Consider the following 60711-nt stretch of genomic DNA (forward strand, 5'->3'; position numbering starts at 1 on the left):
AAGAGATAGGAGAGAAGTTGGCTTTGTGATCAGGGGTCTTACCTCTGTTTAACAACAGAGGACAGATAGTGATTTCTGCTCTGAAGTAGACAATGCCTACTCATTATACACAATCAAGAGTAGCGCCACGCTGAGCATCTGAAAACATTTGCATGTGAATGATGGGAAACACTAATGACTAATTCTGTATTATTTGTCACTGTTATTACTGAAATTATAGATGCATAAAACATGTTATTTTTAAGGTAAAGCTACAAGATCATTCATTCATTGCCTAGCAACAATCCTGGAATCAATGATTAATACTCTGCTTAGATCCCTTTTAACTGCTACATATTTTCTGAATGTAAAACAGTCAGGGTTCAGACCAGGTCATAGTACCATCTCTGCTACTTCTATGGTTTTAAATGTCATAAATTGTTTAGATACGAAGAAACACTGTACTGCCCTCTTTATTGACCTGTCCAAGGCATTCGATACTGTGGATCACACGTTACTTGTTCAGAAACTCTCTATGATTGGCTTAGATCAGGCTGCTTGTAGCTGGTTTGAGAATTATTTAAAAGACCGAACACAGTGTGTACTTACTGTTGGCGTCAAATCAGGATTTCTAGACATAACAAAAGGTGTCCCACAGGGTTCGATTCTTGGTCCAGTTCTTTTCACTATTTATATTAACAGCATTGGTCTATCTGTACAAAACTGTAACTTTCATCTGTACGCAGATGACACTGTTGTATACGCTACTGCCCCTACGACAGCTCAGGCTCTGTTGACTCTTCAATCTGCTTTTACTAAGAATGGCGCCGGAGAATATGGCTGCCGTTTTGCAGTCCTCTAACCAATTGTACTATTATGGGTGTTTTTCCGCGTTATTTGTAATTTATTTAGTACATAATGTTTCTGCCATCGTCTCTTATAACCAAAAAGAGCTTCTGGATATCAGGACAGCGAATACTCACCTCGTATTGGACAAAGATTTTTTCTTCAACGAAGCGGCCGTGAAGGATATCCTACAGACACCCGACAAGGCCCAAATCCCCGTCATTCGCATGAGAAAGAGACTGAGATATCGTGGACGTAGGTCGGGGTGCCTTGTAAGGATCCGATGGCGAGCGAGTAAACTGCCTCTCCCATCAATCCTATTAGCCAATCTTCAATCATTTGAGAATAAATTGGATGACCTAAGATTACGGTTATCCTACCAACGGGACATTAAAAACTGTAATATCTTATGTTTCATCAAGTCGTGGCTGAACGACGACATGGACAACATACAGCTAGCGGGCTATACGCTACATCGGCAGGATAGAACGGCTGACTCCGGTAAGACAAGGGGTGGCGGTCTGTGTATATTTGTAAACAACAGCTGGTGCACAAAATCAAATACTAAGAAAGTCTCGAGGTTTTGCTCGCCTGAGGTAGAGTATCTTATGATAAACTGTAGACCACACTATTTACTAAGAGAGTTTTCATCTATATTTTTCATAGCTGTCTATTTACCACCACAAACCAATGCTGGCATTAAGATTGCACTGAATGAGCTGTATAAGGCCATAAGTGAACAGGAAAACGCTCATCCAGAGGCAGCGCTCCTAGTGGCCAGGGACTTTAATGCAGGGAAACTTAAATCCGTTCTACCTAATTTCTACCAGCATGTTAAATGTGCAACCAGAGGAAAAAAAACTCTACACCACCTTTACTCCACACACAGAGACTCATACAAAGCTCTCCCTCGCCCTCCATTTGGCAAATCTGACCGTAATTCTATCCTCCTGATTCCTGCTTATAAGCAAAAACTAAAGCAGGAAGTACCAGTGACTTGGTTAATAAAAAAGTGGTCAGATGACGCAGATGCTAAGCTACAGGACTGTTTTGCTAGCACTGACTGGAACATGTTCCGGGATTCTTCAGATAGCATTGAGGAGTACACCACATCAGTCACTGGCTTCATCAATAAGTGCATCGATGATGTCGTCCCCACAGTGACCGTACGTACATACCCCAACCAGAAGCCATGGATTACAGGAAACATCCGCACTGAGCTAAAGGGTAGAGCTGCCGCTTTCAAGGAGCGGGACTCTAACCCGCTATGCCCTCCGACGAACCATCAAACAGGCAAAGAGTCAATACAGGACTAAGATTGAATCGTACTACACCGTCTCTGACGCTCGTCGGATGTGGCAGGGCTTGAAAACTATTATAATAATAATATGCCATTTAGCAGACATTTTTATCCAAAGCGACTTACAGTCATGTGTGCATACAATTTTACGTATGGGTGGTCCCGGGGATCGAACCCACTACCCTGGCGTTACAAGCGCCATGCTCTACCAATTGAGCTACAGAGGGCCACAAAGGGAAGCACAGCCACAAGCTGCCCAATGACACAAGACTTCCAGACGAGCTAAACCACTTCTATGCTCGCTTCGAGACAAGCAACACTGAAGCATGCATGAGAGCACCAGCTGTTCCGGATAACTATGTGATCACGCTCTCCGTAGCCGATGTGAGTAAGACTTTTAAGCAGGTCAACATTCACAAGGCCGCAGGGCCAGACGGATTACCAGGACGTGTACTCCGAGCATGTGCTGACCAACTGGCAAGTGTCTTCACTGACATTTTCAACATGTCCCTGACTGAGTCTGTAATACCAACATGTTTCAAGCAGACCACCATAGTCCCCGTGCCCAAAGACACTAAGATAACCTTCCTAAATGACTACCGACCCGTAGCACTCACGTCTGTAGCCATGAAGTGCTTTGAAAGGCTGGTCATGGCTCACATCAACACCATTATCCCAGAAACCCTAGACCCACTCCAATTTGCATACCGCCGCAACAGATCCACAGATGATGCAATCTCTATTGCACTCCACACTGCCCTTTCCCACCTGGACAAGAGGAACACCTACGTGAGAATGCTATTCATTGACTACAGCTCAGCATTCAACACCATAGTGCCCTTAAAGCTCATCACTAAGCTAAGGATCCTGGGACTAAACACCTCCCTCTGCAACTGGATCCTGGACTTCCTGACGGGCCGCCCCCAGGTGGTAAGGGTAGGTAACAACACATCTGCCACACTGATCCTCAACATGAGGGCCCCTCAGGGGTGCGTCCTGTACTCCCTGTTCACCCATGACTGCATGGCCAGGCACGACTCCAACACCATCATTAAGTTTGCCGATGACACAACAGTGGTAGGCCTGATCACCGACAATGATGAGACAGCCTATAGAGAGGAGGTCAGAGACCTGGCCGTGTGGTGCCAGGATAACAACCTCTCCCTCAACGTGACCAAGACAAAGGAGATGATTGTGGACTACAGGGAAAAAAAGAGGACTGAGCACACCCCCATTCTCACTCTTCATTGACGGTGCTGTAGTGGAACAGGTTGAGAGCTTCAAGTTCCTTGGTGTCCACATCACCAATGAACTATCATGGTCCAAACACACCAAGACAGTCGTGAAGAGGGCACGACAAAGCCTATTCCCCCTCAGGAGACTGAAAAGATTTGGCATGGGTCCTCAGATCCTCAAAGAATTCTACAGCTGCACCATCGAGAGCATTCTGACTGGTTGCATCACCGCCTGGTATGGCAACTGCTTGGCCTCCGACCGCAAGGCACTACAGAGGGTAGTGCGTATGGCCCAGTACATCACTGGGGCCAAGCTTCCTGCCATCCAGGACCTCTATACCAGGCGGTGTCAGAGGAAGGCCCTCAAAATTGTCAAAGACTCCAGCCACCCTAGTCATAGACTGTTCTCTCTGCTACCGCACAGCAAGCGGTACCGGAGTGCCAAGTCTAGGTCCAAAAGACTTCTCAACAGCTTCACCCCCAAGCCATAAGACTCCTGAACAGCTAATCATGGCTACCCGGACTATTTGCACTACCCCCCACCCCCACTCCATCTTTTTACGCTGCTGCTACTCTGTTAATTATTTATGCATAGTCACTTTAACTCTACCCACATGTACATATTACTTCAACTACCTCAATTAGCCGGTGCCCCCGCACATTGACTCTGCACCGGTACCCCCCTGTATATATTTCCTCCCTACTGATATTTTATTTGACTTCTGCTCTTTTTTTCTCAACACTTTTTTGTTGTTGTTTTATTTTACTTTTTTATTAAAAATAAATGCACTGTTGGTTAAGGGCTGTAAGTAAGCATTTCACTGTATGAAATAAGTAAGCATTTCTATACCTGTTGTATTCGGCGCATGTGGCCAATAAAATGTGATTTGATTTGATTTACTACCTTGCAGAAAGCCTTGGTTGACCTGAAGTTGGTACTAAATGCTGGTAAAACCAAGTACATGTAATAATGTAACTGATGATTTATGCATAAGTACGTAAGATGGTGCCCCATTGATCGTGTCCCCGCTTATAAATATCTGGGCATCTGAATTGACGAATAGCTATCTTTTAAAAAGCATGTTGACGAGTTAGTCAAGAAATTAAGAATTAAGTTGGGCTTGCCTTTCATAGGAATAGGGCTTGCCTTTCATTAAATAGTAGAAAACAGATAATTCAGTCTACATTTAGTCCTGTTATAGATTATGGCGGTATTATATACATGAATGCAGCTACCAGTGTTTTGAAGCCCTTGGACACAATTTATCATAGCACACTTCATTTTATAACATCTGACAATTTTGACACTCACCACTGCATCCTTTATCATAAAGTTGGTTGGACCTCGCTAAAAACACATAGATCACTTAATTAATCTGTTTTTGTTTATAAAGCCTTACTCAATAAACTACCAATTTACTTAACATCATTGTTGAAATATAGAAACTCTGATTACAACACTAGGTCACAGGGTTGGTTAATACTGGAGACTCCACGTGTTTTCACAGAGTTGGGTAAATCTGCCTTTTCCTACCAGGCCCCTATCATGTGAAATAATCTCCAAGTAATGTTTCATTTGGATGTGTTGTCTCTGAGTCAGTTTAGGAGAAAGGCTAGCGATTTTTATATTTATAAATGTGTTTGTTTTGTTTGTTTATTGTGTATATAATATTTGCTATTTATTTAATTTTGTGTTTTAAATTGAGTATAATTTTATTTTCTGTATTGTTCCCAGGGCACATTTGCAAATGAGACCTAGGTCTCAATGTGTTTTTTCTGTGGTTAAATAAAAGTAAATAAATTATTGTCCAATGCTTCAATTTTCACTTTCAGGAATTCAGATTGCATTCAATTATTTAAATTTCTTGTGAGAACATACAACTAAAGAATGGTATTTACAGGATAAGTTATCAATCACTTTAAATAAAACTGCGTTAGCACACTCCGCCAACCCTGATGTTCTAGCAGTGTCTGAATCCTGGCTTAGGAAGGCCACCAAAAATTCTGTAATTTCAATCCCCAACTACAACATTTCCGTCTAGATAGAACTGCCAAAGGGGGCGGAGTTGCAATCTACTGTAGAGAGAGCCTGCAGAGCTCTATCATATCAAATCAAATCAAATCAAATTGTATTGGTCACATGCGCCGAATACAACAGGTGCAGACATTACAGTGAAATGCTTACTTACAGCCCTTAACCAACAGTGCATTTATTTTAAACAAAAAAAAAGTAAGAATAAAACAACAACAAAAAAAGTGTTGAGAAAAAAAAGAGCAGAAGTAAAATAAAGTGACAGTAGGGAGGCTATATATACAGGGGGGTACCGTTGCAGAGTCAATGTGCGGGGGCACCGGCCGTACGCCCTCTGTAGTGCCTTGCGGTCGGAGGCCAAGCAGTTGCCATACCAGGCGGTGATGCAACCAGTCAGGATGCTCTCGATGGTGCAGCTGTAGAATTTTTTGAGGATCTGAGGACCCATGCCAAATCTTTTTAGTCTCCTGAGGGGGAATAGGCTTTGTCGTGCCCTCTTCACGACTGTCTTGGTGTGTTTGGACCATGATAGTTCGTTGGTGATGTGGACACCAAGGAACTTGAAGCTCTCAACCTGTTCCACTACAGCCCCGTCGATGAGAATGGGGGCGTGCTCAGTCCTATTTTTTTTCCTGTAGTCCACAATCATCTCCTTTGTCTTGGTCACGTTGAGGGAGAGGTTGTTGTCCTGGCACCACACGGCCAGATCTCTGACCTCCTCCCTATAGGCTGTCTCATCGTTGTCGGTGATCAGGCCTACCACTGTTGTGTCGTCGGCAAACTTAATGATGGTGTTGGAGTCGTGCCTGGCCATGCAGTCATGGGTGAACAGAGAGTACAGGAGGGGACTGAGCACGCACCCCTGAGGGGCCCCCGTGTTGAGGATCAGTGTGGCAGCTGGGCATACTATCCAGGTCTGTGCCCAAACAGTTTGAGCTTCTACTTCTAAAAATCCACCTTTCCAGAAATAAGTCTCTCACTGTTGCCGCTTGCTACAGACCCACCTCAGCCCCACAGCTGTGCCCTGGACACCATATGTGAATTGATTGCCCCCCATTTATCCTCAGAGTTCGTACTGCTTGGTGACCTAAATTGGGATATGCTTAACACTCCGGCCATCCTACAATCCAAACTAGATGCCCTCAATCTCACACAAATTATCAAGGAACCTACCAGGTACAACCCTAAATCCGTAAACATGGGTACCCTCATAGATATCATCCTGACTAACTTACCCTCTAAATACATCTCCGCTGTCTTCAACCAGGATCTCAGCGATCACTGCCTTATTGCCTGCGTCCGTAACGGGTCCGCGGTCAAACGACCACCCCTCATCACTGTCAAACGCTCCCTAAAACACTTTAGCGAGCAGGCCTTTCTAATTGACATGGCCCAGGTATCCTGGATGGATATCGATCTCATTCCGTCAGTAGAGGATGCCTGGGTGTTCTTTTAAAAGTAATTTCCTCTCAATCTTAACTAAATTAAATAAACATGCCCCATTCAAAAAATACAGAACTAAGAACAGATATAGCCCCTGGTTCTCCTCAGACTTGACTGCTCTTGACCAGCACAAAAACATCCTGTGGCGTACTGCATTAGCATCAAATAGCCCCCGCGATATGCAACTTTTCAGGGAAGTTAGGAACCAATATACACAAGCAGTTAGGAAAGCAAAGGCTAACTTTTTCAAACAGAAATGTGCATCCTGTAGCACTAACTCCAAAAAGTTTTGGGACACTGTAAAGTCCATGGAGAATAAGAGCACCTCCTCCCAGCTGCCCACTGCACTGAGGCTAGGAAACACTATCACCACCGTTAAATCTACAATAATCGAGCATTTCAACAAGCATTTTGCTACGGCTGGCCATGCTTTCCACCTGGCTACCACTACCCCGGCCACCAGCTCTGCACCCTCCGCTGCAACTTGCCCATGCCCCCCCTGCTTCTCCTTCACACAAATTCAGACAGCTGATGTTCTGAAAGAGCTGCAAAATCTGGACCCCTACAAATCAACTGGGCTAGACAATCTGGATCCTTTCTTTCTAAAACTAGCCGCCGAAATTGTCGCAACCCCTATTACTAGCCTGTTCAACCTCTCTTTCGTATTGTCTGAGATCCCCAGAGATTGGAAAGCTGCCGCGGTCATCCCCCTCTTCAAAGGGGGTGACACTCTTGATCCAAACTGTTACAGACCTATATCCATCCTGCCCTGCCTTTCAAACGTTTTTGAAAGCCAAGTTAACAAACAGATCACCGACCATTTCGAATCCCACCGTACCTTCTCTGCTATGCAATCCGGTTTCCGAGCTGGTCATGGGTGCACCTCAGCCACGCTCAAGGTCCTAAACGATATTATAACCGCGATCGATAATAGACAGTACTGTGCAGCCGTCTTCATCGACCTGGCCAAGGCTTTTGACTCTGTCAATCACCGCATTTTTATTGGCAGACTAAATAGCCTTGGTTTCTCAAATGACTGCCTCGCCTGGTTCACCAACTACTTTTCAGATAGAGTTCAATGTGTCAAATCGGACGGCCTGTTGTCTGGACCTATGGCAGTCTCTATGGGAGTGCCACAGGGTTTAATTCTTGGGCCGACTCTTTTCTCTGTGTATATCAATGATGTCGCTCTTGCTGCTGGTGACTCTCAGATCCACCTCTACGCAGACGACACCATTTTGTATACATCTGGCCCTTCATTGGACACTGTGTTAACGAACCTCCAAACAAGCTTCAATGCCATACAACACTCCTTCAGTAGCCTCCAACTGCTCTTAAACACTAGTAAAACTAAATGCATGCTCTTCAATCGAACGCTGCTGGCACCCGCCCACCCGACTAGAATCACTACTCTCGACGGGTCTGACCTAGAGTATGTGGACAACTACAAATACCTAGGTGTCTGGTTAGATTGTAAACTCTCCTTCCAGACTCACATTAAGAATCTCCAATCCAAAGTTAAATCTAGAATCGGCTTCCTATTTCGCAACAAAGCCTCCTTCACACATGCGGCCAAACATGCCCTCGTAAAACTGACTATCCTACCGATCCTTGACTTCGGCGATGTCATTTACAAAATAGCCTCCAACACTCTACTCAGCAAATTGGATGTAGTCTATCACAGTGCCATCCGTTTTGTCACCTAAGCCCCATATACTACCCACCACTGTGACCTGTACGCTCTTGTTGGCTGGTCCTCACTACATATTCGTCGCCAAACCCACTGGCTCCAGGCCATCTATTGTGATGTCACGAGAGGCTGTGTCCTGGAGGGACGTTACATCCCCCTGAGATGGCTGCAAACCCAGACAGCTATGGCTCCATCTGCTGGTATGGTCGGGAACTCCAACCCTCTATGGCCAATCTTCCCACGCAGCTGAAACCAATCAGGAGCTGATGAGCTGGAGGTTTGTTGAAGGGAAGAGACACGGTCTCCAACCTGGGCTCTCTGGAGGACAAGAGTGCTGCACGTCCACTTCCATGAGGAATATAAGGATTTGGAGATACTTACCTTTGGGAAATACTCACCTTTGGATATATGCACCTGTGGAAATACGTGTGGGACATTTGGAAGGACGTTTTGCTGGGTTGGCCACTAGCTGCAACGTGGAAGACAGTAAGACTGGGGAAAAGTTATCTGAGCGAGTGAGAATTATGATGTTGGATGTGGAAGAGACATCCCTGAACTGTTAACCCTTAAAGAGCCACAAGAGAACAGACTTTTGTTATATTTTCGTTAATTTCCCAAGACCTATAATAAAATCCTTGGTTTGTTTGAACCTTGTCTCCTTGCACTACTTGAGCAACCCCGCTGAAAGCTGTGTAGCCTCTCGTGACGTCACAGATGGTGGAGAATACGGGCACGCTCAAGCGTTAATAGTGCATGTCAGAGGAGGATACCGAAGGTTTGATCACCCAGTTTTCCAAGTTGGCCGTAGGCTCCCCGCCGACTGAAATGGAGGACATATTGAAAGCCCTTGTTGCTGGCCAGCAAGCCCAGATGCAAGCAAACGTGGCTCTCTTGGAGGAGCAAAAGAAAGCCAACCTTCTGAAGGCAGAGGAATTGCAGTTGCAGAGACAGAGGGTTGTCCAAAATACCCGCCCTAATAAAGGCAAGTGACTTTATATCTAAGATGGGAGCTACCGATGACATTGAGGCATACCTGCATGCATTTGAGGCCACGGCCACTAGGGAAGCCTGGCCCAAGCAACAGTGGGTTGGTCTGTTAGCCCCCTTTCTAACCGGGGAATCGCTGAATGCTGTCCGGGACCTGGGCCCTGACCAGGTTACTGACTATGATGCCCTGAAGTCTGAGATCCTCAGCAGATATGGACTCACAAAGTTTGGTATGGCCCAGCGCTTTCACAGTTGGACCTTCCAACCAGACCAACCTCCTCGGGCGCAGATGCATGAACTTGTCCGAATCGCAAGGAAATGGCTGGATCCGCAGAGGAATACAGCAGCGGCGGTGGTGGAGGCCGTTGTGGTGGATCGTTACCTACGCGCCCTGCCTTATGAGGCAAAACGGTTCATCAGTCAACAGGCCTTGACCACGGCTGATCTGACCGTGGAAGCTGTGGAAAAGTACCAGGCCACAGCGGAGATGCTGAATGCTTCCCGAAAAGACCCCAGGAGTGCGGCCCCACCACAAATGGGAAGAACCCGTCCAAAGGACCCCAAGGTCTCGAACCCAGCCACGTCAGGACTTATCCCGGCTCCAGGGGGAGCCAGAAACCAGGCGGGTCCAAGAAGAGTACACCAGGAGGGGGAAACTCGACAGTGTTACCGGTGTGGGGAGATGGGACATATCTCCTGGCAGTGTGGGAAACCAGCCGATGAACCTATGCCCACTGCGGAGTCCTCCAGCTCAGCACCCACACACCGTGTTGCCTCGCTCTTGGGAGTCGTAGATGGCGGCCCAGATCGACCCCCCCACCTGCCCGGTAACTGTGAATCACCATGATGTGGAGGCCTTACTGGATTCTGGTAGCCGGGCCACCCTGGTGCGTAAGGATTTGGTGGGCCCAACGTGTCTGACCCCGGGGAAAGTCCTCCCAGTTTCCCTGTGTCCATGGGGACACCAGAGAATACCCCATTACTGAACTTACAATGACCAGCACACGGGGAACCATACACACGACGGCGGGGGTGGTTGATTCCCTCCCCGTCCCTGTCCTAATTGGACGAGACTGCCCAGCCTTTTACCCACTCTGGAGAGAGTCTCAGGAGAGGATAACCCGAGTACCTCGGAAACGGAGAGGCAAGACTCATCCTGGGAAGGCTCCGGTGCAATCCTCCGAGGTACTCACTCCCGCCCGGGCTCTGATAGGGATGGCAGGTGCCCAGACCGACACCGAGACTGGTCCGGATACGGGAGAAGAGAACGCAGCCCAGGAAAGTGCTCCGTTCTCCAGTGAAGAAGACGTCCCAGGCACCCAAGAGCTTCCCCCTCTCACAGGCCAGTATGGTACGGCTCAATTACAAGATCCTACTCTTGCAAATGCCTTAAGAAATGTGCAGGTATTAGAAGGTGTAGTGTTAGGTGATAAGACAACCCCCTACTTACCCCCATTTCGCAGTAAACCGGGGTTAGTATATCAGATAGTCAAGAAAAATGAGGAAGTGCATGAACAGCTCCTCGTGCCACAGCCCTATCGGGCCACAGTACTCAACCTAGCCCACACACACCCGCTAGGGGGCCCACTTGGGGGTAGAGAAGACTAAGGAAAGAATCATGCAACGTTTCTTTTGGCCAGGAGTACACAAAGAGATAGAGAACTACTGCCGTAGTTGCCCTGAGTGTCAGCAGGTTGCGCCAAAGCCCACATATAGAAACCCGCTCATTCCCTTGCCCATTATCGAAACTCCTTTTGAGAGGATTGGATTAGACATAGTCGGGCCCTTACCGAAAAGTGCCAGGGGACATCAATACATTCTGGTCATTCTGGACTATGCGTCCCGGTACCCGGAGGCCATTCCGCTGAGGAAGGCTACATCCAGACAAATCGCCAAGGAGCTGTTCCGTCTCTCAACTAGTCTGGGAATCCCAAAAGAGATATTGACGGACCAAGGGACGCCATTCATGTCCAGGGTGATGAAAGAACTCTGTGCGTTACTGAAAATCAAACAGCTGAGAACCTCGGTCTACCACCCCCAGACAGATGGCCTAGTCGAACGTTTTAACAAAACACTAAAATCCATGCTGCGGAAAGCGGTAGGGGAAGATGGGCGCAACTGGGATCAGCTGTTACCATACATATTATTTGCGGTGAGAGAGGTACCTCAGTCTTCTACTGGTTTTTCACCCTTTGAGCTCTTGCTTTCCTACAGACCCAGAGGACTGCTCGACATCGCCAAGGAGGCCTGGGAGGAGCAGCCATGCCAACAGCGGACACTGATCGACCATGTAGGGGCTATGAGGGAGAGAATGAAGGCCATCTATCCCATGATGCGGGAACACCTGGAGGCCAGTCAGCGGCAACAGCAAGCCTCCTACAACAGATCTGCTCAACCCAGGAGTTTAAGCCGGGGGACAGAGTGCTGGTCCTGGTGCCAACCGTTGAGTGCAAATTCCTGGCAACCTGGCAAGGACCATATGAGGTCATTGAACGCATGGGAGAAGTAAACTACAAGGTGAGGCAACCAGATAAAAGGAAAACTGAGCAGATTTATCATGTTAACCTTTTAAAGAAGTGGCACGCCAGAGAGGCGCTGTTCAGCTCTCTACCCCCACAGAGACCCAGGAACCGGCGCGAGAAGAGGTTCAGCTGGGTCCAAATCTGTCCCCACATCAACGACAGATGGCCCTGGAACTCGTGGAGCAGAACCAGGATGTCTTCTCCTCCCTTCCCGGTCACACAGAGGTGGTCCAACATGAGATCCGCACCATGCCTGGCCGAACGGTAAACCAGCGCCCGTACCGCGTGCCAGAGGCGCGTAAAGTGGTTATACAGAAGGAGGTAAGGAAGATGCGGGAGTTGGGAGTAATCGAAGAGTCCCACAGTGCCTGGGCAAGTCCCATCGTACTAGTCCCCAAGCCAGACGGTTCAGTACGATTTTGTAATGACTATCGAAAGTTGAATGAAGTGTCTGAATTTGATGCATACCCAATGCCTCGTGTCGATGATTTAATAGACTCCTTGGGGCATGCTCGTTTCCTAACCACTCTTGATCTCACAAAAGGCTACTGGCAGGTGCCCTTGACCCCGGCGTCTAAGGAGAAGACAGCCTTTGCCACCCCGGAGGGGCTCTACCAGTATACCCGACTTCCGTTTGGTCTCCACGGGGCACCTGCCACGTTCCAACGCCCTGATGGATCGAGTCCTTGCGCCCCACAAGAGGTACGCAGCGGCTTATTTGGATGATGTTGTTATACAAAGTCAGGATTGGGCCAGCCACCTACCCCGGGTACAAGCGGTGCTGGATTCGCTCAGGGAAGCAGGGCTCACGGCAAACCCGAAGAAGTGCAAGGTGGCCTTCAGTGAGACAAACTACCTGGGGTACACCATTGGGCGGGGGTTGGTCAAACCACAGGAAGCCAAACTGCGGGCCATACAGGACTGGCCGCAGCCCATCAACAAGAAGCAAGTAAGGTCATTTTTGGGCCTCGCTGGCTACTATAGACGCTTTATTGCAGATTTTGCTACCATAGCTGCACCGTTGACGGAGCTGACGACCAAACGCCACTCACGAATGGTGAAGTGGAACCCTGCGGCGGAGGCGGCTTTCCTCAACCTGAAGCGAGCACTCTGCTCCAGTCCGATCCTGGTGGCACCAGACTTCAAGAAGGAATTCATTGTCCAAGCGGATGCTTCGGAGGTGGGTCTGGGTGCTGTCCTCACCCAGGCACATGACGGTGAAGAACATCCCATTCTCTACCTAAGCAGGAAGTTACTTCCAAGAGAGAATAACTATTCAACGGTGGAGAAAGAATGTCTGGCTGTAGTCTGGGCCCTGGAGTCCCTTCGGTTCTATCTCCTGGGCCGACGTTTCATGGTGGTATCTGATCACGCCCCTCTGCAGTGGATGGCCAAGAACAAGGAATCAAACAGTAGAGTAACCAGATGGTTTTTGAGCTTGCAACCGTTTAACTTTTCTGTTGTCCACAGGGCTGGCAAGCACCACGGCAATGCGGACGCCCTCTCCCGGCGTGATGCCTTCTTCGCTGCCTTTACCCGACGAGGACGTCGGTCCCGAGGAGGGGGATGTGTGATGTCACGAGAGGCTGTGTCCTGGAGGGACGTTACATCCCCCTGAGATGGCTGCAAACCCAGACAGCTATGGCTCCATCTGCTGGTATGGTCGGGAACTCCAACCCTCTATGGCCAATCTTCCCACGCAGCTGAAACCAATCAGGAGCTGATGAGCTGGAGGTTTGTTGAAGGGAAGAGACACGGTCTCCAACCTGGGCTCTCTGGAGGACAAGAGTGCTGCACGTCCACTTCCATGAGGAATATAAGGATTTGGAGATACTTACCTTTGGGAAATACTCACCTTTGGATATATGCACCTGTGGAAATACGTGTGGGACATTTGGAAGGACGTTTTGCTGGGTTGGCCACTAGCTGCAACGTGGAAGACAGTAAGACTGGGGAAAAGTTATCTGAGCGAGTGAGAATTATGATGTTGGATGTGGAAGAGACATCCCTGAACTGTTAACCCTTAAAGAGCCACAAGAGAACAGACTTTTGTTATATTTTCGTTAATTTCCCAAGACCTATAATAAAATCCTTGGTTTGTTTGAACCTTGTCTCCTTGCACTACTTGAGCAACCCCGCTGAAAGCTGTGTAGCCTCTCGTGACGTCACACTATAAATCACTGCTAGGCAAATCCCTGCCTTATCTTAGCTCATTGGTCACCGTAGCAACACCCACCCGTAGTATGCGCTCCAGCAGGTATATCACACTGGTCATCTCCAAAGCGAACACCTCCTTTGGCCGCCATTCCTTCCAGTTCTCTGCTGCCAATGACTGGAACGAATTGCAAAAAATTCATGAAGCTGGAGACTCTCATCTCCCTCACTAACTTTAAGCATCAGTTGTCAGAGCACCTTCCCGATCACTGCACCTGTACACAGCCCATCTGAAATTAGCCCACCCAACTACCTCATCCCCATATTGTTATTTATTTTGCTCATTTGCACCCCAGTATCTCTATTTGCACGTCATCTCTTGCACATCTATCATTCCAGTGTTAATACTAATTGTAATTATTTTGCACTATAGCCTATTTATTGCCTTACCTCCATAACTTGCTACATTTGCACACACTGTATACAGTGAGGGAATAAAGTATTTGATCCCCTGCTGATTTTGTACGTTTGCTCACTGACAAAGAAATTATCAGTCTATATAATTTTAATGGTAGGTTTATTTGAACAGTGAGAGACAGAATAACAACAACAAAATCCAGAAAAACGCATGTAAAAAATTTTATAAATTGATTTGCATTTTAATGAAGGAAATAAGTATTTGACCCCCTCTCAATCAGAAAGATTTCTGGCTCCCAGGTGTCTTTTATACAGGTAACGAGCTGAGATTAGGAGCACACTTAAAGGGAGTGCTCCCAATCTCAGCTTGTTACCTGTATAAAACACACCTGTCCACAGAAGCAATCAATCAATCAGATTCCAAACTCTCCACCATGGCCAAGACCAAAGAGCTTTCCAAGGATGTCAGGGACAAGATTGTAGACCTACACAAGGCTGGAATGGGCTACAAGACCATCGCCAAGCAGCTTGGTGAAAAGGTGACAACAGTTGGTGCGATTATTCGCAAATGGAAGAAACACAAAAGACCTGTCAATCTTCCTCGGCCTGGGGCTCCATACAAGATCTCACCTCGTGGAGTTGCAATGATCATGAGAACAGTGAGGAATCAGCCTAGAACTACACGGGAGGATCTTGTCAATGATCTCAAGGCAGCTGGGACCATAGTCACCAAGAAAACAATTGGTAACACACTACGCCGTGCAGGACTGAAATCCTGCAGCGCCCGCAAGGTCCCCCTGCTCAAGAAAGCACATATACAGGCCCATCTGAAGTTTGCCAATGAACATCTGAATGATTCAGAGGAGAACTGGGTGAAAGTGTTGTGGTCAGATGAGACCAAAATGGAGCTCTTTGGCATCAACTCAACTCGCCGTGTTTGGAGGAGGAGGAATGCTGCCTATGACCCCAAGAACACCATCCCCACCGTCAAACATGGAGGTGGAAACATTATGCTTTGGGGGTGTTTTTCTGCTAAGGGGACAGGACAACATCACCGTATCAAAGGGACGATGGACGGGCCATGTACCGTCAAATCTTGGGTGAGCACCTCCTTCCCTCAGCCAGGGCGTTGAAAATGGGCCGTGGATGGGTATTCCAGCATGACAATGACCCAAAACACACGACCAAGGCAACAAAGGAGTGGTTCAAGAAGAAGCACATTAAGGTCCTGGAGTGGCCTAGCTAGTCTCCAGACCTTAATCCCATAGAAAATCTGTGGAGGGAGCTGAAGGTTCGAGTTGCCAAACGTCAGCCTCGAAACCTTAATGACTTGGAGAAGATCTGCAAAGAGGAGTGGGACAAAATCCCTCCTGAGATGTGTGCAAACCTGGTAGCCAACTACAAGAAACATCTGACCTCTGTGATTGCCAACAAGGGTTTTGCCACCAAGTACTAAGTCATGTTTTGCAGAGGGGTCAAATACTTATTTCCCTCATTAAAATACAAATAAATTCATAACATTTTTGACATGCGTTTTTCTGGATTATTTTGTTGTTATTCTGTCTCTCACTGTTCAAATAAACCTACCATTAAAATTATAGACTGATCAGTTCTTTGTCAGTGGGCAAATGTACAAAATCAGCAGGGGATAAAATACTTTTTTCCCTCACAGTATATATTTTCTGTTGTATTTCTGACTTTATGTTTTGTTTTACCCCATATGTATCTCTGTGTTGTTGTTTTTATCGCACTGCTTTGCTTTATCTTGGCCAGGTCGCAGTTGTAAATGAGAACTTGTTCTCAACTGGCTTACCTGGTTAAATAAAGGTGAAATAAATAAATAATATAAATACAAATAAAATAGATTCCCTCAAGGTTATGATAGATGCCACATTTCCATTTGTTTATGGCCTAATTAGATAGCCCCAAATAATCAATATGATGTGAAAGGGAAAAGTCACAATCAATAATAAACAATCTAAACCAGTTAATTAACACACAAATATATTGATAACACCAGGGGCTTATCAATCAGTGTGTGTTTTGTGTGTTCAGCTATACATCACCATTATTAACTTTTTAGATCACATCTCATGTGAATCAACACATGATCAAAACCCTTCTATAAGCACCTGGATAAAACCTATTGAAGATGAGCACTGATTGGTGAACAGCAGAATATAAAAAGATCAAGAGGTCCACCCGAAAGAAAAAATTAGAAAACTGATAAGAATATGGATATTGATTGGCAACAGGCTATCACAAGTACTTTATCTTTAAAATGCATTGAATATGCAGTAAACATGCCCAAAAACCGTTTATATTGTTGTTTAAACCTCAAATATAGCCGTTGTTTTACCCTTGGGACTGACACGGCTCCTCCGCACACTCCACTGGCTTCCAGTTGAAGCTCGCATCCGTTACAAGACCATGGTGCTTGCCTATGGAGCAGTGAGGGGAACGGCACCTCCGTACCTTCAGGCTCTGATCAGTCCCTACACCCAAACGAGGGCATTGCGTTCATCCACCTCTGGCCTGCTGGCTCCCCTTCCTCTGCGGAAGCATAGTTCCCGCTCAGCCCAGTCAAAACTGTTCGCTGCTCTGGCACCCCAATGGTGGAACAAGCTCCCTCACGACGCCAGGACAGCGGAGTCACTCACCACCTTCCGGAGACATTTGAAACCCCACCTCTTTAAGGAACACCTGGGATAGGATAAAGTAATCCTTCTACGCCCCCCCCCCCAAAAAAAAAAAGTATAATTGTAAAGTGGTTATCCCACTGGCTATAGGGTGAATGCACCAATTTGTAGTCGCTCTGGATAAGAGCGTCTGCTAAATGACGTAAATGTGCCCTTGAGCAAGGCACTTAACCCTAATTGCTCCTGTAAGTCGCTCTGGATAAGAGCGTCTGCTAAATGACTAAAATGTAAATGTAAATGTTGTCTCCCTCAACTCCTATGAAAAGGACACGCCATCATGAGGCCTCTGATAGTGACCCGAGTTACTGTCCTAATGACAACAACAGGTAATGTTACTGCCCCATCAACAACAACAGGTAACGTGTGTTATGTGTAATGTGAAAAGTTGTATAAAAAAATACCCAGCTTGATAAAGTAGTAGTCTAATTCCCCAGCCAAGCAGATAGAACTAGTAGAGTAATTTTGGTTGTGAAGTGCATTAGCAAAAAGCGTTATACTTTCTTTAGAACAAAATGCAATTTACGACTTGGCTGTCTATTCTATTCTATAAAATAAAATTGTATTTGTCACATGGCCGAATACAACCGTGAAATGCTTACTTACAAGCCCTTAAACAACAATTCAGCTTTAAGAAAATAGAGTTAAGAAAATATTTACTAAATAAACTAAAGTAAAAAAAAAAGAAAAGAAAATGTAACACAATAACATAACAATAATGAGGCTATATACAGGGGGTACCGGTACTGAGTCAATGTGCGGGGGTACAGGTAGTTGAGGTAATTTGTACATGTCGGTAGGGGTAAAGTGACTATGCATAGATAATAAACAGCGAGTAGCAGCAGTGTAAAATCAAATGGGGGGTGTCAATGCAAATAGTCCGGGTGGCCATTTGACTAATTGTTTAGCAGTCTTATTGCTTGGGGGTAGAAGCTGTTAAGGAGCCTTTTGGACCTAGACTTGGCGCGCCGGTACCGCTTGCTGTGCAGTAGCAGAGAGAACAGTCTATGACTTGGGTGACTGGAGTCATTGACAATTTTTTTTAGGCCTTCCTCTGACACTGCCTAGTATATACAGTAGGTCTTGGATGGCAGGAAGCTTGGCCCCAGTGATGTACTGGGCCGTACACACTACCTTCTGTAGTGCCTTACGGTCAGATGGCGAGCAGTTGCCATACCAGGTGGTGATGCAACCGGTCAGGATGCTCTCGATGGTGCAGCAGTATAACCTTTTGAGGATCTGGGGACCCATGCCAAATCTTTTCAGTCTCCTGAGGGGGAAAAGGCATAGTCGTGCCCTCTTCATTACTTTCTTGGTATGTTTGGACCATGATAGTTTGTTGGTGATGTGGACACCAAGGAACTTGAAACTCTCAACCCGCTCCACTACAGCCCTGTCGATGTGAATGGGGGCGTGTTTGGCCCTCCTTTTCCTGTAATCCATGATCATCTCCTTTGTCTTGCTCACGTTGAGGGAGAGATTGTTGTCCTGGCATCACACTGCCAGGTCCCTGACCTCCTCCCTATAGGCTGTCTCATCGTTGTCGGTGATCAGGCCTACCACCAAATGTAATGATGATGTTGGAGTCGTGCTTAGCCACGCAGTTGTGGGTGAACAGGGAGTACAGGAGGGGACTAAGCATGTACCCCTGAGGGGCCCCTTCTCCATGGACGGTGAGTCCTGCTGCTGTGAATCACACTGCTAGTTGGTCCACGCATGCTCTGAATGACCTTGTGAATGTTGACTTGTTTAAAGGTCTTGCTCACATCGGCTACGGAGAGCGTAACCACACAGTCGTCCGGAACAACTGGTGCTCTCATGCATGCTTCAGTGTTGCCAGCCTCAAAGCGATCATAAAAGGCATTTAGCCCAGGACCTCCCGAGTGGTGCAGCGGTCTAAGGCACTGCATCGCAGTGCTAGAGGCGTCACTACAGACCCGGGTTCGATCCCGGGCTGTATCACAACCGGCCGTGATCGGGAGTCCCATAGGGCGGCACACAATTGTCCCAGCGTCGTCCAGGTTAGCTAGCGACTTCTTGTGGTGGGCAGGGCACCTGCAGGCTGACCTCGGTGAACAGTGTTTCCTCTGACACATTGGTGCGTCTGGCTTCTGGGTTAAGCAGGCAGGTGTTAAGGAGCGTGGCTTGGCGGGTCATGTTTTGGAGGACGCATGACTCGACCTTCGTCTCCCGAGCCCGTTGGGGAGTTGCAGTGATGTGACTAGATTGAAATTGGGGAGAAAAGGGGGGGTGGCATTTAGCCTGTCTGGTAGGCTCATGTCACTGGGCAGCTCGTGGCTGGGTTTCCCTTTGTAGTCCTTAATAGTTTGCAAGCCCTGCCACATCCGACGAGCGACAGAGCTGGTGTAGTAGGATTAAATCTTATTCCTGTATTGACGCTTTTCCTGTTTGATGGTTCGTCTTAGGGCACAGCGGGATTTCTTATAAGCGTCCGGATTAGTGTCCCGCTCCTTGAAAGCGGCAGCTCTAGCCTTTAGCTCGGTGCGGATGTTGCCTGTAATCCATGGCTTCTGGTTGGGATATGTACGTATGGTCACTGTGGGGTCGACGTCGTCGATGCAGTTATTGATGAAGCCGGTGACTGAGGTGGTATACTCCTCAATGCCATTGGATGAATGCCTGTACATATGTGTGTTTGTGTATTTCATATGGGACACCATACAGGAAGGTATGATGACAGACATGTTTGGCAAAGTAGCCCCAGCACCACTACACAAAATGTTGATAGGTACAGTATCTGTATCGGCTGTGAACGAAAATAAAAGATGAAATACAAGTGTAATATGGTATTTGCACATTGTTATATTAGCAGAACACTGCTTCTACAATATTATGTGAAGGATGGTTTATTCTAACTGTTACGCTTGAAAGTTATCAACACTTTGTTTGGGAGAATATCTACATAAGTTCTGCAATACATTCTTCTCATATTACTCTGTAGGCTACTCAGGATGAGAAGAGTGCCATCCTCCTGCAGCTCACACCTGCCTGTAGTTATTGATCTCTGCCTGCTGGACCCATGAAGCAAACTCTGTCATATCCAGGATGGAGTGTCAGGCATTCCACCCCTCCTGCCACCTGACTGCACCTGTCCATAACCTGTAATACATTACATAGATGGAAGGGACTTCATCACCCACTGGAGACTTGAAGACAGAACCTCGCCCAGAGAGCAGTGCATGTTAGTGTGATAGACAGCCAAATCCTTAGATTTGGGCAAATAGACCTTAGAAATAGAAATGCCATTCTAGTTCTGTTAGACAGCTGAAGTTGTACTCTACACACAACTGATTCTGATTTGTTAGGTAAAGTGTAGGCATACTATCTTTATAAGCACATCAATATGATATTTACAGCAGAAAATGTTTTGTCTTTGTAACACAAACACATCCATCAATTTTTTGTTGTTGTATGTACACTCAACCCACTAGGCCTTGATTTGACCCCAAAAAATACATCTATGATTGGTTCAGATTTGGTCTGGTCCGGACTGGCCTTGATTTAGCCCAAATATAGACGTCTATAATTGGTCCAGTAGGGTGTTTGCCTTTAACGCCACGACCCGGGTTTATTGTTTGCTACATGGGTGTCAGAAATGGGATGGCAGCCATGACCGTGAAACATCATGACTGGTAGCCAAAGCATTATAGTGCAATCTCCTTCTAGTAGCCAGAATTCCATCCTGCGTTTAGATTTGTGGGAAGTACTTTAGTGAATGAGTATAAGCCTACTAAGCATTTACCGACGGCAACGTCTTTTTTTGTCCTGTCCTGACCAGACGTCTTTTCTTGGTCCAAGGACGTTGATTCTTGGTCCGATCTGGACCGGACTAAATCTGAACCAATCATAAACATCTATGCTTCACAAGTTTGGACAGCACAGTACAGTACAGTAGAGCACAGCAGAGTACAGTACATTACAGTACAGTAAAGTAGAATATAGTGCATTACAATACAGTACAGTAGAGTACAATAAAGTAGAGCACAGTAAAGTATACTGTATTGTACCCTACTTTACTGTACTGTACTTAGTGGCTCTCAAACCCAGGCCACCAGCACCCATAACAAACTCCATAACCACTGTCCCGATAAGGGATCTCTCAAGGGAATGTGCTCATTGGGCCAGTAAAGTTAGGCCCTGTCCAGAAAAAACCCTAACCCCTCTTCCCTAGGCACTTGAGTAGATCTGAAACATTGATAGGTGTAAGCAATAGGGCGAATGCACTTCAAAGTAAATGTCAGCTCTGTTCAAAGTACACTTAAGAAAATATTTTATTGATCATATTGATTCAGGAGTATCATTAAAACTGGTTAACATTCCCCACCAACATTAGACAACTATACTGAAAGCCCTTAAATTTCTGAAATATGATGAATAAAATCAATGACGAGAGAATAATCAGATTAACTGGTACCTGACACGGACATGTTGGTTTAGCAGGAAGATAGGAGTACTGTAAATCAGGAGGTTGTGAGTTCAAATCCTATGTGAGGAAATGTTGAATAATAATTTCTGTATACATGCACAATATAATCATGCATGTCAAAATGTGTCAAATGTGTAAGTTGAAAACACTGTATGCTAGAAGTACTGTGTGTGAGTATCCCTAACCTTGCCAACAGACGAAGCGCTATGAATGTATCAGTGATTTACCAATCAGGACCTTGATTGGCTCAACAACAGTAACAAGACGTGATGTTTAATGAAAAAATTTGTTGACACATAAATGTTCTTGCAACTACAACTGTTAGCTGGGCCAGTACCAGCAAGGTCAAAGGTCTGAGTAATTAATTCATGCATTAAAGGATTGCAGAGATAAGACGGTCAAATGTCGGTTGACCGTGGATAGAGAGGGAGAGAGGCAGACTTTGGACCCACTTCACTCACTCACTCTCCTGGGTGTCCCAGTCATAAGCCTCCCGTCTGCCTGCACTGCCTGGCTCTCCAGTCCCCACCATGAAGATCCAGTTTGCCCCTACCAACCTGCCCTTAAGCAGAAGACTGCAGACAGCCTCCGTTCTACAGTGGGTCTTCTCCTTTCTGGGCCTAGGTGAGTGTCTGTCTGCCACTGTTCTGTGCTGTCTATGTGTGTCTGTGTGTGCTGTGCAGCCGTGTTAGCTAGCCTTTCTTCCTCCTTACTTAACAAGTGGGGAGATTTGTGTCCCGTTCTGTTTGCTTAACGGGTTGCTCGGTGTGGAGAAGTTTAAATGGAATTCTATGAGAGTTTCCACTTGCGAGGCAGGCTCACTGCTGGCTGACTTCCATGTGCCAATGGAGTTGTGCCTGAAACAGAGAAAGGAACATGCATACAGTAATACATGCATACAGAAGAAACTCACGTATCTAACTCTTAAGTAACTCTTACATAACATGTGTTGGACAGTGGAGAGACTCCAAGTGTGTCGCAATAGATTTGTCCATTAGGCCTTCCACACTTTTTATTCTCCCAGAGATGGATTGGATACTGTGCATCAGTGGTACCTAGAGGACAAGAGGAAACACACTTCCTGGTGTTAGCTTTTTATGACCACATGACCTGACAAGGAAAAACTCTGGGTCCTAGTTATTGGTCAATCTGTTCAGGTCACGTGGTCAGGAAAAACTAATGGCTTGAGTTGTAGTACACTTCTCGGTTTGCTTAGGTCTCTTTCTCTACCTCTTTCTCTCTCTCTCTATCCCTGTCCCTCTCCTGCTCACTGCTGCTCAGTATGTCAGCAGGTTAAGAGATGCAACCTAATAGTGCTGTGTGTGTGTGTGTGTGTGTGTGTGTGTGTGTGTGTGTGTGTGTGTGTGTGTGTGTGTGTGTGTGTGTGTGTGTGTGTGTGTGTGTGTGTGTGTGTGTGTGTGTGTGTGTGTGTGTGTGTGTGTGTGTGTGTGTGTGTGTGTGTGTGTGTGTGTGTGTGTGTGTGTGTGTGTGTGTGTGTGTGTGTGTGTGTGCCATCTCCCGAGTGGCGCAGTGGTCTAAGGTTGTGCTAGCTGTGCCACTAGAGATCCTGGTTCGAATCCAGGCTCTGTCATAGCCGGCCGCGACCGGAGACCTATGGGGCGGCGCACAATTGGCCAAGCGTCGTCCAGGGTAGGGAGGGAATGGCCGGCAGGGATGTAGCTCAGTTGGTAGAGCATGGCGTTTGCAACGGCAGGGTTGTGGGTTCGATTCCCACGGGGGGCCAGTATGAAAAAATTATAATGTATGCACTCACTAACTGTAAGTCGCTCTGGATAAGAGCGTCTGCTAAATGACTAAAATGTAAATGTATTGGTTGTCTTCCTCCAGCTCCAAGCTGCATCATGCTGTTCTTTGTGTTGATGTTCACTCGGTTCTGGCTGATCAGCGTGCTGTACGCCTGCTGGTGGTTCGTCGACTGGGAAACACCGTCTAAGGGAGGCAACAGGGTTCACTTCCTGTCCAACCTACGTGTCTGGGACTACATGAGGGACTACTTCCCTGTAAAGGTGGGATAGCTTTACTGTGTTTACTGCAAGCTGCTGTTGATAATTCTTCAGAACTGTAGTGTAGAATTGCCCTTTTCTATGTTCAATTGAGAATACGTTTCATATAATCACAGACAATTCTCAATTCTCTATGCATATAATACTGCATCTCTGTGTGGAAATTCATATACTATGGAAATGGTAAAGACATTTACCTGACCTTTGGTTAGAGGTTAGGCAGTATCTCCAATATATTTTGCTGCTAGTGAACTCTCCTCATTCCAAATCCCTCCTGTGTTATTTTGACTGGAGGCTGGAGCCCTCTGCAGAGGATGAGTCCAGTGATCTGGCAGTGGCTCCTCAGTCTGTATCTATATACAGGAGCATGCAGTCAGGACCACTGATAAAGCCAATTATAGAATGTTTCTCATTGTGTGGAGGTATTTATGCTCTCTCCGCATGACAACCACATCCTCCTGCTGCTCATTCTGATCCTACTGTAATTGGCTCATTAGCTGTCAGATTTAATTCTTTGTCAGATCTCAGTTTAGGTGTGATGGCAGATGTTTTTTTGTGAGTGTTTTTTGGGGGCTTCAATAAAAGAGCAGTGCACAGTCCGGTGCATGTTTTTTCACATGAGGGATGCATAGGCCCTATCTACAGCTGTTGCTGGTTGATGTCGCCATCTAGTGGTAAAATATGGATTGTGTGTAGAGACATACAAGTTCAGCTAAGAAATGTGAGTTGGTATTTGTTGGAATTTGATCATCATTAGTCTTATCCTAACAACTCAGTCTCTCAACATCATACCAATGCCTATATGCTGTGTTATTGGATAGTGCAGTAAGAAATCCTGTTTAAAAGGTGTGATGTCACGAGAGGCTGTGTCCTGGAGGGACGTTACATCCCCCTGAGGTGGCTGCAAACCCAGACAGCTATGGCTCCATCTGCTGGTATGGTCGGGAACTCCACCCCTCTATGGCCAATCTTCCCACGCAGCTGAAACAAATGAGGAGCTGATGAGCTGAAGGTTTGGGAAGGGAAGAGACACACTGAGGGAGTGTGTGGGGGGGTGAAGAGACACAGTCTCCAAGCTGGGCTCTCTGGAGGACAAGAGTGCTGCACGTCCACTTCCATGAGGAATATAAGGATTTGGAGATACTTACCTTTGGGAAATACTCACCTTTGGATATATGCACCTGTGGAAATACGTGTGGGACATTTGGAAGGACGTTTTGCTGGGTTGGCCACTAGCTGCAACGTGGAATACAGTAAGACTGGGGAAAAGTTATTTGAGCGAGGGAGAGTTATGATTTTGGATGTGGAAGAGACATCCCTGAACTGTTAACCCTTAAAGAGCCACAAGAGAACAGAATTGTGTTATACTTTCGTTAGTTTCCCAAGACCTTTAATAAAATCCTTGTTTTGGTTGAACCTGGTCTCCTTGCACTACTTGAGCAATCCCGCTGAAAGCTGTGTAGCCTCTCGTGACATCACAAAGGATATACAAATCTTTGATTCTATTCTATGGAGCTTGGAGGCCTGTGAGCCTGCAATATCCTTCCACTGTGATGGGTCCACACTCTTGCTCTTGGTCAGAATGTACACTTTGGTCTGTACTGATAAGCATGTGAACATCAACAACAAAATGTCTCAGCGGTGTATTTTTCCTTTCAGTTGCTATGCAGAGCTTTGTTATCTATAGTTTGTCTATTTGAAAGTCTCAATAGGGTCACATGAATTAGCATAAATTATCTTTGACATTGTTAAATCCATAATTGTTATTCTAATGATATAGCCAGACCTATTTCTTCATTTGATGTGAATTGTAGTGTTTCTTTTTTTTAAGCTTCTATTGGTCATTGTAATCAATTGGTATTTTCAGATGAAATCAGCCTCAGATAATCGTAAATGTAGTGTTTACATTATTCAGTGATGTGTTTGGATGTCCAACAACAGCTTAAGTGGGGCATACCAATGTAAACCTTCATTGTAAACATAGAATGACCTTTGATAAAACAATGCTCAAATAGTTCATTTCAGAAAGAAAACACCATGTAGAAATATGTTTAACCATTTATTAAGCAATGAAAAATGCAAGTCTTGCCGAGATTGGCTCTGCTCCTTCAGGGTAGCAAAGAGTCAATATTAAATAGCCTACAGGCAGTGAGCACGGTAAACTATACCAATCCCCCAAAACAGCAGGACCTTACACCAGCCGACTATGTGTAGCTACGGCAGAGTGCCGTTTAGATATGATCAAATAGACCAGCTAAAGTAAACCTACCAGCTTAAGGATGAATACCATGTGAGAATGTTAACCATGTGTGGCATAAACTGAGCGACTTATGACTTCTATCCCTCATGACATACTGCCGGGTACCCTCGCTTGAGGCAAGATGAGCTTCATCTGCCTATCTTGACAACATTACAGTGTGAACCCAGCCGCCCTAGAGACGCACCGCCAGGTGCTCTCACTGAACTATACAAGTAGCTTGATCATCTGTGGGCCTACATTAAATATCTACCATCTAACAAGCAACCTAAGCAATATGCACCCAGCCAACCACCTGTAGCTAATATACACCGAACTTTATCATGATACGTGCCAAAGCAATGCTCCCGAGTTGTGCAGTGGTCTAAGGCACTGCATCTCAGTTCTTGAGGCGTCACTACAGACCCCCTGGTTCGATTCCAGGCTGTATCACAACCGGTCGTGATTGGGAGTCCCATAGGGCGGCGCACAATTGGCCCAGCGTTGTCCGGGTTTGGCCGATGTAGGCCGTCATTGTAAATAAGAATTTCCCCCGTGATCTTCAGTGTGGATGCAGGGACAGATAGAGAAGCCGTTTAAGCAGCACCAATGCGAAATGATAGAGCTGCGCACAGCTCAGGAGATAGATATCCCACAACGTTGGCAGAGGAGATGGAACCGTGATGTGCTACTGACAGAGTAGAGATACTCTTAGATATGCATGTTCATTCCTTCTCCATAAGCCATGAAGAGTAGGTAGACATGGATCCCTGAGCAGACTGTACGCTGAAGGGTCCTGGCGCCCAATATGAACTGAATCCCTGCTATCAGAGCATGATAAGGCTGCATTTGCCTGACTGAATTTGGAATAGAAAAGGCATACATTATATAACAGAAGACATTGTACAGAGAGAAGAGCATAAAGTAGACTGCTGCAGAGCGCACAGCTCAGCCATGACATACCATCACATAGCATAAAACATACGCATTACTAAAAAACTCCCAAAACCGCAACTAAACGTTAGTACAGGTGGTTTCGTAGCTACCTAAATAGCCTAATGTGCTACTGAAATTGCTCAGCTGTAGCTGATGTATCTGCAGCATGCACAGTGAGAGTGATCTGATAATCAACCTAGACCTATAGCCTACCTGAGCTGAAGGCTAATGTCTAACAGTGTATGACGGTGAGCCATGAGAGAAGAATGAATGACCTAATGAAGAGAGAATAGACCCCATAGATTACTAGAATAAGCCTGCATATAAGAGTGTCTGAAATAATATCTAACAGACGTTCCACTGAGAGGCAATGAAGGCTTGATCACCAACACTGATCGCCAGGTGTGTGTTAAGCAAGCCCGCCGCATGCTAGGTAATGCTAGTATCAGCACCCATCCAACACAGCTGAAACTATAGCAAGCCTTGATTAGTCATCGCACAGTGTCAGATTCCCCACTAAGGTCCAAGGTGAGAACCCTTCATCCTCAGATTTCAAGTTATGGTTAGGCAGTAGTATCAATTTAAAATGAGGCTGCAAGCAGAATATTAATTAATAACAGCACTAATACATGACTAGAATGAAGTGATCGCTACAATAGCGCACAATACAATAGCGTATGATAGAATAAGAACAGTCACTAGAATAATACTACTAGAACGCAAGATTAACTGACAGGGAGGACCACCTAGGTAAAATGCATGACATGATTAGAACATGGCTAATAAATCAGTGCCTAAACCTACTGCTGCAAGAAGAATTATGTATAACTGCGTTGACTGAAATTATACCATAAAATGTATGCTAATAGTGCAACAGTAGGCTATACACTAATAAGCTAGCAGATTTATGATTTCTCTGAGCAGAAGAGCAGCAAAAGTGTAGCTATACGAGAAGCGCACTATCCAGACCAGTCTGCAAGTTAAATTGAATATGTTCTAGCTTAAACTGTGTAAGGGAATAGGGTTCCAAAGATACAAACCATAACCAGATAATTTGTGAAACATTTGAAGTGTGACTGCTCTCGCGCAAGTCACATTAACTAATGAAACTGTGATGACTCATAAAATGTAGGCCATCTCTGATGTATGCATTGATTGCAGCGGTCTCATGAGTTGCGCAACACGCAGTGATAGTTACTATCCATATTGATGCTGCACTAAACAAATTAACGTCCGCAGAGACTTCAATACTATCAAATCACCGTGATAAGCACCATCTCCTGCCAGTGGCATGTATTCATGGATGCCAAGGGAAGCCAGGCTTCTCGCAAAAAAAGACCAAAATAAAAAAACATAAAATAATGTCTCTTTTGTCTCTGTATTTCATCATTTTCCTTCAGTTCGCAAGAGGCTGAATGTATCTCACAGGAGAAAGCATCAGAGCGAGCGGAACAGCGCCCCTCTGTCTCTCTACATGTAGGCCATCTATCTGATGCTGTCTGGGCCAAACGAGTATGACATTTTTCCTGCCAGTAGCATTGAAGGCATGGGAAGCCAGCAAGCATCTGGCCTCCCTTGACAAAAATAAAGTATTAAATGTTTTGCCAATCAGCGTTGAGCTAAACTTAGCGAGCTCAACTGTGAATGGTCCTGGCACATCCGAAAAAAGTGTCAAGGGAAGCCAGCTTGGATTTGGCTTCACTCCTATCAAATCCCATTGAGAGCATACGTCATTGACAGGAAAACTTGAATTGTTGCATCTCGTTGTGTTGTTGTCCTCCGGTGGCTAGCTAGCCAGCTAGCTAAAATTGGCCCTTTCCTAAATTAGCCATGGATGGAGATAGGGATTTGGACTTGTGGTTTTACTTAATTCTCCGTACTGGCCAATGATTATAACGCCGATTCTGATCCAACAATTAATTAATACATTGTTGTTCCCCTGGCCTGAGATGTAGAAAGCGAATGTTAACTATCTAACGTTGCCCATGAATGGAAGTTAGGCTAGCGAGCAAGCATTTTGGCCAGGGAGCCTAGGTCAACAAAAAATAAAAGGGTGTACTGTATGACAGAGTGATAGACTGTTTCGTCACCATGAAAGAGAGGATGGCATTGGTGTTTCTCTACAAGTAGGGTGAGTCAACATGTTTTTCTACTTGCACGAATGTGCACACATACACTTGTCACTTGGCTTCCCCAGTGATTTTACCCACGCACCACTACTGTCTCCTGCTCATAATCAGAAAACATTGCTACTCACTTACTGTATATAAACGCATAGCCTGTATGCATAACCACGGGAAGTAGGGGTGCTGAGGGTGCTGCAGCACTCTAAAAAAAGTAGTGCACTGGGCCTTTACTTGTCCTGTATTAGCAGACCAATATAGCAGTCTGCAGCAGTCAAAAGTTTTCCAGCATCCCCCCACGTCAACAAAAGAATCGCATCACCTCCACACTACTTCACACGGCTATGCCTGTATGCTACCCTAGCATAGGTTACTTCCTCATTGTATGGCGAGGGATGATTCTCCATGAATGGTGTGTGTTTACAGAGCGCACCGACTCTGCCCGAATGCTGGTATTGTGAAAAAACAAGTAGTCTACAGTGAGGGAAAAAAGTATTTGATCCCCTGCTGATTTTGTACGTTTGCCCACTGACAAAGACATGATCAGTCTATACTTTTAATGGTAGGTTTATTTGAACAGTGAGAGACAGAATAACAACAAAAAAATCCTGAAAAACGCATGTCAAAAATGTTATAAAATGATTTGCATTTTAATGAGGGAAATAAGTATTTGACCCTCTGCAAAAACATAACTTAGTACTTGGTGGCAAAACCCTTGTTGGCAATCACAGAGGTCAGACGTTTCTTGTAGTTGGCCACCAGGTTTACACACATCTCAGGAGGGATTTTGTCCCACTCCTCTTTGCAGATCTTCTTCAAGTCATTATGGTTTCGAGGCTGACGTTTGGCAACTCGAACCTTCAGCTCCCTCCACAGATTTTCTATGGGATTAAGGTCTGGAGACTGGCTAGGCCACTCCAGGACCTTAATCTGCTTCTTCTTGAACCACTCCTTTGTTGCCTTGGCCGTGTGTTTTGGGTCATTGTCACGCTGGAATACCCATCCACGGCCCATTTTCAATGCCTTGGCTGAGGGAAGGAGGTTCTCACCCAAGATTTGACGGTACATGGCCCCGTCCATCGTCCCTTTGATGCAGTGAAGTTGTCCTGTCCCCTTAGCAGAAAAACACCCCCAAAGCATAATGTTTCCACCTCCATGTTTGACGGTGGGGATGGTGTTCTTGGGGTCATAGACAGCATTCCTCCTCCTCCAAACACGGCGAGTTGAGTTGATGCCAAAGAGCTCGATTTTGGTCTCATCTGACCACAACACTTTCACCCAGTTCTCCTCTGAATCATTCAGATGTTCATTGGCAAACTTCAGACGGGCCTGTATATGTGCTTTCTTGAGCAGGGGGGACCTTGCGGGCGCTGCAGGATTTCAGTCCTTCACGGCGTAGTGTGTTACCAATTGTTTTCTTGGTGACTATGGTCCCAGCTGCCTTGAGATCATTGACAAGATCCTCCCGTGTAGTTCTGGGCTGATTCCTCACCGTTCTCATGATCATTGCAACTCCACGAGGTGAGATCTTGCATGGAGCCCCAGGCCGAGGGAGATTGACAGTTCTTTTGTGTTTCTTCCATTTGCGAATAATCGCACCAACTGTTGTCACCTTCTCACCAAGCTGCTTGGCCATGGTCATGTAGCCCATTCCAGCCTTGTGTAGGTCTACAATCTTGTCACTGACATCATTGGAGAGCTCTTTGGTCTTGGCCATGGTGGAGAGTTTGGAATCTGATTGATTGATTGCTTCTGTGGACAGGTGTCTTTTATACAGGTAACAAGCTGAGATTAGGAGCACTCCCTTTAAGAGTGTGCTCCTAATCTCAGCTCGTTACCTGTATAAAAGACACCTGGGAGCCAGAAATCTTTCTGATTGAGAGGGGGTCAAATACTTATTTCCCTCATTAAAAGGCAAATCAATTTATAACATTTTTGACATGCATTTTTCTGGATTTTGTTGTTGTTATTCTGTCTCTCACTGTTCAAATAAACCTACCATTAAAATTATAGACTGATCATTTCTTTGTCAGTGGGCAAACGTACAAAATCAGAAGGGGATCAAATACTTTTTTCCCTCACTGTATATGATAGGCTACTCCCGAGGCTAATTCTACTTGGCTAACTAGTTTGTAGCCGGCTATTGACTGACAACAGTAGCACAACATGCTGATCCTTGCAATCAATGACATCCCTGCAGCAGCCAAACATTGCAACATGAGCATATCAGAAAGCAGCAGCATAAAGAGAAATGGCTAGTTACAGCAACAGCATCAATGTAGAAAAAGAAGCCAGCGCTTGGTAGCAGCAAGTGGCAGAAGGATGAGTGAGCAGACCCGGTCAGCTTAAATTGACTGCCAAACAAGGTAGGCGTGATTGTTACTAGCCTCTAATTGATGCCATCTCAGCTGATGCGTTAGCCTGAGGCGGGGCACTCGGGTGTCCTTTCTGCACTGGCTCCGCTTCATTTTGATGTCAACATCCTATCATCTCTTCTATTAGTTATTATAGTTCTCTGCTTTTACCATTACATTAAATAGTACAGCAAATGTAGTTCTTCAGAAAAGTGATTATAGGCTAAAACTGTGAAAAAACTGGTAAAGAGAGACTTGCTATGAATGATACTTGGTGTTATCAGTCAGTCTGATATCTTCTTTGATAGCATGCTTATCTGTTGTACTTAGCACAGAGTGTGTCCTTAATGTCACTTCTCCAGTGTGTCCAATGTTTTCCCAAGGTAGAAGCCCCACCTCAAGACTCTGCTCCTTTGAGTGGGGGCAAATGTCCCTGATTGTTCCATACTGTATACTGAGAAGATAACATATCAAAACCAACTGATTAGGGAACACAGTCAACACCAAAATGTACTGTATGTAAAGTGTTCTGTGTATATTGAGTATTGAGTCAACAGACAGAGTATACAGACAGAGCTGTATTGAGGCAAATACATTTTATTAGAGAGAATAATGTCTCATTCAAGCAAAACATAAATTGGTTCTGAATGCCACACGCACACATGGGGAATTTACATCGTTAGGTCTTATGGACTTTCCTTCATTTCTCAAGGAAAGATACAGTACATTGAACACAACCAGATACCAAGTTCCCAACAAAGAGGACTTCAAACAAACACATTTTAATGTAATTTCCCCTGTATTATCCCCTGGCAAGTGCCGATCGAGCATTTGACTTCATGCATTATTAAGGCTGGAATAAAGAGTCAATGTTAGACTGAACAGAGCAGTGTCCTTCAGAGGGTGTCATCGGTTACACTGAGGTCTGGTTCTCCACCACCGTCCCTAATGACAGTGTCACTGCCTCCGACTGTAAGCCAACCACCTGATTTGAAAACGTATTCTGCTCTCTGCAGAAATGAACACTAACTAGACACTGACTCCTCTCATGACTTTACATTTGTAGAATGTATACATTTTAGTCTCGTTTGAACCCTACTCTAAGCCAAAATGCAACAACATGCATATGCCTAAAACCTCTGCTGAGTTCACATGTATGGTAGACTTGAGTATAGGTTACTGTATGTCAAGCCTGAGGGGAAAATAATGTGAACAATTGGCCAGTGTTCTCTCACTATGGCAATCCACGCCTAGAGCTCCATTCTCACTCATACAGGCATCTGTGTTGACCACTAGTACAAAATCTGACAAAGCTCCATTCCCCAATAGACAAACAGTACAGTGGTCTTAGAGCTTGACTTATTCTGTCATCTGTTTTTGGAAACAGCTAAATCTCATGATCAGATAGAGGACTACAGGAAATGAGAGAAGGACAAATGGGTTGTTTACAATCACAAAACCCGAAATGAAATTTATTTTTTATTTTTTTATTTTATTTCACCTTTATTTAACCAGGTAAGCCAGTTGAGAACAGGTTCTCATTTACAACTGCGACCTGGCCAAGATAAAGCAAAGTAGTGCAATAAAAACAACAGAGTTACATATGGGGTAAAAAAAACATAAAGTCAGAAATACAACAGAAAATATATATACAGTGTGTGCAAATGTAGCAAGTTATGGAGGTAAGGCAATAAATAGGCTATAGTGCAGAATAATTACAATAGTATTAACACTGGAATGCTAGATGTGCAAGAGATTATGTGCAAATAGAGATACTGGGGTGCAAAAGAGCAAAATAAATAACAATATAGGGATGAGGTAGTTGGGTGGGCTAATTTCGGATGGGCTGTGTACAGGTGCAGTGATCGGTAAGGTGCTCTGACAACTGATGCTTAAAGTTATTGAGGGAGATAAGAGTCTCCAGCTTCAGAGATTTTTGCAATTCGTTCCAGTCATTGGCAGCAGAGAACTGGAAGGAATGGCGGCCAAAGGAGGTGTTGGCTTTGGGAATGACCAGTGAGATATACCTGCTGGAGCGCAGACTACGGGTGGGTGCTGCTATGGTGACCAATGAGCTAAGATAAGGCGGGGATTTACCTAGCAGTGATTTATAGATGGCCTGGAGCCAGTGGGTTTGACGACGAACACGTAGTGAGGACCAGCCAACAAGAGCGTACAGGTCACAGTGGTGGGTAGTGTATGGGGCTTTGGAGACAAAACGGATGGCACTGTGATAGACTACATCCAATTTGCTGAGTAGAGTGTTGGAGGCTATTTTGTAAATTACATCGCCGAAGTCAAGGATCGGTAGGATAGTCAGTTTTACGAGGGCATGTTTGGCAGCATGAGTGAAGGAGGCTTTATTGCGAAATAGGAAGCCGATTCTAGATTTAACTTTGGATTGGAGATTCTTTATGTGAGTCTGGAAGTTGAGTTTACAGTCTAACCAGACACCTAGGTATTTGTAGTTGTCCACATACTCTAGGTCAGACCCGTCGAGAGTGGTGATTCTAGTCGGGTGGGCGGGTGCCAGCAGCGTTCGATTGAAAAGCATGCATTTAGTTTTACTAGTGTTTAAGAGCAGTTGGAGGCTACTGAAGGATTGTTGTATGGCATTGAAGCTCGTTTGGAGGTTTGTTAACACAGTGTCCAATGAAGGGCCAGATGTATACAAAATGGTGTCGTCTGCGTAGAGGTGGATCTGAGAGTCACCAGCAGCAAGAGCGACATCATTGATATACACGGAGAAAAGTGTCGGCCCAAGAATTGAACCCTGTGGCACCCCATAGAGACTGCCATAGGTCCAGACAACAGGCCCTCCGATTTGACACACTGAACTCTATCTGAGAAGTAGTTGGTGAACCAGGCGAGGCAGTCATTTGAGAAACCAAGGCTATTTAGTCTGCCAATAAGAATGCGGTGGTTGACAGAGTCGAAAGCCTTGGCCAGGTCGATGAAGACGGCTGCACAGTACTGTCTATTATCAATCGCAGTTATAATATCGTTTAGGACCTTGAGCGTGGCTGAAGTGCACCCGTGACCAGCTCGAAACCGGATTGCATAGCGGAGAAGGTACGGTGGTATTCGAAATGGTCGATGATCTGTTTGTTAACTTGGCTTTGAATACTTTCGAAAGGCAGGGCAGGATGGATATAGGTCTGTAGCAGTTTGGATCTAGAGTGTCACCCCCTTTGAAGAGGGGGATGACCGCGGCAGCTTTCCAATCTCTGGGGATCTCAGACGTTATGAAAGAGAGGTTAAACAGACTAGTAATAGGGGTAGCGACAATTTCAGCGGCTAGTTTTAGAAAGAAAGGGTCCAGATTGTCTAGCCCAGCTGATTTGTAGGGGTCCAGATTTTGCAGCGCTTTCAAAACATCAGCTGTCTGAATTTGTGTGAAGGAGAAGCGGGGGGCATGGGCAAGTTGCAGCAGAGGGTGCAGAGTTGGTGGCGGTTAGTGGTAGCCAGATGGAAAGCATGGCCAGCTGTAGCAAAATGCTTGTTGAAATTCTCGATTATTGTAGATTTATCGGTGGTGATAGTGTTTCCTAGCCTCAGTGCAGTGGGCAGCTGGGAGGAAGTGCTCTTATTCTCCATGGACTTTACAGTGTCCCAAAACTTTTTGGAGTTAGTGCTACAGGATGCAAATTTCTGTTTGAAAAAGTTAGCCTTTGCTTTCCTGACTGCTTGTGTATATTGGTTCCTAACTTCCCTGAAAAGTTGCATATCAGTGGGGGCTATTTGATGCTAATGCTGTACGCCACAGGATGTTTTTTGTGCTGGTCAAGGGCAGTCAAGTCTGAGGAGAACCAGGGGCTATATCGGTTCTTAGTTCTGTATTTTTTGAATGGGGCATGTTTATTTAAGATTGAGAGGAAATTACTTTTTAAAGAACAACCAGGCATCCTCTACTGACGGAATGAGATCTATATCCATCCAGGATACCTGGGCCAGGTCAATTAGGAAGGCCTCCTCGCTAAAGTGTTTTAGGGAGCGTTTGACAGTGATGAGGGGTGGTCGTTTGACCGCGGACCAGTTACGGACGCAGGCAATAAGGCAGTGATCGCTGAGATCCTGGTTGAAGACAGCTGAGGTGTATTTAGAGGGTATGTTAGTCAGGATGATATCTATGAGGGTACCCATGTTTACGGATTTAGGGTTGTACCTGGTAGGTTCGTTGATAATTTTGCGTGAGGTTGAGGGCATCAAGCTTGGATTGTAGGATGGCTGGGGTATTAAGCATATCCCAATTTAGGTCACCAAGCAGTACAAACTCTGAGGATAGATGGGGGGCAATCAATTCACATATGGTGTCCAGGGCACAGCTGGGGGCTGAGGGGGGTCTGTAGCAAGCGGCAACAGTGAGAGACTTATTTCTGGAAAGGTGGATTTTTAGAAGTAGAAGCTCAAACTGTTTGGGCACAGACCTGGATAGTATGATAGAGCTCTGCAGGCTATCTCTACAGTAGATTGCAACTCCACCCCCTTTGGCAGTTCTATCTAGACGGAAAATGTTATAGTTGGGGATGGAAATTTCAGAATTTTTGGTGGCCTTCCTGAGCCAGGATTCAGACACTGCTAGAACATCAGGGTTGGCAGAGTGTGCTAACGCAGTGAATAACTAAAACTTAGGAAGTAGACTTCTGATATTTATGTGCAAGAAACCAAGACTTTTGCGATTACAGAAGTCATCAAATGATAGCGCCTGGGGAGTAGGAGTGATACTGAGGGCTGCAGGGCCTAGGTTAGCCTCTACATCACCAGAGGAACAGAGGAGGACTAGAATAAGGATACGGCTAAAGGCTTTAAGAACTGGTCTTCTAGTGCGTTGGGTACATAGAATAAAGGGGGCAGATTTCCGGGTAGTTATAGAAAGATTCAGGGCATTATGTACAGACAAGGATATGGAAGGATATGAGTAAAGTGGAGGTAAACCTAAGCGTTGGGTAACGATGAAAGAGATAGCATCGCTGGAGGCATCAATTGAGTCGGTCTCCGCGTGTATTGGGGGAGGTGCAAAGGAGCTATCTAAGGCAGGTTTATCTAGGCTGGGGGTCTACAGTGATATAGTACAATTAGAAATAACCCGAAACAACAATAAACTAACCATGTTTGGGCTGAGGCTAAACATAAACAGGATGTAGTACCGTAAAAAAGGAACAGTCCAGCAGATATCAGCTGTATAGCTGAGTTATCATAAGGTCGGTGGTGAAGTACTAGTGAGTAAGAGGCTACAGCTAGCGGGCCAGGGCTAGCAGATGGATGGAATCTTCGTGGTTAACGTCGTAACCACATCAGACGATTTCGTCGGCAGACCAGTCGTGTAGGATCGGCGGGCTCCGTGTCAATACTAGGTGGTCCCGTCCGGTTGACAGAGAGGTAGATAGCCGGGGAGATGGGCCTAGCTCAGGATAATTAGCCAGACCACAGCGTCCGTTTTTGTTGTAGCTAGCTGGTAGCGACTGAATCCGGAGTTAAAGGTCCAGTGATTCAGTGATTCCAGCGGAAAAACTGATATGTTCTGGGTCGATAACGCGCTGTGCAGACTGGCCGAATATCCGGTGATCAATGTCCAGTGATTAAAATTCATCCCGCAGAAAAAAAATCCAATGTTCTGGGTGAAACACCGCTAGCTAAGGCTAATAGCAAGTAGCTAGTTAGCTGGCTAGCTGGCTAGCTAGTTTCACTGGAGATTCTAGATAAAAGGTAAGTCAATAATAGAATCCGTTCCACATTGAGTGAGGCGGGTTGCAGGAAAGTATATTTTGTAGAAGGATGAAAAGTCTGATAGGGAAATAGGTACGAAAAATACAAAAAAACAAGTTATTTACAGGCTATTTACAGGCACACGACAGAAACAGGACTGCACTACTTCGCCATCTTGGTGGTTCCCAGCTAACAATTCTATGACAGAGTACGTTTTTGTAATGTTGCCAGTAATGTTCCCCTAATGTTTGAGTGTCCAGTTTTCCACTAATTCTGGGAACATTCTATCTATCTTAGCTAGCAAAAAAACCTTCTGAGAACCTTTTTAGCATAAATTGGTGTTCAATTTAGAACATTCCCGTAATGTCAAACAGAATTTATTTAGAACGTGGTTACAATGTTCTCAGAATATACAACATTAATGTTCTTGACACGTTTTATGGGATGTTGCAAGAACATTCGTGTCCAGTTGTCTGAGGGCTAATTAGGAGAATATTCCATCAACGTTCCACAAAATATACACAGGACATGGTTGCCATGTTCTCAGAATATACAATATTAATGTTCTAGACACGTTTCATGAGAACGTTGCAGGAACATTTTTGTGTATCAGTTGTGAGGAAGTTGCCTGATGGTCCCAAAGAAACATTCTCTCCTCAAAAAGTGTTTCATTACACATGCCTTGTTGCTTTTGCCAAGCCCATCAAGGCCCTGATTGGTGAACCAGTGATCCATTCACAGCTATTTTTGTCTGTTGGCAAGGGATACTCACACACAGTGCTATTAACTTACATATTTGACACACTTTGACATACATGATTACATTGTACAGTGCATTCGGAAAGTATTCAGACCCCTTTACTTTTTCCACATTTTGTTACTTTACAACCTTATTCTAAAATGGACTACATTTTTAAAAAATCCTCATCAATCTACACACAGTACCCCATAATGACGAAGCGAAAACAGGTTTTTAGAAAATGTTTATAAATGTATTAAAAATAAAAAACAGAAATACCTTATTTACATAAATAATAGTGAAGACATCAAAACTATGAAATAACATTTTTACATTTACATTTTAGTCATTTAGCAGACGCTCTTATCCAGAGTGACTTACAGTTAGTGAATACATATATATTGTTTTTATACTGGCCCCCCGTGGGAATCGAACCCACAACCCTGGCATTGCAAACGCCATGCTCTATCAACTGAACTACATCCCTGCCGGCCATTCCCTCCCCTACCCTGGACGACGCTGGGCCAATTGTGCGCCGCCCATGAGTCTCCCGGTCACGGCCGGCTGCGACAGAGCCTGGATTCGAACCAGGATCTCTAGTGGCACAGTTAGCACTGCGATGCAGTGCCTTAGACCACTGCGCCACTCAGGAGACTGAATCATGTAGTAACCAAAAAAGTGTTTTTATATTTTAAATTTGAGATTTTTCAAAGTAGCCACCCTTTGCCTTGATGACAGCTTTGCACACTGTTGGCATTCTCTCAACCAGCTTCATGAGGAATGCTTTTCCAACAGTCTTGAAAGAGTTGCCACATATGCTGAGCACTTGTTGGCTGCTTTTCCTTCACTCTGCGGTCTAACTCATCCCAAACTATCTCAATTGGGTTGAGGTTGGGTGATTGTGGAGGCCAGGTCATCTGATGCAGCACTACATCAATCTCCTTCTTGGTCAAATAGCCGTTACACAGCCTGGAGGTGTGTTGGGTCATTGTCCTGTTGAAAAACAAATGATAGTCCCACTAAGCACAAACCAGATTGGATGGCGTATCGCTGCAGAATGCTGTGGTAGCCATGCTGGTTAAGTGTGCCTTGAATTCTAAATAAATCACAGACCGTGTCACCAGCAAAGCACCGCCACATCATCACACCTCCTCCTCCATGCTTCACGGTGGGAACCACACATGCGGAGATAATCCGTTCACCTATTCTGCGTCTCACAAAGACACTGCGGTTGGAACCAAAAATCTCCCATTTGGACTCATCAGACCAAAGGACAGATTTCCACCGGTCTAATGTCCATTGCTCATGTTTCTTGGCCCAAGCAAGTCTATTTTTCTTATTGGTGTCCTTTAGTAGTGGTTTCTTTGTAGCAATTCGACCATGAAGGCCTGAATCACGCAGTCCCCTCTCAACAGTTGATGTTGAGAGGTGTCTGTTACTTGGACTCTGTGAAGCATTTATTTAGGCTGCAATTTCTGAGGCTGGTAACTCTAATGAACCTATCCTCTGCAGCAGAGGTGACTCTGGGTCTTCCTTTCCTGTGGCGGTCCTCATGAGAGCCAGTTTCATCACAGCGCTTGATGGTTTTTGCGACTGCACTTGAAGAAACTTTCAAAGTTCTTGAAATTTTACGGATTGACTGACCTTAATGTCTTAAAGTAATGATGGACTGTCGTTTCTCTTTGCTTATTTGAGCTGTTGTTGTCATAATATGGACTTGGTCTTTTACCAAATAGAGCTACCTTCTATATACCAACCCTACCTTGTCACAACACAACTGATTGGCTCAAACACATTAAGAAGGAAAGAAATTCCACAATTAACACCTGTTAATTGAAATGCATTCCAGGTGACTACCTCATGAAACTGGTTGAGAGAATTCCAAGAGTGTGCAAAGCTGTCATCAAGGCAAAGTGTGGCTACTTTGAAGAATCTTAAATATTACATGTATTTTGATTTGTTTAACACTTTTTGGTTACTTCATGATTCCATATGTGTTATTCCATGGTTTGATGTCTTCACTATTATTCTACAATGTAGAAAATAGTAAAAATAAAGAAAAACCCTTGAATGAGTAGGTGTGTCCAAACTTTTGACTGGTACTGTATATATACATTTGTTGGCCTTTACTACTACTGCCCATAGAAACACATTGAGTAACACATTCATAAATGGCAAAAAAGACAGTCAAAAAGTAAATCATTAGGAATAAGGTTTTGAAGTGTCTGTCCTATGTCTAGGAGTTTGGACACATATTTAACCCCTTATTTTTGTTGGCACAAAACTAGCTCCATACTTCTATTCATTTGTATGGATTACCTTCAGACAAGTCCTGTGACACTTGTGTGGGTCATAGAACAAAACGGATAACACCATCGTGTTCGTGAGTCTCCCCTTTCCCCAGTGTGCCAAACCGTTCTGACGCTACAGATGTTTTTGTGAGGAGACCGATTTTCATGGTCTGACAAACAACGATGTAGCACAACCACCTTTCTCCGCAGATGCAGAAGGTCGACATACTGTAGGCGGATGTGGTGGATTGAGTTTAAACTGACATGTTTTGATGGGATTTTTAAAATTATGTTACTTAGATTGACGCACAGGTGCGTCAAAAGACTTTTAAGGATTAACAGAGCTGAGATTGACTTCAAACTGCATTCACCCTATTGCTTACACCTATCAAGTTGTTTCAGATCTACCTAGGGAGGAGGGGTTAGGGTTTCTTCTGGACAGGGCTTAACTATACTGGTCCAATAAGCACATGCCCTAGAGATATCCCTTATTGGGACAGTGGTTAGGGTGTTCATCATTGGTGCTGGTGGGTTTGAGAGCCGCTAGGGGATTCACCCTACTCTCACATTCTTAGCAATATACACTACATGACCAAAAGTATGTGGACACCTACTCATCGATCATCTCATTCCAAAATCAATAGCATTAATATGGAGTTGGTCTCCCATTTGCTGCTATAACAGCCTCCACTCTTCTGGGAAGGCTTTCCACTAGATGTTGGAACATTGCTACGGGGACTTTCTTCCATTCAGCCACAAGAGCATTAGTGAGGTCGGACACTGATGTTGGGGCGATTAGACCTGGCTCGCAGTCTGCGTTCCAATTCACTCCATAGGTGTTCGATGGGGTTGAGGTCAGGGCTCTGTGCAGGCCAGTCAAGTTCTTCCACAACGATCTCGACAAACCATTTCTGTATGGATCTCACTTTGAGCACAGGGTCATTGTGTGACCTCACGTTCTGTGAGCTTGTGTGGCCTAACACTTCGCGGCTGGGCCTTTGTTGCTCCTAGACATTTCCACTTCACAATAACAGCACTTACAGTTGACCGGGGCAGCTCTAGCAGGGCAGGAATTTGACAAACTGACTTGTTGGAAAGGTGGCATCCTATGACGGTGCCACGTTGAAAGTCACTGAGCTCTTCAGTAAGGCCATTCTACTGCTAATGTTTGTCTATGGAGATTGCATGGCTGTGTGCTCGATTTAATACACCTGTCAGCAAAGGGTGTGGCTCAAATAGCCGAATCCACTAATTTGAAGGGATGTCCACATACTTTTGTATATATAGTGGATGTTAATGTCATTATTTGGCAACAGTTACAACACACCTATCTGATCTACTTAAAATGAGTTTCTCATTGAAAGATAGAAATCTGTAGGATTCATCCTTTAATTAATCATCTCAATCCATAAAGTCAATAAATCACACCATGCTTGCTCGTGAGAGGTTAGCGTAACCCTAGCTAGTAGTGGCGGGCCTTGATTCTTGGAGCTCATTGACCTTGAACTGCTAATCTCAAACACTGACTGTGTTTGTTAGCAGCTTTGTTTTGACATGACTGAGCGATGCTGAGCGTGAGCATAACATGACCAGCACCTGACTACCCTTCTGAAAAAAACGACATAGACCAGCAGATGCTGGTGACTAATGCAGTTTTTTCTGGTGACCAGCATATGTTGTGTTTTGGACACTTTGATGCTGGTATGCTGGTGATTCTGGAATGCTTGTGACCAGGAGGCATGGCTTATTAGGGGTATGGCTTTCAGATAGTTCTTTTTGGCGAGTAAATATGATTCTTGTTAAGTTCGTACACCACAAATGTAAATGTTCCTTGAATATTTTTGAACATAACTTATTCTATTATAATATTAATAACATTATTATTTACATATTGTAACAAAGTGGTAACTATCCCAACATTGGGATTTTCATAGTGTCTTAATTAAGGAACTCATACACTTGTGTAAGCCTCATTAAAGCTATGAAACTGTCAGTGTCGTCAACCTTAACATGTGATAACAATACAATAGAACAGATGAACCGGAATAAAATTTACTCTCACAGGTGGCCAAAAAGAACTACCTGAAAGCCACACCCTTACCTGCTGTCTCGACCTCTGAATGCTCTGCTATGAAAAGCCAACTGACATTTACTCCTGAGGTACTGACCTGTTGCACCGCCTACAACCACTGTGGTTATTATTTGACCCTGCTGGTCATCAATGAACATTTGAACATCTTGACGAACAGTCTGGCCTTAATGGTCATGTACTCTTATAATCTCCAACCGGCACAGCCAGAAGAGCACTGGCCACCCCTCAGAGCCTGGTTCCTCTCTAGGTTTCTTCCTAGGTTCCTGCCTTTCTAGGGAGTTTTTCCTAGCCACCATGCTTCTACATCTGCATTGCTTGCGGTTTGGGGTTTTAGGCTGGGTTTCTGTATAGCACTTTGTGACATCTGCTGATGTAAAAAGGGCTTTATAAATACATTTGATTGATCGATTGATTGATAAGCCACACCTGCAGTCTTCTGATATGACCCGCTGGGTGTAATATCTCTATAAACCAGCATCAACATCCCAACTACGTGACCCAATGCGTGCAACCCAGCAGTTGGGTCAGGATACAAACAACCCAGCATTTTTTAGAGTGTAAGGGTAGCCTATTAGTGCAACCTTTTTAATTAATTATTGTGCATGTTGATCTTACATGCTGTTAGAACAAATGTTATACATGTTAATGTTCCCTTTTTAAATTGGGTGGACTGAGACTAAAAAACATTGCCATAGCCTGTAGTAAAATCAAATGTATTTATAGAATCAGAGATTCTCTAAAGCATCTGAGATTCTCAAGTCCAAGTCAATGCAGAGTCCTCCGGGTCTCAAACAGAATAGGCCTGAGTCCACCTTGTTCACTGAGCAGCTAGACCAGCTAGACCATGCTGGTCGGCCAGCATAACCAGCTAGACTATGCTGGTCAGACAAGCTTGACCAGCATCAGACCAGCACTGAAATTGAAATTTATGCTGGTCTATGCTTTTTTTTCAGCAGGATAGCTAACAAGAACCTTTGACCCCATCCTGTGAACTCTGGCATGCTCCTCCATCCTGTTTATCTCCCATCTGCCTGTGCACAGAGACAGGCGAACTCTGGTCAATACTGGTTAGATAGTCTCTTCTCACAGCCGCTGTGGAGGCAGACAAACAACAGCTAGAACTCACACAGGCGACATGTGATAAAGATACACATGACATGAAGATATAGGCCAAATACCTGGAAGTCAATTCATAGGCTTCCTAGAGAGTATGGTTTTCAATGAAACTTTCAAATGGTTTGAAAGTCTCTAATAAAGATTCAGATTTAGAAATGTATTTGATGCATCCTGTATACTGTGTTGTACATAACTATTTTGAGTATTGAAGTCCTTAGAAGTGAATCCGCTCTGTGTTGTATTGCAGCTGGTGAAGACAGCAGACTTGGACCCCAGGCAGAACTACATCTTTGGTTTTCATCCCCATGGGATCCTGGTGGCTGGAGCCTTCACTAACTTCTGCACGTACGCTACAGGCTTCAGGAAACTGTTCCCTGGCCTGGACAGCTTCCTGCTGATGCTACCTCTCTGGTTCAGAGTCCCCTTCTTCAGAGACTACATCATGATGGCAGGTTAGTGGGGTTGGGGTTAGAGGTCAAGGCAGGGTTACTGTAAAACACTTTGTGACAGATGTTGCTGAAAAGACCAAGATGGCATCTGATTAATTGATTGGTTGATTTATTGATAGATTGATGATAGCATGATACAAACATGTTTGAGTTTGATCATCGTTCGACAGTGAAGAATAGTGTACTAAACTTTTCCCCCACTGTAACCAACACCTGACCTGAGTGTCTACTGTGTGTCCCAGGTCTGATTCCCTCGGACAAGGGGAGTGCCAGCTATCTGTTACGTCGACAGGGAGGTGGGAATGCCGTTGTTATAGCAGTGGGAGGAGCCCCCGAGGCCCTGGACGCACGCCCTGGCGCCTTCACCATTCTCTTAGCCAATAAGAAGGGCTTCGTCAAACTGGCAATGGAACATGGGTAAGACCAGGGCCAGAGGTGGCAGAGTACATTTTACTGCCTGTGTCTCTGATGAAATCTTATATCTACTCGCATGGTTGCACAAGTGACTTCAACTGTGTCAATCACTTCATCATAGTTTGATATTAATGTTCACAGTGTGCACTTGTGGATGGCTTCCTGAAATAGTAACTTGTGTAAGCCCTTTGGGAATTTCAATTGGGAGCATGCAAGCACTGTATGACATACAGAGGGACAAGTCAAGTAGCACCATTGATTGATTGATTGATTGAATTTATAAGACCATTTTTAAAATACATACACCAGCCGGTGACACCTCCACATACAATCTAAGAAAATCATCAAGGATATCAGAATAAAGCTTGAAAGCTTATTTCCATTGTGGTCCTTTTGGAGGGGGAAGGGGGGGGGGGTCACAATGTCCAAGCTAAGATTTCGAGTTTTGGTCTTTAGTCTGTTACTGTAACCTAACAGCTTCAGACACCTCCATAATTTACTCGGATTGTTCCTGTTCTCAACAATTTTGTCATTAAAATAATATTTATTGGCCTTCTCTATCATCCCATTAACCTCATTTCTTAATTTCTTATAGTCAATAAAAACATAATCTGCCCTGGATTTCCTGAACTCCAGAAAGCATTCATTTCTTCGCTTAATTCCCTTTAAAATGTTATCGCTTATCCATGGTTCTGTTCTTTGCTTAATTCAACCACAAACAAAACAATTCTGGCGCCAGCTTGTCAACAGCATCTAAAAACAAAATTGCTCAAATAAGCAAAGAGAAACGACATTACTTTAAAGACATGAAGGTCAGTCAATCCGGAAAATTTCAAGAATTTTGAACATTTCTTCAAGTGCAGTCGCAAAAACAATCAAGTGCTATGATAAAACTGGCTCTCTGTCACGACTTCCTCCGAAGCTGCCTCCCCTCCTTGTTCGGGCAGGCTTCGGCGTTTGTCGTCACCGGCCTTCTAGCCACTGCCGCTCCATATCTCATCATTCCATTTGTCTTGTCTTGTCAATTACACACACCTGGTTCATATTCCCCTCATTAGTATGTGTTTAATTGTTCCCTCTGCCCCCTTGTCCTTGTGGGTGATTGTTGCATGTGAGATGAGTGTAGCTCGGTGGAGCTACCTGTACTTTGTATTGCCAGGGTATATTTTCCCTGTGTGCCTGTATTTGTTCCAGTGCGCCTGTTTTGCGCACTGGACTGTTGACACTATCCAGTGTAACCATGTACTACGGAATAAACTCTGTATTCTGTGATTTACCCTCCTGCGCCTAACTCCTTTAAATCACACTCTCATGAGGACCGCCACAGGAAAGGAAGACTCAGAGTTACATGTGCTGCAGAGGATAAGTTCATTAGAGTTACCAGCCTCAGAAATTGCAGCCCAAATAAATGCTTCACAGAGTTCAAGTAACAGACACATCTCAACATCAACTGTTCAGAGGAGACTGCGTGAATCAGGCCTTCATGGTCGAATTGCTGCAAAGAAACCACTACTAAAGGACACCACTAAGAAGAAGAGACTTGCTTGGACCAAGAAACACGAGCAATGAATATTAGACCGGTGGAAATCTGTCCTTTGGTCTGATGAGTCCAAATTTGAGATTTTTGGTTCCAACCGCCGTGTCTTTGTGAGATGCAGAGTAGGTGAACGGATGATCGCTGCATGTGTGGTTCCCACCGTGAAGCATGGAGGAGGAGGTGTGATGGTGTGGGGGTGCTTTGCTGGTGACACTGTCTGTGATTTATTTAGAATTCAAGGCACACTTAACCAGCATGGCTACCACAGCATTCTGCAGTGATACGCCATCCCATCTGGTTTGCGCTTAGTTGGACTATCATTTGTTTTTCAACAGGACAATGTCCCAACACACCTCCAGGCTGTATAAGGGCTATTTGACCAAGAAGGAGAGTGATGGAGTGCTGCATCAGATGACCTGGCCTCCACAATCACCCGAACTCAACCCAATTGAGATGGTTTGGGATGAGTTGGACCACAGAGTGAAGGAAAAGCAGCCAACAAGTGCTCAGCGTATGTGGGAACTCCTTCAAGACTGTTGGAAAAGCATTCAAGTTGAAACTGGTTGAGAGAATGCCAAGAGCGTGCAAAGCTGTCATCAAGGCAAAGGGTGGCTACTTTGAATAACCTAAAATCTAAAATATATTTTGATTTGTTGAACACTTTTTTGGTTACTACATGATTCCAAATGTGTTATTTCATAGTTTTGATGTCTTCACTATTATTCTACAATGTAGAAAATAGTAAAAATAAAGATAAACCCTTGAATGAGTAGGTGTGTCCAAACTTTTGACTGGTACTGTAAATACAAACTCCTCCGCCTTTGCAATTGTGGTCTCTTCTAATTCATAAATAACTTTCTACTTCAATCTCATCGTTTTTTATCTAACCATCTAGCTATGTTTCGGTAAAGCAAAGCACTCCCGCCTTACAGTTATTGGAGAGTAGGCAAATTTCCTCGATATGGGGAAGAAGGCTTCTAATGTTGAGATGAAGGATGTGTAGTCGTCTCGTAGAAAACCCCTTTTCTAGAGTAAAATTCTCCTCATCTGCTGGAACTGTCAGCCGAAATTGTTAACTTGAGACAAGTATTGACTCCCTGCCATCCAATCGCAGCAGTTAAGCTCCATCCAGGGTTCACGCTGGCATCTGACCCCATTGTTACCCAATTCAGTTTTCCCTTGATTTTGCTGGTGATACAGCGAGTTCAGCTACAGCAGCTCAAGTCTTATTTAGTGGTATACACAAAGCTTGCTCAAATCAAGCGTTTACATGACTCCTTATGAATTACATCAATAGTGGAATCATGATAAGACAGCGCCGGAGAAGATGGCTGCCGTTTTACAGCCCTCTAACCAATTGTACTATTATGTGTGTTTTTCCGCGTTATTTGTAATTTATTTTGTACATAATGTTTCTGCCATCGTCTCTTATAACCAAAAAGAGCTTCTGGATATCAGGACAGCGATTACTCACCGTATTGGACGAAGATTTTTTTCTTCAACGAGGCGCGTCGCAGGAGATATCATACAGACACCGACAAGGCCCAAATCCCCGTCATTCGCGTGAGGAAGAGACGGAGATATCGTGGATGTAGATCGGGTGCCCCCTGTAAGGATCCGACGGCGAGCGAGTAAACTGCCTCTTCCATCAATCCTATTAGCCAACGTTCAATCATTTGAAAATAAATTGACGATTTAAGATTACGGTTATCCTACCAACGGGACATTAAAAACTGTAATATCTTATGTTTCGACCGAGTCGTGGCTGAACGACAACAATGATAACATTCAGCTAGCAGGCTATACGCTACATCGGCAGGGACAGAACGGGCTGACTCGGTAAGACAAGGGATGGCGGTCTGTGTATATTTGTAAACAACAGCTGGTGCACAAAATCAAATACTAAGGAAGTCTCGAGGTTTTGCTCGCCTGAGGTAGAGTATCTTATGATAAGCTGTAGACCACACTATTTACCAAGAGAGTTTTCATCTATATTTTTCATAGCTGTCTATTTACCACCACAAACCAATGCTGGCATTAAGATTGCACTGAATGAGTTGTACAAGGCCATTAATCAACAGGAAAACGCTCATCCAGATGCAGCGCTCCTAGTGGCCGGGGACTTTAATGCAGGGAAACTTAAATCCGTTCTACCTAATTTCTACCAGCATGTTAAATGTGCAACCAGAGGAAAAAAAACTCTAGACCACCTTTACTCCACACACAGAGACGCATACAAAGCTCTCCCTCGCCCTCCATTTGGCAAATCTGACCATAACTCTATCCTCCTGATTCCTGCTTATAAGCAAAAACTAAAGCAGGAAGCACCAGTGACTCGGTTAATAAAAAGTGGTCAGATGACGCAGATGCTAAGCTACAGGACTGTTTTGCTAGCACAGACTGGAACATGTTCCGGGATTCTTCAGACAGCATTGAGGAGTACACCACATCAGTCACTGGCTTCATCAATAAGTGCATCGATGATGTCGTCCCCCATAGTGACCGTACGTACATACCCCAACCAGAAGCCATGGATTACAGGAAACATCCGCACTGAGCTAAAGGGTAGAGCTGCCGCTTTCAAGGAACGGGACTCTAACCCGGACGGCTTATAAGAAATCCCGCTATGACCTCCGACGAACCATCAAACAGGCAAAGAGTCAATACAGGACTAAGATTGAATCGTACTACACTGGCTCTGACGCTCGTCGGATGTGGCAGGGCTTGAAAACTATTACAGACTACAAAGGGAAGCACAGCCGCGAGCTGCCCAGTGACACAAGCCTACCAGACGAGCTAAACCACTTCTATGCTCACTTCGAGGCAAGCAACACTGAAGCATGCATGAGAGCACCAGCTGTTCCGGGATGACTATGTGATCACGCTCTTCGTGAGCCGATGTGAGTAAGACTTTTAAGCAGGTCAACATTCACAAGGCCGCAGGGCCAGACGGATTACCAGGACGTGTACTCCGAGCATGTGCTGACCAACTGGCAAGTGTCTTCACTGACATTTTCAACATGTCCCTGACTGAGTCTGTAACACCAACATGTTTCAAGCAGACCACCATAGTCCCCGTGCCCAAGGACTCTAAGATAACCTGCCTAAATGACTACCGACCCGTAGCACTGACGTCTGTAGCCATGAAGTGCTTTGAAAGGCTGGTCATGTACATATTACCTCAACTACCTCAACTAGCCGGTGCCCCCGCACATTGACTCTGCAACGGTACCCCCCTGTATATATAGCCTCCCTACTGTCACTTTATTTTACTTCTGCTCTTTTTTTTCTCAACACTTTTTTTTGTTGTTGTTTTATTTTTACTTTTTTTTGTTTAAAATAAATGCACTGTTTGTTAAGGGCTGTAAGTAAGCATTTCACTGTAATGTCTGCACCTGTTGTATTCGGCGCATGTGACCAATACAATTTTATTTGATTTGATTTAGGATAAACTTCAACACACCTAGGAGTATAATGGAAACTGGGTCTGTGTTCTACAAATATACTGTACTTTACAAACACATAGAGATGATCGTAACAAAGCTGAAGGCCAAACTCCTGTCTCAACTCACCTCACCTCTCCTCCACCCCTGTCCTCTCCACCCCTCTCCTTCACCCCACTCCTCTCCTCCTCTCCTCTACCCATTCGCTCCCTAGTGCCCATCTGGTGCCGGTCTTCTCCTTCGGGGAGAATGAGTTGTTCGACCAGGTGGAGAACCCTCGAGGCACCTGGCTCCGCTCGATTCAGGACAAGCTGCAAAGCATCATGGGTATCTCTCTGCCCCTCTTCCATGCGCGGGGCGTTTTCCAGTACAGCTTTGGTATCATGCCCTACAGGAAGCCCATCAACACTGTGGGTGAGTAACATTCAATGTCACTCTGAATTTCTGCCTCAGACATTGGTTCCATCTCATAGTCAAGTAGACCAGATAACTAAGCAACGTTTAAGAAATGTTAGGCCTTGCCAGTTGGTCTACAGTTGAAGCCAGTGGTTATCAGTAGCTGTCCACTATATCTGCCAAATATTTTTTGCCTAATTCTCAAGCTTTCTCCTATTTCTATGTTGCAAAGGCAATTGTTGTTTTTGGCAGAGGTTTCATATCAGTAAACTAACTGGCAGAGATGGCTATCTGTCATTAAACATGAGGAACATTGATGAGAGAGGGACAGATTTGCCCTTGGAAATATTTGACTTACCAGAATGTTACTAGATAGTTTGATTGCGTCAGTTTGCCGCAACCTCTCAGCAACAGTGGCTGGCACACGGTTAGTTAGCTGTTTGTGTACATCTATTGGCAAGGCCCAACAATGGCATTTTTATTTTGCCATCCACACTTGTCATGAGTAGAAGCATATCCAAAAAGCAAATACATTTTTGCCCATTATGCACTACTACCAGTGGCATACCGCAGTTTCACAAGGCCCGTTTTTGGTTTGGGAGCTCATGAGCCCTCCAGAGCTCATGGGCCGCCCTGCACTGTGTGGTACGCAGGGTTGTGTGGTACGCCAGTGACTACTACAGTAACCTATATATGAACGTAATGTCATCATGCATACCCTTGGACCTCTCCACAGTGGGTCGGCCAATCAGAGTGGAGAAGAATGAGAAGGCAACAGTGGAGGAGCTGGACGCCCTCCATCAGCTCTACACAGAAGAACTCAGCCAGCTGTTTGAGGAGCACAAGGGCAAGTATGGAGTGCCAGAGGACCAACACCTCAGCTTTGTCTGAAGAAAGAGAGAGAGAGAGAGAGAGAGAGAGAGAGAGAGAGAGAGAGAGAGAGAGAGAGAGAGAGAGAGAGAGAGAGAGAGAGAGAGAGAGAGAGATTCAAAACCACCTTTGGAGTTGCCCCACCAAGTCGGTACACTTTCCTCAACCAACTGAAGGATCCAGACCAAACTACAGGAGACAAGTAACACAATGAATTGATATGGACATTCTTTTTCAAGATATGGAACAATCTTCATAAAAACCATTGTATTATGTATGTGCCCATCCCACACTTATTTATCATCTTTATAAAAACGTAATGTCTGCAGATATTGTGCCAAATTATGTATTTTTTTAACTGTAGCTCAGTTGGTAGAGCATGGCGCTTGCAACGCCAGGGTTGTGGGTTCGTTTCCCACGGGGGGCCAGTATGAAAAATGTATGCACTCACTAACTCGCTCTGGATAAGAGCGTCTGCTAAATGACTTAAATGTAAATATATAAATACACTGTTTAAATGCTCCATATGTCCAATTCCTTCAAATTGTAGCCTAAATCATGTGCATGCTAGTCCATTACTCAGGACAAGGTAATGGGGGACACTGGGGACTGTAATGATCCTAGAGCAGGAATCATCAACTAGATTCAGCTACGGACCTATTGTTTCTTGAGCGGATGGACGGGCGGCCGGAACATAATTGCAAATAATTTGGAGACTGCAAATTGACCGCAAGAAGCCCAAACAGATATAATGTTTGACTAAAACATAAACATTTCAAACCTTGCTTAAATTTGTATACGATCACGTGTCTCTCTATTATGTGTGGCAATACTTGGGAACAGATCTCTCAAATTAAAATCACTTGGAGCTGATTTCCTGGTGTTTTTACAGTCTATTATGTACAACAATTAAACATTTTTGGGGGGCCACATAAAACCACCTTGGCCCGCGGGCCGCCAGTTGGGGAACCCTGTCCTAGAGCCACATTTCTTCCCTTAATCCCCAGATGAAGTGACATCTGTCTGGGGGATCCTATCAAGTAAAGTCTGAGGTTGAATTTGTATGGAGATTTCATGTAATGGGGTGATGCACTGTATCCTCACTTAAGACACACTGGGAAAAACTGGGTATAATTCTCATTTCACTCACTGTTTGTACATAATAATACTATATCTGGTAAATAAGTTTCCATTTACAGTATATATATAAAATCCCAATTTATTAATTTTAAATGTCTCTGTCTTAATGTCTCTGTCATGTATACATTTTTCACAATATTGTAATATAAAATCTGTTAAAATAACTGATACTATTTTTCTCACTTACAGTACATTGTTTGTATTATAATACCAGTTAATTTATTGTAATAAAGGTGATTTCAGGTCTCATTCACTGAATCAAACTGTGCACATGGCTGCCCATCCAGTTCTGATTAATTAATCAAGGGTCAGTGACAGCTTGAAGTTGGATCTGTCACGATCGTTTACGGACGAGACGGACCAAGGCGCAGCGTGATAAGCGTACATACAGTGAGGGAAAAAAGTATTTGATCCCCTGTTGATTTTGTACGTTTGCCCACTGACAAAGACATGATCAGTATATAATTTCAATGGTAGGTTTATTTGAACAGTGAGAGACAGAATAACAACACAAAAATCCAAAACACGCATGTCAAAAATGTTATAAATTGATTTGCATTTTAATGAGGGAAATAAGTATTTGACCCCTCTGCAAAACATGACTTAGTACTTGGTGGCAAAACCCTTGTTGGCAATTACAGAGGTCAGACGTTTCTTGTAGTTGGCCACCAGGTTTGCACACATCTCAGGAAGGATTTTGTCCCACTCCTCTTTGCAGATCTTCTCCAAGTCATTAAGGTTTCAAGGCTGACGTTTGGCAACCTCGAACCTTCAGCTCCCCCTCCACAGATTTTCTATGGGATTAAGGTCTGGTGACTGGCTAGGCCACCCAGGACCTTAATGTGCTTCTTCTTGAGCCACTCCTTTGTTGCCTTGGCCGTGTGTTTTGGGTCATTGTCATGCTGGAATACCCATCCACGACCCATTTTCAATGCCCTGGCTGAGGGAAGGAGGTTCTCACCCAAGATTTGACGGTACATGGCCCTGTCCACCGTCCCTTTGATGCGGTGAAGTTGTCCTGTCCCCTTAGCAGAAAAACACCCCCAAAGCATAATGTTTCCACCTCCATGTTTGACGGTGGAGATGTTGTTCTTGGGGTCATAGGCAGCATTCCTCCTCCTCCAAACACGGCGAGTTGAGTTGATGCCAAAGAGCTCGATTTTGGTCTCATCTGACCACAACACTTTCACCCAGTTCTCCTCTGAATCATTCAGATGTTCATTGGCAAACTTCAGACGGCCCTGTATATGTGCTTTCTTGAGCAGGGGGACCTTGCGGGCGCTGCAGGATTTCAGTCCTTCACGGCGTAGTGTGTTACCAATTGTTTTCTTGGTGACTATGGTCCCAGCTGCCTTGAGATCGTTGACAAGATCCTCCTGTGTAGTTCTGGGCTGATTCATCACCGTTCTCATGATCATTGCAACTCCACAAGGTGAGATCTTGCATGGAGCCCCAGGCTGAGGGAGATTGACAGTTATTTTGTGTTTCTTCCATTTGCGAATAATCGCACCAACTGTTGTCACCTTCTCACCAAGCTGCTTGGCGATGGTCTTGTAGCCCATTCCAGCCTTGTGTAGGTCTACAATCTTGTCCCTGACATCCTAGGAGAGCTCTTTGGTCTTGGCCATGGTGGAGAGTTTGGAATCTGATTGATTGATTGCTTCTGTGGACAGGTGTCTTTTATACAGGTAACAAACTGAGATTAGGAGCACTCCCTTTAAGAGTGTGCTCCTAATCTCAGCTCGTTACCTGTATAAAAGACACCTGGGAGCCAGAAATCTTTCTGAATGAGAGGGGTCAAATACTTATTTCCCTCATTAAAATGCAAATCAATTTATAACATTTTTGACATCGTTTTTTCTGGATTTTTTTGTTGTTATTTTGTCTCTCACTGTTCAAATAAACCTACCATTAAAATTATAGACTGATCATTTCTTTGTCAGTGGGCAAACATACAAAATCAGCAGGGGATCAAATACTTTTTTCCCTCACTGTATTTATTGAAGTACTGAACACGACAAAACAACAAACAAACGATACGTGAAGTCTTGAGGTTACACAAAACAAACCTATACGGAACAAGATCCCACACAGACTGGTGCCAAAAGGCTGCCTTAGTATGGTCCCCAATCAGAGACAACGAGCTACAGCTGCCTCTGATTGGGAACCTCCCTGGCCAACATAGATCTACACGATCTAGAAACTCAACATAGAAAACTTAACATAGAAACTACACACCCTGGCTCAACATTTAAGAGTCCCCAGAGCCAGGGCGTGACAGTACCCCCCCAAAGGTGCGGACTCCGACCGCGCCCTATAAACATAACAGGGTAGGGGCCGGGTGGGCATTCCGCCTCGGAGGCGGATCCGGCTCCGGGCGTGACCACCACTTTCTCTCCACCTCCCTGTTGCGCCCCTGGTCTGGTCTGGCACCGCTGACTGGAGCTGGACCCGACGACGGTGGATCAAACTGTACAGGCTCCGGACTGGAGCCGCTGGCCGGAGCTGGACTGGGCACCGGTGAGCGGATTGCTCTGGCTCGGAGTGGATCCGCTGACTGGAGTTGGACCGACCCCGGTGGAGCGGATTGCTCTGGCTCGAGTGGAGCAGCTGACCGGTGCCGACCAGGCACCGGTGGAACAGGCACGGGCCGTGCGGACTGGACACACGCACCACTGGCTTGGTGCGGGGAGCAGGAACGGGCCGGACCGGGCTGACGCAGCCACCACTGGCTTGGTGCGGGGAGCAGGAACGGGCGGACCGGGCTGACGACGCGCACCACTGGCTTGGTGCGGGGAGCAGGAACGGGCCGGACCGGGCTGACGACGCGCACCACTGGCTTGGCGCGGGGAGCAGGAACGGGCCGGACCGGGCTGACGACGCGCACCACTGGCTTGGTGCGAGGGACAGGAACGGGCCGGGCTGGACTGGGAACACGCACCACTGCCTTGGTGCGGGGAGCAGGAACGGGCCGGACCGGACTGGGAACACGCACCACTGGCTTGGTGCGGGGAGCAGGCACGGGCCGGGCCGGACTGGGAACACGCACCACTGGCTTGGTGCGGGGAGCAGGAACGGGCCGGGCCGGACTGGGAACACGCACCACTGGCCGTACCGGACTATGGAGGCGGACTGGAGGTCTGGAGCGGAGAGCTGACACAACCCGTCCTGGCTGAATGCCTACTTCCACACAATATGTGTGAGGCATTAGCACAGGACGTATGGGGCTGTGCACTCGTACTGGCGATACAGCACGTAGCTCCGGCGCAGGATATACGGGACCGAGGAGGCGTACTGGAGACCACGAGCGTTGAGCCGGCACACCCCGTCCTGGCTGAATGCCCATCTTCGTACGACACGTGCGTGGTGCTAGCACAGGACGTACAGGACTGTGCCGGAACACTCGCGGCACAGTACGTGGCTCCACATAACACGGAGCCTGCCCAGTCACACGCTTCCTAGCATGAGTACGGGGAGTTGGCTCTGCTCTAACACTAGGCTCCGCCAACCACCCTTTTAGCCCCCCCAATTTTTTTTATTGGGGCTGTCTCTCGGGCTTCCTCCTCGGCCGGCACCCTCTGCGTTGCCGCTGCTCCTCTCTATAGCGCGCCTCCACAGTCTCCTCCCAAGGACGGCGATCCATTCCGGCCTGAATCTCCTCCCAAGTCCAGGATCCCTTCCCGTCCAGGATCTCCTCCCAGGTCCGTCTGTTCCTGGACACGCTGCTTGGTCCTCATTTGGTGGGATCTTCTGTCACGATCGTTTACGGACGAGACGGACCAAGGCGCAGCGTGATAAGCGTACATATTTATTGAAGTACTGAACATGACAAAACAACAAACAAACGATACGTGAAGTCTTGAGGTTACACAAAACAAACCTATACGGAACAAGATCCCACACAGACTGGTGCCAAAAGGCTGCCTAAGTATGGTCCCCAATCAGAGACAACGAGCTACAGCTGCCTCTGATTGGGAACCACTCTGGCCAACATAGATCTACACGATCTAGAAACTCAACATAGAAAACTTAACACAGAAACTACACACCCTGGCTCAACATTTAAGAGTCCCCAGAGCCGGGGCGTGACAGGATCTGGTCCTTCAGCAATAAAACTGTCTGTGCACTTTCACAACACTTTTTTTATGACTGCGATGGCCAGAGTGACATATTTCCAAAGGGGCAGCAGACTGATACCTGGTCACATATTAGTGTGGAGTGGACAGTGTCCAGGCACTTTCAACAAAGACCGATGACCCACAGGCCATAAAAAAGAAAAGCACAGGGAGAGATAACCTATTCATAGCTAACATTAGCATCTATTCATGATGGTATCTTCCGTTCGGGGGGAGGTTTTGTTAAGAGCCCCGACGCTCAGTCTGAACATTAACACGCATTGCTTTCGGTATGGTGTTAGAAAAATAAGGATCTTATCTTTCATATCAGCATGAAATAATTATATATATTTTGCATTTGTGAAATTATTTTGATATGACATGAAAGAACCGTATCGCAATTAAGAATCAATTCACGTTTAGATGTATTTGGCTGTTTTGGCTGCCAGAGCCAGTCATCCTCTCAACATAACATACACTACATGACCAAAAGTATGTTGACACCTGCTCGTCGAACATCTCATTCCAAAATCATGGGCATTAATATGGAGTTGGTCCACCCTTTGCTGCAATAACAGCCTCCACTCTTCTGGGTAGGCTTTACAGTTGGCACTATGCATTCGGGCAGGTAGCGTTCTCCACTCGAGCCGACGTTTGGCATTGCGCATGATGATCTTAGGCTTGTGTGCAGCTGCTCAGCCATGGAAACCCATTTCATGAAGCTCCCGGCGAACAGTTCTTGTGCAGAGGTCAATTTAATTTCATCTTTATTTAACCAGGTAAACCAGTTGAGAACAAGTTCTCATTTACAACTGCGACCTGGCCAAGATAAAGCAAAGCAGTGCGATAAAAACAACAACACAGAGTTACATATGGGGTAAAACAAAACAAAGTCAAAAATACAACAGAAATAAATATATATACAGTGTGTGCAAATGTAGCAAGTTATGGAGGTAAGGCAATAAATAGGCTATAGTGCAAAATAATTACAATTAGTATTAACACTGGAATGATAGATGTGCAAGAGATGATGTGCAAATAGAGATACTGGGGTACAAATGAGCAAAATAAATAACAATATAGGGATGAGGTAGTTGGGCGGCTAATTTCAGATGGGCTGTGTACAGGTGCAGTGATCGGTAAGGTGCTCTGACAACTGATGCTTAAAGTTAGTGAGGGAGATAAGTGTCTCCAGCTTCAGAGATTTTTGCAATTTGTTCCAGTCATTGGCAGCAGAGAACTGGAAGGAATGGCGGCCAAAGGAGGTGTTGGCTTTGGGGATGACCAGTGAGATATACCTGCTGGAGCGCATACTACGGGTGGGTGTTGCTATGGTGACCAATGAGCTAAGATAAGGCGGGATTTGCCTAGCAGTGATTTATAGATGGCCTGGAGCCAGTGGGTTTGGCGACGAATATGTAGTGAGGACCAGCCAACAAGAGCGTACAGGTCACAGTGGTGGGTAGTATATGGGGCTTTGGAGACAAAACGGATGGCACTGTGATAGACTACATCCAATTTGCTGAGTAGAGTGTTGGAGGCTATTTTGTGAATGACATCGCCGAAGTCAAGGATCGGTAGGATAGTCAGTTTTATGAGGGCATGTTTGGCAGCATGAGTGAAGGAGGCTTTGTTGCGAAATAGGAAACCGATTCTAGATTTAACTTTGGATTGGAGATTCTTAATGTGAGTCTGGAAGGAGAGTTTACAGTCTAACCAGACACCTAGATATTTGTAGTTGTCCACATACTCTAGGTCAGACCCGTCGAGAGTAGTGATTCTAGTCGGGTGGGCGGGTGCAAGCAGCGTTCGGTTGAAGAGCATGCATTTAGTTTTACTAGTGTTTAAGAGCAGTTGGAGGCTACTGAAGGAGTGTTGTATGGCATTGAAGCTCGTTTGGAGGTTTGTTAACACAGTGTCCAATGAAGGGCCAGATGTATACAAAATGGTGTCGTCTGCGTAGAGGTGGATCTGAGAGTCACCAGCAGCAAGAGCGACGTCATTGATACATTTACATTTACATTTTAGTCATTTAGCAGACGCTCTTATCCAGAGCGACTTACAGGAGCAATTAGGGTTAAGTGCCTTGCTCAAGGGCACATTTACGTCATTTAGCAGACGCTCTTATCCAGAGCGACTCACAAATTGGTGCATTCACCCTATAGCCAGTGGGATAACCACTTTACAATAGATATACACAGAGAAAAGAGTCGGCCCAAGAATTAAACCCTGTGGCACCCCCATAGAGACTGCCATAGGTCCAGACAACAGGCCGTCCAATTTGACACATTGAACTCTATCAGAGAAGTAGTTGGTGAACCAGGCGAGGCAGTCATTTGAGAAACCAAGGCTATTTAGTCTGCCAATAAGAATGCGGTGGTTGACAGAGTCGAAAGCCTTGGCCAGGTCAATGAAAACGGCTGCACAGTACTGTCTATTATCGATCGCGGTTAAAATATCGTTTAGGACCTTGAGCGTGGCTGAAGTGCACCCATGACCAGCTCGGAAACCGGATTGCATAGCGGAGAAGGTACGGTGGGATTCGAAATGGTCGGTGATCTGTTTGTTAACTTGGCTTTCAAAAACTTTTGAAAGGCAGGGCAGGATGGATATGGGTCTGTAACAGTTTGGATCTAGAGTGTCACCCCCTTTGAAGAGGGGGATGACCGCGGCAGCTTTCCAATCTCTGGGGATCTCAGACGTTACGAAAGAGAGGTTGAACAGGCTAGTAATAGGGGTTGCGACAATTTCGGCGGCTAGTTTTAGAAAGAAAGGGTCCAGATTGTCTAGCCCAGATGATTTGTAGGGGTCCAGATTTTGCAGCTCTTTCAGAACATCAGCTGTCTGGATTTGTGTGAAGGAGAAGCGGGGGCATGGGCAAGTTGCAGCGGAGGGTGCAGAGCTGGTGGCCGGGGTAGTGGTAGCCAGGTGGAAAGCATGGCCAGCCGTAGCAAAATGCTTGTTGAAATTCTCGATTATTGTAGATTTATCGGTGGTGATAGTGTTTCCTAGCCTCAGTGCAGTGGGCAGCTGGGAGGAAGTGCTCTTATTTTCCATAGACTTTACAGTGTCCCAAAACTTTTTGGAGTTAGTGCTACAGGATGCACATTTCTGTTTGAAAAAGTTAGCCTTTGCTTTCCTAACTGCTTGTGTATATTGGTTCCTAACTTCCCTGAAAAGTTGCATATCGGGGGGGCTATTTGATGCTAATGCAGTACGCCACAGGATGTTTTTGTGCTGGTCAAGGGCAGTCAAGTCTGAGGAGAACCAGGGGCTATATCTGTTCTTAGTTCTGTATATTTTGAATGGGGCATGTTTATTTAAGATTGAGAGGAAATTACTTTTAAAGAACAACCAGGCATCCTCTACTGACGGAATGAGATCTATATCCATCCAGGATACCTGGGCCAGGTCAATTAGGAAGGCCTGCTCGCTGAAGTGTTTTTGGGAGCGTTTGACAGTGATGAGGGTGGTCGTTTGACCGCGGACCGTTACGGACGCAGGCAATAAGGCAGTGATCGCTGAGATCCTGGTTGAAGACAGCGGAGGTGTATTTAGAGGGTAAGTTAGTCAGGATGATATCTATGAGGGTACCCATGTTTACGGATTTAGGGTTGTACCTGGTAGGTTCGTTGATAATTTGTGTGAGATTGAGGGCATCTAGTTTAGATTGTAGGATGGCCGGGGTGTTAAGCATATCCCAATTTAGGTCACCAAGCAGTACGAACTCTGAGGATAGATGGGGGCAATCAATTCACATATGGTGTCCAGGGCACAGCTGGGGGGCTGAGGGGGGTCTGTAGCAAGCGGCAACAGTGAGAGATTTATTTCTGGAAAGGTGGATTTTTAGAAGTAGAAGCTCAAACTGTTTGGGCACAGACCTGGATAGTATGATAGAGCTCTGCAGGCTATCTCTACAGTAGATTGCAACTCCACCCCCTTTGGCAGTTCTATCTAGACGGAAAATGTTATAGTTGGGGATGGAAATTTCTGAATTTTTGGTGGCCTTCCTGAGCCAGGATTCAGACACTGCTAGAACATCAGGGTTGGCAGAGTGTGCTAACGCAGTGAATAACTAAAACTTAGGAAGTAGACTTCTGATATTTATGTGCAAGAAACCAAGACTTTTGCGATTACAGAAGTCATCAAATGATAGCGCCTGGGGAGTAGGAGTGATACTGAGGGCTGCAGGGCCTGGGTTAGCCTCTACATCACCAGAGGAACAGAGGAGGACTAGAATAAGGATACGGCTAAAGGCTTTTAAGAACTGGTCTTCTAGTGCGTTGGGTACATAGAATAAAGGGGGCAGATTTCGGGTGTTATAGAAAGATTCAGGGCATTATGTACAGACAAGGATATGGAAGGATATGAGTAAAGTGGAGGTAAACCTAAGCGTTGGGTAACAATGAAAGAGATAGCATCGCTGGAGGCATCAATTGAGTCGGTCTCCGCGTGTATAGGGGGAGGGGCGAAAGAGCTATCTAAGGCAGGTTTAGCTAGGCTGGGGGGTCTACAGTGATATAGTACAATTAGAAATAACCGAAACAACAATAAACTAACCATGTTTGTGTCAACGATGTAGTGATGGTGTGGTGGGGAATCAGGCGCAGAAGCAGAGGTACAGTCCAACAAGACTTTACTATGCAAAAATAATCCACAAACGGCAGGAGGCCAAACAGACGCGCACAGGCGTCAACACACGATCGCACGAAAACACAGTGCGCAAAACTCTCCTAAACAGAGGAGGACACTACTAATCCTGGCGTACTGGAAAAATAACACAGCTACGCAACCATCTGACAAGCGACAATTACACACAACACTATACACACAAACAGGGAACTTAATAGGGTGCATAATGAGACCTAACACAAAACAGGTGTGGCTAACAGACAAAACTAATCAAACAGGAAACACAGAACATAGAACGGTGGCAGCTAGAATTCCGGAGACGACGAACGCCGAAGCCTGCCCGAACAAGG

General features: G+C 45.4%; 1 protein-coding gene across 1 annotated transcript; it reads left to right on the forward strand.

The window, feature by feature from the left end:
- The first annotated feature begins 22251 nt into the window (after window positions 1-22251).
- On the forward strand, window positions 22252-50886 carry LOC121580294 (2-acylglycerol O-acyltransferase 2-A-like). The gene is made up of 6 exons (XM_041895354.2): window positions 22252-22372; window positions 23597-23775; window positions 43613-43817; window positions 44057-44231; window positions 49423-49622; window positions 50341-50886. The coding sequence occupies exons 1-6, from the start codon at window positions 22279-22281 to the stop codon at window positions 50493-50495; spliced, it is 1008 nt and encodes a 335-aa protein (XP_041751288.1). The 5' UTR covers window positions 22252-22278; the 3' UTR covers window positions 50496-50886.
- Window positions 50887-60711: the final 9825 nt, after the last annotated feature.

The sequence above is a fragment of the Coregonus clupeaformis genome, chromosome 13 (assembly GCF_020615455.1).
Source record: "Coregonus clupeaformis isolate EN_2021a chromosome 13, ASM2061545v1, whole genome shotgun sequence".
NCBI lineage: Eukaryota > Metazoa > Chordata > Actinopteri > Salmoniformes > Salmonidae > Coregonus > Coregonus clupeaformis.

Coding starts and splice junctions, on each gene's coding strand:
- LOC121580294 (XM_041895354.2), top strand. CDS start 22,279: ATGAAGATCCAGTTTGCCCCTACCAACCTGCCCTTAAGCAGAAGACTG. Junction 22,373..23,596: donor CTTCTCCTTTCTGGGCCTAG/GTGAGTGTCTGT, acceptor GTCTTCCTCCAG/CTCCAAGCTGCATCATGCTG. Junction 44,232..49,422: donor AAACTGGCAATGGAACATGG/GTAAGACCAGGG, acceptor TTCGCTCCCTAG/TGCCCATCTGGTGCCGGTCT.